General features: G+C 43.9%; 3 protein-coding genes across 3 annotated transcripts; 2 read left to right on the top strand and 1 right to left on the bottom strand.

Annotated features, from left to right (window-relative positions):
- Window positions 1–22,175: 22,175 nt before the first annotated feature.
- NT5DC4 (5'-nucleotidase domain containing 4) lies at window positions 22,176–32,196 on the top strand. The gene is given in 12 exon segments (XM_041756997.1): window positions 22,176–22,269; window positions 24,327–24,444; window positions 24,795–24,886; window positions 24,988–25,070; window positions 25,296–25,517; window positions 26,423–26,474; window positions 26,598–26,704; window positions 26,707–26,774; window positions 27,486–27,557; window positions 27,894–27,954; window positions 30,543–30,639; window positions 32,146–32,196. Coding segments are annotated over 11 exon segments (1,026 nt in total). The 3' UTR covers window positions 30,600–30,639; window positions 32,146–32,196.
- Window positions 32,197–35,266: 3,070 nt separating this feature from the next.
- On the bottom strand, window positions 35,267–65,401 carry CKAP2L (cytoskeleton associated protein 2 like). Its single transcript, XM_041754271.1, has 9 exons — window positions 65,365–65,401; window positions 63,192–63,258; window positions 61,735–61,786; window positions 52,140–53,389; window positions 48,158–48,365; window positions 44,838–44,993; window positions 39,759–39,822; window positions 38,166–38,355; window positions 35,267–36,420 (listed from the first exon to the last, which is right to left on the bottom strand). Exons 1-9 carry the CDS (start codon window positions 65,393–65,395, stop codon window positions 36,198–36,200), a joined length of 2,241 nt encoding a protein of 746 aa, XP_041610205.1. The 5' UTR covers window positions 65,396–65,401; the 3' UTR covers window positions 35,267–36,197.
- On the top strand, window positions 40,070–40,741 carry LOC121490529 (vesicle-associated membrane protein 8). Its single transcript, XM_041754272.1, has one exon. It carries the CDS (start codon window positions 40,122–40,124, stop codon window positions 40,425–40,427), a length of 306 nt encoding a protein of 101 aa, XP_041610206.1. The 5' UTR covers window positions 40,070–40,121; the 3' UTR covers window positions 40,428–40,741.
- Window positions 65,402–66,263: the final 862 nt, after the last annotated feature.

Below are 66,263 nucleotides of genomic sequence, written 5' to 3'. Positions count from 1 at the left end.
TTAAAAGATAATTAAACATCTGTTCAAGAGAATACCATGGAGTCATCAATGAATGTAATAATTGTGTAAAGGATATTTCACTTAGAAGAATGTTTACCATTTATTCCGAGGGAGAAGAAATCACAAATTTGTAGTAGTGTCACATTTGTAAAAGAAAAAAAAAATACATTCCCGTGAGTAGAAAAACGACCATGTAAAGACAGCAGGCAGTTGATTGGATTATCTCTGGTTGAGAAGACTGAGTTATGGACTATAGCCATAACTATAACCATAACTGTGTATTTTTAGAAATTTCTAAAGGGGGCTACTTTGTGATACAAAATAAATGTAATTTTTAAGCAAAGTGATTGTAGAGTACAAACCAAGTGCTCTTCCAGAGTTTTGCAGTCTTGGCTTCTGGTCTTTGGGCTATACCCCTACCCTCCTCCCCTGAGCCCTTGATCTTCTCATCTGTAAAATGTGGGCTGGATGGTGTAGACTCTCAGATGCCTACAGTGCTCAATTGCTGCTGTCAAAGGCTGATGAATCATGAAGACTTTGTGCCAAAATATTCCCTTGTTTTTCTTCTTCATTAAGAGGTAGCAATGTAGGGGGCTTCTGGCTGGCTCAGGTGCACGGAGCATGTGACTCTTGATCTCAGGGTTGTGAGTTTGAGCCCTTGGTTGGGTGTAGAGATTACTTAAAAATAATAAAAAATCTTAAAAAAAAAAAGAGTTAGCAATGTGGGCCTTGCAAGTTTATGACAGATAATTTATTTACAAAAAGACAAATATGTTTCTTCCATCACTGGGATTTTGGCCAAATACAAAGTAGAGAGGTGACAGGGCCAATTTTAGAGCTTGGCAACCTGAAGTCCAGAAAGAGGGACATCACTTAGGTTTGATGCTTTCCTTTTCAGGAACTTTTACCTGGACTCTGCTAACCCCAAGGACTTTGTATGTACAGGGAGCCCAGAGCTCCCTTATTATTAAGTCACTAAGGAAAGCTGGGCAGAGTACGTGGGAGAAGGAGTTTGTGAGCAGCAGAACAAAGCAGTGTTATCAGTGTAAAAGCTAATGTAGAAAAGATGTTCAGAAGAGGCCTCTGGAACAGAAAAGTCTGAAAACTCCTGGGGGAAAGGATTATGTTGTCTTGCTGGTGGATCATCAGAGGATGTCACTTAATTTGCTTCTGGTTTCAGTGTCTTCATCCTCATCATTGGGGGAGGGGAGGTGGATTTGGATGACCTGACATTTTAGCTGAAAAATTCCAACATTTTTATGTCTGCTAGGGACTTCTCAAGCCCTCCTGGCTGTCCCTATGTTCTGCGAGGTGCAGGAGAAAGAAACAGAAGAAATCAGGTTATAAGAACTGTTCATCTGGATAGCTCTTTACTGTGCCTTCTTGGTTTTCTAAATTAGCCCTGCTCCATAGAAGTATAATGTGAGACTGTGTGCAATTGTAGCATTTCTAGTAGCCACATTTGGATAAGTAAAAAGGGGTGCCTGGGTGACTTTGTAGGCTAAACACCTGACTCTGGATCTCAGCTCAAGCCTCGATCTCAGGGTCATGAGTTCAAGCCCCACGTTGGGCTACTTACTAGGCATGGAGCCTACTTAAAAAAACAAAGTAAAAAGAAACAGATGAAATTAATTTTAATAGTATATTGGATTTAATCCGATATTGAAAATATTATTTTAACATGTAATCCATAGAAAATTATTGAGATTTATCTTTATTTCTTGGTACTAAGTCTTTGATAGCTGGTATTTTATACTTAGAAGACTCCTTGAATCAGACCAGCCATACCTCAAGTTCTCAATAGCTCCACATGCCTCGCAGCCACCATACTAGCTAGTGCACCTCTAAGCTCTATGAGGTAGGCAGGCTTATTTCCCCTCTTTTAAAGTTGGAGAAAGAGAGGCACAGAGGGCCCACAGGTGTGCCCAGCAGAGCAGGGACAGACCCAGCCTTCCCTCTCCTCCTCAGCTGCTCCTCCCATGACACCCATTTGCCTCCACAGCCCTTGGCACAGTTCTGGACTCCTTGGAGTTCACAGGCCATCAGGGGAGACAAAACAAATTCACTTCTAGTGCAGTGACAAGCTGGATAGTGCAGTGGGGTTCAGAGTAGGGAGGGGCCCCTGGAGGCTGAAGGAGACAGGTCAAATTATCTCCCAGCAGCAGGACGGCCTGGGCTGTTGGTCTCTGGTGAGTAGGGTCTCCCTGATAAGCTGCCCAGAAAAAAGATTCCCAGAGGCCTTCTCAAGGACCCACCTGCCAGTCTTCCATGACCCTTGATATTCATCTGTGCACAGCATTTTTCGTTTCTATGAGGCTTGGCCCCTCCACAGAGACCAAAAATGCCCAGGAGAAAAAAGAGAAGGCGTTCATAAGAATGATGATACTATTAATATTATATGATGATAATGCATATGCATTTGTGATATGATGATATATTTATGTTATCATATGATGATATCAGTATATAGCTACCAGGGTGCTATGTCCCCAGCATTCCTGGAAGGCAGGTTGAATATACATTATTCCCTGTATTGGAGGACATCCCCTACTGTTCCCAGGCCCTGAGCTGACCTTCAAGGGGATAGTCACCATGCCAGGGTCCTGCTGTCCAGCTGGGGTCTTCAGGCTGGTTTTCCCTGGGTGTGGCCAACCAACAGATCATTTGATGTGATCTATGAATTTTGGTGATTTTTCTAATGAATACTTTATTATAACAGAAGCAACTACCTACCAAACATGGACTCTTAGCTCAAAAATGTAAGTCAGGAGACAGAGCAGCAGGGTGTGGGTTAGCCAGGCAGAGATAGTGCTGTTGAGCAGAGGAGGGGACTGAGAATGGAAATACCATGTAGAACCAGCCCTGTGGCTCACCAGAGAGACCTTCTGCGATGTCTCCACAAATATCACGAAGATCCAGATAACATAGCCAATTCTATCCAATAATGCCAAACAATATTTGTCAGCGAATTAGATCTTCAAAGTGCTTTTCTGAATTGATATAAAATTTTACAGCCTTAACTTGAACCTGGATAATAATATGTTCTCTGTCTTTAAAGTTTCTCTGAAGATCAAGTGTAATAATTTAACTGAAAGCCTGTAAATCTTAAAGCTGTAAGTACATGTAGGTTGCTATTGTGCTTAATCAGCATTATAAATTTTCTTTCAAACTAGCTGCAATTGGTATTAATCTTTGGAGCTTCTGAGAATACTCCCATTAGAAAGCCCTTGCAATCTTAAATTCTCTGGATAAAAATATGAGTCTGCCCTTGGCCCAGAGCCCGTCTTCTCATTCTAACATATATATATTTCCACGTAGAATTATCAGGAGCTGGCTGGAGCTGGAACTCACAGTAACTTCTCTCTCTTGATCGCTCCTCTTCTTACAATCAGAGTGAGAAAGGTGTTCCTCACATTCTTTTAAAAACTTTTAAAATTGAAGTCTAGTTGACATATGATATTAGTTTCAGGTGTACAACATGGTGATTTAACAATTATACACATTCTGCTATACTTGCCACGATTAGTGTAGCATATGAAGTTGTTAAAATCTTCTTGACAGATATAGATAAGCTTCATCTGTCAGCATATGAAGTTGTTAAAATCTTATTGATTGTATTCCCAATGTAGTACTTTTCATCCCCATGATCGATTTATTTTATAACTGGAAGTTTGTACCTATCTTTTCTTTTTTCTTTTTTAAGATTTTGTTTATTTATTCATGAGAGAGACAGAGAGAGAGGCAGAGACACAGCAGAGGGAGAAGAGGCTCCCTGTGGGGAGCCCGATGTGGTACTCAATCCCAGAACCCCAGGGACACGACCTGAGCCAAAGGCAGACACTCAACCACTGAGCCACCCTGTACCTACCTTTTCTTTTTTCTTTCTTTCTTTCTTTTTTTTTTTTTTGTACCTATCTTTTCTGTACTGCTCCACTTTTCTAGATATGCTGTCCAAGCGAGTGGCCCCCCCCACCCCCAGCCCTTTTGAAGTCAGGTTTTAAAGATAATTCCTGCTGGGCTGCCCTGCCTCTCAACCTAGGACCTGAAGATCAAGGCTGGGTAGGGCCTGGGCACAGGCCTCTGGCCCTTGAGAGGGAGCGAGTGAGTGAGTTGAGGGCAAGAGCCTGGGGCCTCCTTGGTTTCTCTCCCCACCCCCGAGTGGTATCAGGCCGCTCACTCGGTGGGTTGTGCAAGGAGATGGAATGTGGAACTGACAGTGACAGTCACTGTTATGACTTTTTTGGGTCTGGTTTTCATGATGTTGCTTGCCTATTTCCCAATAGGAGGAATGAGCACCAAACCTTGAAAATAAAATGGAAGCTCTGGCCAGCCCACATACCTGATGCTTTCCTGATGAACATGTCCTGAGCTCAGGGCCAGTGAGTTGGTCCTGCTAAGACTGGTAATCAAGAGAACGTCTCTCCTCCTCCAGCATGATTATTCTGAAAGTCTAGCTGGGGCAGTGCCCTTTCACAGATAAGGTACTAATCTGGTGACTGTAGGGCTGAAGTTTGGAATTTACCCTCTTGGAGAAGTGCTGTTGAGATGCCTAGGATGGGGCAGCCCCAGTGGCACAGCGGTTTAGCGCCGCCTGTAGCCCGGGGTGTGATCCTGGAGACTTGGGATCAAGTCCCACGTCAGGCTCCCTGCATGGAGCCTGCTTCTCCCTCTGCCTGTGTCTCTGCCCCACCGCCCCCTCTGTGTGTCTCTATGAATAAATAAATAAAAGCTTAAAAAAAAAAAAGATGCCTAGGATGTCTTTTTTTTTTTTTTTTAAAGATTTTATTTATTTATTTGACAGAGAGAAAGCACAACAAGAAGGGGGAGCAGCAGAGGGAGAGGGAGAAGCATGCTCCCCTCTGAGCAAGGATCCTCCCCAATGTGTGGGACTCGATCCCAGGATCCTGAGATCATGACCTGAGCCAAAGTTAGATGCTCAACCACTGAGCCACCCAGGCACCCCTGACTTCTTTATCATAAACAAGTACTTGGTTTATCAAAAAGATTCTAATAAAATATTTTAAAGCAAAACCAAATTATATCAAGCAGTATGTATTCTTTTGTGTTTGTCAATCCATGTTTGTGAGGTTTTCTGTGTTGCTGTATCAGCAGTATTTTTCTTTTTGTTGCTGAATAATATTCCATTGTATGGGTATACCACAAGTTTTAGAATTGTTCTTATTTTTGACTTTACAAGAGATGGTCTTCTCAGTTGCCCCCTTGGGGTCACTGGTGGCCTGTATATGTACCGGATCTTTCTCTTCTACTTTTTCCTGCTAACCTGAGCCCTTTCTCCCCTATCCCTCTATTGCCTTAGGTCTGCTGTAGAGCAAGCAATTCTTTTGTTTAAGGTTATGTTAAAAATAATCATTTATTGCATAAGTAGTATAAAGTAACAACAAGAGATGCCAGATAAAAAACTAAAAAAAAAGTGCACTCCTGACAGCCCACCAAATTAAGATTTTTTGCCTGATTTTAGCAGGCTACCAATTCCTTACCATTTGCTTCTTCAAAAGCCTACCCCTTTTTTTTGCCAGAATGCATATTTTACTTTATTTTTTTTCTTATGTAGACACTGATATATTTGTGGATGTATCACATTTCTTTTTAGGTGCTTATTTTAAACTGTAAAAACATTTAAAAATAATAGATGAATATGGCAAAACCAGATTCAAAAGTACAGAAGAAATGTCCGTTGAGAAGTCATTCTACCCAGGTTGTCCTCATTTCTCAGGACAGCCACTGGGGAAGGCTGTGGAAAATCTCCCCCCACATTTCCAACATCCAAAATGCACGTTGTCTGCCCCCCAGATAAAACCAGGCCTCTGCATTCTTGCCTTAGCACAGTGAAATGTGGCCTTGCATTTGAAAATTGTGTAGGTCTTTACTGAAGGTCTCTTGAGAGCATTGAGGAGAGAGGTACACAGCACACACGTGTCTTGGTCAGGATTCTTGGTTGTAAGCAAGAGAAAGCTCTGTTTTCTATTAGACAATATTAGGTGCTCACACAATCTCTGGATTGCTCACAGCTGGGAGCCTCTGCAGGCGAGACCAACCCAAAAATCATGTCATGGAGTTGGTCTGCTTAAAATGTCCTGACCACTGATGTGGGTGCTGGCGGCTGCAGCCTGCAACACCACCACAGCGCCCACTCTCGCCCCAGCTTGCCAGCTGCTAGGGCCATTGCAACCGCCGCCCTGGAGAATGAATGTACTGCCACCATGGCCACCTGTCTCCTGAGTGGGTTTTCTAGAGCGCTTCATATAACAGCTTTGGGATTCAAACACTGATGGGAACCTCTGAATGCTCAATGATTTTATCCTGGCCAACGTAAACATGTGAGAGGGACCAAAATCTGTGTGCATTTTTTATATGAGTTATGTCCTTCTCTGCACAAGGCTTTGGCACCTGACTTTTTACAGCATAGCTCAGAGGTCATTTCATCATAGTACAAGTAGAGAGCTGCCATATGTGTTTTGATGACTGATGAGTGAATGAACCACGATTTACTTAATATATCACTCTGGATGAACATGGAGTCGTTCATCGTTAGGAATTCAAACTGTGCTGCATCCTTGTGCTTGCATATCTCACCTCTGTGCATGCAGGGACATGGCTGGGTCCAGCTGGAGGTGAACGCTAGCCCTTCGCCCTCCTAGGCAAGAAGTTATAGGGGCTGCTGCCGGTGAGGTCTCCATGTGCCTGTGGGTGGGTGTAGGCACCTGAGTGAGGCTTGGCAGGAAGTCTACAGTGAGAAATGTCACAACCCAAACAGTAGCTATACCTGCAGAGGGCTGCATTTCTTGTTCCACTATGACCAGCTGCATTGTCTGGAGCTCAGAGACTTGGAAGAAAGCCCCAGGAATGGTTATATTAGACGAAGTGCCTGGGACCTGTTTGGCAACTTGGCCTAATATCTCTTGGATATTTTTAAAAAATATTTTATTTATTTATTCATGAGAGAGAGAGAGAGAGAGAGAGAGAGAGAGGGGGAGAGGCAGAGACACAGGCAGAGGGAGAAGCAGGTTCCATGCAGGGAGCCTGACGCAGGACTGGATCCCAGGTCTCCAGGATGAGGCCCTGGACTGAAGGCGGTGCTAAACCACTGAGCCACCCGGGCTGCCCTCTCTTGGACGTTTTTTATAGCCACTGAGCAATTCAAATCCTCATTTTGAGGGATAGGTTTGTAGGCTGATCCCTCACCGTGGGACTGGAATGATGTTCGGTTCCCTGTCCCCTTCGTACTCACTCTTTTTCTGAATGCAGCAACCCCATTTCCTTCCACGTGTTCAAGGTCAGGTGCATTCTGGGGAAAGCAGCCCTCGCTAGCTGGTGTGAGGGCAAGTGACTAGCTGAACACTTGATCTGAACCAAAGGCCAAGAAGCGATTCTAGCTGGACTTTGACTTCTGCGTGGAGTGAGGTGAGAGCTGGCGCAGACTCTGGCCAGAGACACGGGGGCAGATGCCCCAGCCCTGCTTGCTCTTCCCATCCCCACAGCTGCCCTTTCTCCCGCCTTCCTGACTTTGGTTTTCGCTGTTTTGTTCTGTGATTCCCACCTTCTCATCAATGGCATTTTTCGCTTGCTACTGTTGGCTACTACTTGCTACTGTTGCTACTGCCAGAAACCAGCAAGCCTGGATTTGACCTCTGGCTTCTGCGGTGAGGCTATGACAGTAGTCACAAGAACCCCTGACCCCCCTCAGGATCTGTGACTGCCCAGTTTCCCTCACTTTGGTCCAGCAGGGTCTGCACTACATGTCTGCTCTCTGCCCAGGCTCTCTGCCATCACAGCTTCCTCCTCCCTGCAGTGGGTCCTCTGGACCCTCCGTAGCTCCCTCACTCCCGCACCCACCCTGGGAGCTGAGGCCAGAGCCAGCCTCGGTCTCTCTGCTGCATCTTCTCCTGTGAGGACTTGCCTTTGCATTCCCTCCTTTGCCTCGCCGAGATTAGATGCTGGAACCTTCTGACCCCAAGAGATTGGGCTCAATCTTTCCCAATCCCATGGCTCTCCTCTGGTCACCCTGAGGCAGGTAGGAGTGTCCTGGTGGGGGTGGATGGGCACAGCTGAGGAACCGGAATGTAGGGGGAGGGTGAGTCACTGGGAGACAGAGCGGGAGCCCCTGAAGAAGGAAATGAGTCACAAATGTGGGCCTGAAGGTTCAACTGATGAATTCTGAGATTTGTGATTTGAAGGTCCTAGAAAATTCTCTTTACTTAGCACTAGCTCTTTTATCAGAGTGGGTTAATACAGGATCTTTGGGTTCCTTGTGAAATGAAAATAGTGAAATCATGAACCCATTAAAATCTGGATATTTGAATTTGTTTATCATTAGGTCCTAGTACAGAGCAAGCGCAGGAGGATTAGACACAGGTGTTTTAAGAAGAAAGAAAAACACATCAGAAAATCTGGATTTGAGATCCACCTTCCCACTGAGCAACCTACACAACACATTTGAACTTTCTGGAACCAATCTTCTCATCCATAACAAGGGTGTGATAATTAGCTGTGCACTCTACCTTATAGGATGCTTGGGGGGGAGGGGGCAGGGAATCAAACGTAATTAGGAGCTTTGAGCAGCTTAAAGCAGTAGCTGGAGGTTAGTCATTGCAGCTACTTTCCTCCTGGGAAGAGACGCAAGCTCTCTGTTCCCTGGCAGGAGGGGGTACACTGTCAGCCCTTACTGTCCTGGTCTTTGGGCTTGTGGCTGCGTGGGAATGGGGAGCAGAAGGGTGGAGGAAGGGTTTTTCTGGGTGGGCTTGCTCAGTCAGTGTCAAGAGAGAAGAACTGGGCTTTGGATTCAGACTGGGAACCTGCGACGAGACCCCAGGATCAAAGCCACAGGAGCCAGTGTTTTGCAGGATTCTACTGGATGCTTTCCAGACTCTCTCTGGTTTTCTCAGTTTCCAAGTTTGAGTTCATTCTGAAGCTGAGAAGCTCTGGGAATGGACCTTGAGGTTCAAAAGAGGAATACCCACAATGTGCAGATTAGAAGCACCTAATAAGGCCCCCTCTGCTCCACTTTATCTGCACCTCAGTCAAGCCATTGCCTGCCAACTGTCTGAGAGGAAGCCTCTGTCCCTTTTGGGACAAGATGGTTGCAGAGTGATGGTACAAGAGCTGGGAAGGCTCAGGGAGAGTCAGGGCCTGAAATAGGAAAGACTTGGTGGTTTCAAGGGGTAGAAGGTTGGTGTGACTGGAGAAACTCGAGCCGGGGGAGAAGGAGTGATGAGCTGGGAGAGGCCAGGAGGGGCCCTGGGATAAAGAACTTGAAGCCAGTTTGGGGGGTGAAGCTTTGATACACTCTGCCAGATACCAATTCTTCTTTGGGTTCTTGGGAGGTCTCTCCAGTTCTGGCTGGAGAATGGGTCAGAGCAGGTAAAGGAAGCAATGGCTGTGCTCATGACCTGGAACCAGCTGGGAGGAGAGGCAGCCCTTCCCTCCCCTCCCCATTCCCAAAGAGCCCCTCCTCAAAGCCCCCACTTGTGTCTCCATGGAAATTAGGTGTTGGGCCTGAACACAGGTGTGTTGGATTTTCATTCCCACGCATTTGTGGTTATTGTTTAGGCAGTAAAGACCCACGAAACTCGAGAGAGCCAGCATCTCTGGAACACCAAGCTGGCGGTAAAGTAGGTAGCAGGTGAACAGGTGAAATGAGGTAGCCTCCGGAGAGACCTGTTTGTCCTCCGGGACACTCCTGTGACTAAAAAGGTTTGAGAAGATGTCCTATTTAACAAGAAATCTGGTCGCTGGCTTTGGAAACCCAATGTGCTGCCGGTGGGCCCCAAGCAGAGCCCCGCTCTGTATGGCTGTGGCAGGTCCCAGGGCCAGGCCCGCGGCCAGCCTGGCCTTGGGCCCCAGCAGCTGCAGCCAGCTGGTGTCCTGGGCTCTGGAATGCCACTGGGGCCTGAGGAGCGCCTGGGGTGTTGACTGTGGTTGGGGTGGGGATATCCATCAGGAGGAATTCATGCTTCCCAGGCTCTCCTGACTTTCTTTCCTCCTTCCCCAGAAAGGCCTCCACAGACGGGAGCACAGTTTTTTTTTTTTTTTCTAACATTTTTTTCTAACAATGTATTAAAAAAAATTGATCCCTGGGGTGCTTGGGGGGCTCAGTCGGTTACATGGCTGCCTTCGGCTCAAGTCTTGATCCTGGAGCCCTGGGATCGAGCCCCTGAGTCAGGTTCCCTGCTCAGTGGGGAAGTCTGCTTGAGATTCTCTCTCCTTCTCTCCATCTCCCCCTCCTCCCCCTGCTCTCTCTCTCTAAAATAAGTAAAATCTTTAAAAAAAAAAAAAAAAGGTTAAAGTGGTAAATTTTCTGTTATGTATATTAGACCACAATAAGAATAAACGAAGTAATACATGCTCATGGTGAGCATAATTTATTCAAGAAAGGAAATGTTTGGGCACCTGGGTGGCTCAGTCAGTTAAGTGTCTGCCTTTGGCTCAGGTCATGATCTCAGGGTCCTGGGGAGGAGCCCCATGTTGTTGGGCTCTCTGCTCAGCAGGGAATCTGCTTCTCCCTCTTCCTCTTCCTCTGCCTCCCTCTGCTTGTGCTCTCTCTCTCTCTGTGTGTCAAATATATATATATATATATATATATATATATATATATATATATATATATATATATATATATTTTAGAGAAAGATATGTTTTCCTATTGATCCTCCCCATCCCCTCCCTCTGGCCCCTGATCCTGTTTACCTCCTCAGAGTTACCCATTGTTAGCAGATGCCGGTGGATCCTTCCAGACATTTTCCCTAGATGTGCTTGTCCTTCACCATGTTTTGTCCTTATGCAGATAGAATCATGTTGTTGACTATACCATAATTTGTTTTCCCCTTGCCAATATCCAGGCCATGTTTCCATTTTGGTCTAGACGTATTTGCATCATCCTGTAGAGGGCTGTGTTTTAGGATACTCCACAATTGAGCCAGTTTTCTGCTGATTTTGGTAGCTTCCAGCTTCTTGGCTCTACAAACTATGCTGCACTAAAGATCTTTATATGCCACATTACTTTTGACATCGCTGTGGGAATATATCTGTTGGGTACATTCGCAGACCCCTTCCTGGGTCAAAAGATATGTGTATTAAGTGTTGCTAGATGTTGCAAAATTGCCCTGCAAAAAGGATACTTCCTGTCAATGGGCTCTTTGATCCTTCTTCCCTTCTTTCCTCCCTTCCTGCCTGCTTTCTCCCTTGCTTCCATGGCTCCCTCCTTCCTTCTTGCTTTTTTTCTCTCTCTCCGTCTTTCCTCCCCTCCCTTCCTTCTTTCTTTCCTTTTTCCTTATATCTGAGAAACAGAGAGGCAAAAACTTTGCCTTTTCCATAGTAACATGACAGGAATAAAAATGAAGTGTACATCACAATTTCCTATAGTTTGGTGGTTCAGCTGGTTCTCTGGCATCTAACTCCTGGGTATATTCATCATCTTGCTTTGTCACATCACCGCATTCCATTAGCATTTGGCCTGTTGATATGGCTTAAATTATCTTGCAAAGTTTGGGTCCGAGGCATTTGTCTTGTCCCTACTGAGTTAAAAATACATCTTTAATTCTAATAATGACTGAGCACACTCAGGGTATAATTTTGTATCTGGTTGTAATCACACTTTCTTTATATGATCATTCCCCTATGGTTTTTATTTCATCTTTTGAAGAAGTTAGAAATTTACATGGCTCACAATCCAATAATACAAGTCAGCATACTGTGAAGTTTTTTTCTCCTTATTTCCCATCTCTGATTCCTCCTACCTTCTCTATCCTCTAATATCCTATTTTTAGTTTTTTTTAAGATTTTATTTATTCATGACAGACTCACAGAGAGAGAGAGGGAGAGAGAGAGAGAGATACAGGCAGAGGGAGAAGCAGGCTCCATGCAGGGACTCGATCCTCGGTCTCCAGGATCACATCTGGGTTGAAGGCAAAGACCGTGCTAAACTGCTGGGACACTGGGGCTGCCCCCTATTTTTAGTTTCTTATATATTATTCCAGGGTTTCTTTATAAAATACAAGCAAATACAAATATTGATTCTTAACCGCATCCCCCTTTATACACAGAATGTAGCACACTAATTGTTCTACAACCTCTTTTTCCTCCCATGTTATCAATATACCTTGGAAAATTTTCCTTACTAGTAGATTTTTTCCATAGTTTCATATATATCAGGTATTCTATTATGGAGGGAGCTTATTTATTTAACCAGCCTTCTGTGGATGAGTATTTACTATTTTTTTTCACATTACGAACATTGTTGTAATGAGTATACTTGTATATGTGGTCACTTGAGATGTGTACAAGTCAGTCTTAAGTGTAACAGTGGAGCTTCTGGGTGAGAAGTTTTCTCTTAATTTTGACAGATGCTGCCAAACTTCCTTGCCAAAGGTGTTGTACCACTTCACCATCTCACAAAGAATGTGTGAAAGTTCCTTTTTCCATTGCCTTACCGATGGGGTGGATTATCAACTTGTTGGATTTTTGCCAATCTGATAGGTGAAAATTGGTATCGGCAGTTTTATTTAAAACATTTAAAAATATTTTATTTATTTGAGAGAGAGAGAGAAAGTGAGAGCAAGCACGAGTAGGAGGTGAGCAGAGGGTCTGACACAGGGCCCGGTCCCACGACCCTGAGATCATGATCTGAGCTTAAGTGTAAGCAGATGCATAACCGACTGAGCAGATGTGCAACCGACTGAGCCACCCAGGTGCCTCTAAAACATTTTTTTTATTACCATGTGCATGCATTCATTTTATAACAAATGTCAAGCATTTCTCAAATCACGGGCTTAAGGAAGTTGAGGTAGATTTCTATGCTCATACATGGGAGAATGTCCAGGTTAACAAATGATTTAAGTTACTTAACAATGGTATGCACATCATAATTCTATGCATACATGTGTCTGTGTAGTTGTACATAGAGAAAGGTCTGGAAGGATAGATAGAACTTAACAGTGGTTACCCCTGGACAGTGAGAATAGGGAAGGGCCTTAGTGAGGGAACTTTTAATTTTTTTTAAATTTATTTATTTATGACAGTTACAGAGAGAGAAAGAGAGAGAGGCAGAGACTCAGGCAGAGGGAGAAGCAGGCTCCATGCCCCAGGAGCCTGATGTGGGACTCGATCCCGGGTCTCCAGGATCGCGCCCCGGGCCAAAGGCAGGTGCCAAACCGCTGTGCCACCCAGGGATCCCATGGAACTTTTAATTTTTACGATAGATTTTTCTATGGTTCTTGCCTACTTTTTAAGAAATTTTATTTAAATTAAAATAACAAAAACAGCTCACCTGTTTCTCCTGCCCCTAACGCCCACCTCTGGCAACCACCAATTTGTTCTCTGTATCTATGAGCTTAGTTTGTTCGTTAGTTCAGTCCTTCCTTCCTTCCTTCCTTTCTTCTCTCCTCTCTTTCATTCAATTTCTAAAAAGATTTATTTGTTTATTTTAGAGAGAGACAGGGAGCATGAGAGGCAAGGAGGAGGGGCAGAAGGAGAGAGAGAGAGAGAGAGAGAGAGAGAGAGAGAGAATCTCAAGCAGACTCCTCACTGACCATGGAGCCCGACACAGGGCTCAATCTCCGGACCCAGAGATCATGATCTGAGCCGAAACCAAGAATCAGTTGCTTAGCCAACTGAGCCACCCAGGCACCCCTCTTTTTTAAATAATTATATGTTTTAGGTTCCACATATAAGTGAAATCCTATGGTATTTGTCTTTCTCTGACTTATCTCATTAGCAAACTGTCCTCCAGGTCCTGCAATTACAAATCCCTGTTCGTTCAAACTGGTTCCCAAACTTATTTAATTACAGCACCTTTGCTTCGTGGAACCCTAGTAACACCTTTGCAGTCGCTGGTTCTGTGGGACACTCCAGGGAGCCTAGGAGCTTGTGCAGGTAATCAAAGTGTCCCAGATCAGGGTCTTAGTGACACGGTGTCCTATGCAAATGTGCTGTGAATCCCGCACTTCCCCAGGGCCTTTCGGGTTTTGCCAGGGTGTGGAAGAGGCCTCAGAGAATGTGAGCCTCCCCTGACAATCCCAGCAGCAGGTGCTGCTGGTGTAGACCACCCTCACCACACCTGCTTATGCAGGACATTCTGTATTGAGCAGCTTTGCTTGTATAACCCAGTGATGGCTGTGGGCTCCGGGCTTATCTAGACATAGGCTTGATCTGAACTCCATATCTCATGCCCTCTAGAAATCCAAAGCACTCCCCAGTGTCCTCACCAACACCCTGAAGATTATGTTCTCATGTTATCTCTGACTTCAGCTCCCGCCCCCATGGGTGCTGTCTCTGTTCTACTCATCCAGATGGTAAATGTCAGCCCTTTATATTTCTACAAAGGGACCTGCTCACACCAAGCATGTGGGGCATGGGAGGTGGTGCTGAAGATCTGGAGCACATGCGGGGATGTGAGGAGGACAGAGGAGGGGTCTTGGCAGCCGATGGCATAGCAGGCAGCCCCACCTTTAAAGTGCCCTGTCTTCGGGGGCGCCACTGGTTTCCGCAGCAAATGTTGCGGCTTTCTCTCTGTCTCCTTTTCTCGCCGTCTGTCTACCTTCCTCTCGGGAGCAAGACTCCTGACTCATGCAAGAGAAGTTCAGCTCTATCTTTTGATCTTACCTTACTGGAAGGGGTTTCTCTGGCGGTCAGTCACGAGCATGATGTGAGGTGGCCTGGCCTGTTGGAGCATGAATTTTTTTTTTTTTTATGACTCTTGCTATCTGTTTTTCTTAGGGTTTTGGGTGTTTTCTGGAAATTCTGCTTTCTGAGGCTCTAGGAATGGGAGTCAGGGCACCCTAATGTGGGAGCGATGGAGGAAGAGGAGCAACAGTGAGTATGTGAGAAAGGGTTGGGAAAGGACAATGAAAGGTGATATAAACACAAGGAAAACAATCCAAAAAAAAAAAAAAAAAAAGAAAAGAAAAAAGAAAACAATCCAAACTGTAGAAAACCGAATATAGCATGCAAAGCAAGCCTCTCCCCTCCACCATCAGTCCCCACGTTTGCTTTCCTAAAATAACCACTGTTACCAGCTTCTTATTGATTTTTTGGAGATATTTTATGCATATATAAGCATAAATTACATACATTATGTATATGCATTCTCTTTTAAAAATAAATGGTAGCCTGTTATACATAAGGCTTTTCTTTAGACATTTATTTATTTAAGTAATCTCTACACCCCATGTGGGGGTCTAGCTCACGACCCTGAGATCAAGAGCTATATGCTCTTCTGACTGAGCCAGCTGGGCACCCCTTCTTTTGTCTTTTAAAAATTTAACAATATATCTTTACTATTTTTAATGGAGCTACCTATAAATATATACACGTAACCACTCACACAAACATATGTATTTTTTCTTGTATTCGTATAAAGGGCAAACCTAAGTGACCCTCTTCATTGGCCAGTGGGAAGCCTTCTAGGGCATCGGGGTTTCTGTATGAGGAGGCATTCTGGCTGCTGGACATTCCGATGTCAGATTCAGTACTGGAGGTGATGACAAATACCAAGCATTGTTTCTGAGGGCTCGTGGCTGTGGTCAATTATAATTTTGTTTCCAGGTATTTCCTGTCCACTCCATAGAGCTTCTGTACCCCTGAATATGACCTTCAGTGAGTGCATCCCCGTGGGAGGAGTGGACATGTCCCCTCACTGGCATCAGGCTTGGCCACATTACCTCCCTGGGCTGATGGAAGTGAGCCGAGGTGACACCTGCCATGTCCGAGTCAGAGCTTTCAGAGCCAGCATGGGCTCCTGCTGTGTCTTTGTCCTTGGACATGAGAATGGAGACAGAAATTGTTCTGTCAGCCTGGGTCCCAGAACCAGGGGACATTTGGTCAAAAGCCACAGCTGATCCACATCTTATGAGTAATATGGGTGAGAAATAAACCTTGCTTGTCATGAGCTCCTAAAACTCTGGATCTTTTGTTACCGCAGCCTCACCTTGTGAAAACTGGCTTATGCCGAGCAAATTGCAAGGGCTGTGATCAGTCACAGAGTCCTAGATGGGTCTGGGGAACTGCTTTACCTGCCTACAGTGGCCTCTGAGTTGGATCTGGATTTACCACCAACTGATAAAGAAGCCCTGGTTATAGGAATCAAGGTATGCCATGGGCACTACGAAATCCCATACTTTGCTAGTGGCAGGACCAGTTGCTTGGAATGTTTGAAAAGCCATTTGGCAATGTATAATGAGAGTCCTAAAATAATTTTTACTTCTAGAAATCTAGGTCAAGAAAATAACCGGGGATATGCAGGGAGGTTCATAACAGAGATATTTGACAAATTGGAAACAACCTAAATGCCCCATCACAAGGTCATAGTTTATATTTTATTCTATATGATGGATACTATGCAGCCATAAGAATCAAGTAGCTGGATGTTTAATGAACGGGGGAGATGATTGCATTTTAATACTGAGTGGATAAATGGGATACAGAACTATAGACATATGACAATCCTAATTTATATAACAAATACAGGATCATGCTCTCTATAACTTTGTATATTTTTTCACTTACATCATGTGAATAAGCACTTCTGCCAAGTGTCAAACATGTAAGTATGAATAGACAAAGACTGTGAGGAAAGAAGCAAAACTAGTGGTTATCTCTGGCTCGCGTTCTCTTTTCTGTGCTTTCCGTATTTTCCAGATGTTCTATGATGAGTATGTACTACTTTTATAATCAGAAGTAACTGCTATTTAAAATAAGAATTATTCCAGTCGCCTCTAGGGCTGTGCCTTTGCGTGGTGGCTGTCCAGGGGCCCTAACTGGGGCTCCTTGTCTAAGAATAAGGCCAGGTGTTTAATTAGGTCAGTCTCTTGCTGCCCTAGAATCCTTGCACCAAGCTCAGCTTGCGCCGCCCAGAACCCCTGAGACGGATCTCAGGCTGGAGCGCTGAGCCTCCTGGGCCGCTGCTGTGGCTGCTTAGTCTGGATTTGAGAAATCTGTGAACTGTCACCCTGCCCTTCCAGAGCAGCCACCCTCCCGTCCCTCTAACATGTCTCCTTCAAAAAAGTAATTTAGGGACCCCCGGGTTGCTCAGTGGTTAAGCGTCTGCCTTTGGCTCAGGTTCTGATCCCGGGGTCCTGGGATCCAGTCCCGCATGGGTTCCCAGCAGAGAGCCTGCTTCTCCCTCTGCCTGTGTCTCTGCCTCTCTGTGTGTGTCTCTCATGAATAAATAAATAAAATCCTAAAAGAAAAAAAAAGTAACAGACCTCCCAATTTTATGGAAGAGAAAAGTAAGACTCATGAAGTCAACATTCTGAACATTTTGGGTTGATAGTAATCTGGGATGACAATAGCTGCTACGCCAGGCACCTCTTCTGTCTTGCTCCCTGGGGCCTCCTCCGTAAACCGTGTCATACCCTGGGGGCCCTGGAGTGGCTGGCAGGTGGGCCCATGTGGGAGGGAGTATTCTCAGAAATCCCATTTGCAAGAGAGCCCCTCTCCTGGTTTGGGAACCCCATCCAAGGGAAAAAGGAGTCTGCGACCAGCCTGATTGTAAAGGCGCTGGCAAGGGCCACTCCCCTCTATGGATTCCCTAACCTCTTTATCCAGGTTTGCGGGCGTGGGGGGAGGATGTGAGTGAGTGGTGGTGGGCGCTGGGTCCACAGTCCTGGGCAGGGCGGGCCCAGGGGGAGCTGCGGTGCACTGGGGGACTGGGAGCGGACAGCGGGACTGGCAGCCTCAGCGGAGCGGAGCCGGAGTTGCCCAGGGCAGCGCTGTCCGCCTCCAAGAAGAGCTTTCGGAGCTGTCCTTACAATCATCTACCTCAATGCTGAGTGATTTCTCTGTCAGTGGAGCACAGACCTCCCTTGCCTCCCAGACCCCAGGCTCCCTTGGACCTGCTTCAGCTCCACCCGGCAAGGCAGCACTTGGCCTTGTCTTCTCCCAGACTGCTCCATATCTGAAACCTTAAATTCCATCATCCTGAATTTTTTTTTTTTATTGAGGAATAAGGTACATACAATAAAGTACATGAATTCTTATGCATCGTCTGTACATACAATAAAGTACATGAATTCTTATGCATGTCTGTACGATCTGCCCATGGTGTTGTGGATAGTGTAGTTTATTCTTCACTGCTAATTCCATTGGATGGACGTATCTCCATTTATTTATCCATTCTTTGGTGGACACACATTATCTCCATAAGCTGCTTTCTTTTCTCGCCCTCTTTGTTGCTTATTGACACCCCAAACTGGCAGCTGCACCACATTTTTTGGTTTATCAGTCTGGTTACTGTGCCCAGTCTCATTTCTTTTGTGGTCAACACCCCTGCAAGGGGAGCCTCTCCCATGCTACTCCTGCTTCCCTACCCTCTGCCCCACTCAGCTGTCGTCATCTTGACTCTGACGCCCCATTGGTCCAGGTCTCCTCTGACCTACCTTTGTCATTTGTAGGTGACATTTGGGGGTTCTCTGACTTGGCCTTTCTGTGGCTCTGTCCCTGCTTATGGCTCTTTCCCCACAAGGTTTCGGGGACAGCCTTTTCTACTTCTCTCCTGCAAATCTGGCTGCTCCCTCTCAGCCTCCTTTGCTGTCTCCTCTCCTGTGTCTATCCCCACGTGGTTGTTCCTGGGGCTCTGTCCTCAGCTCTCATCTCTACTGAAGGGCCCTCTTGAGTCATTAGCTACCATAGATACCAATGCAACTTCCTTCCTCCTCAATCCCTAGATCCCCAAACTGAAAGGATTTTCCAAACTCATTTGGTGGCAAGCCTTGAACAGGCCCTGACATGAACTTGTTTATTGGAGTTATATACCCACTTCGTGTGAGTGAATATTCATACGTTGGCTGCAGGAATGTTAATGTGTTTGGTTATGGGCTCTTGTCCCAGACCCATCAAGGGTGTGATTGTGCATATATACAGTAAATCATGTATTACATTCTTAAACTCAGAAAATATTGAAACATATCTGGCCCCTTGGACTTCAGGTAAGGTTTTGCAGACCCGGAGCCATCTCCCCACCTCATGCCCTGCCAACAAACCCTTTTATTTCCTGCTGTCATCTCTGAGTTGGTGGCCCCTATACCTGTGGCTCTTCAGTGTCTTAGCTTTTTCCTTCCTTAGAATCACCTCCAGTTCATCATTCCCCAGGTCCTGATTACCCCAGTGACTCTCTGCTTATCCCTCCTCTCTCTGTTCCCTTTAATTCAGGCACACCACACCACTACCAGGGCTACTGCAGTGACTTCTCAGTAGCTGTCCCTTTTCCTAGCTGGCCAGTCCTTGGCACTGACGCCAGAGGCAGCTTTAAAAAGTTTTAAAAAAAATTTATTCATTTGAGTGATTGAGAGAGAGACAGAGAGAGTTAAGCAGGAGAGGCAGAGGCAGAGAGAGAAGCAGACTCTTCATTGAGGAGAGAGCCACATGCCAAAGCCTTGGGGCTGATCCTAGGACCACAGGGCTCCCAGGATGCAGAGATCATGACCTGAACCTAAGGCAGATGCTTAACCATCTGAGCCACCGAGGCGCCCCCAGAGGCAGCTCCTTTAGGGTCAAGGTCAAGTTTGTTCGTTCTTTTCTTTCTTTTGATTTTTAAAAATTTATTTAAGAGACAGCGAGACAGAAATAGTGAGAGAGCACAGGCAGAGGGGAGAGGGAGTAGCAGGCTCTCCCCGCCCCCCGAACAGGGAACCCAGTGCGGGACTTGATCCCAGGACCCTGATTTTTTTTTTTTTAAGATTTTATTATTCATTCATGAAAGACACACACAGAGAGAGGCAGACACAGGCAGAGGGAGAAGCAGGCTCCGTGCAGGGAGCCTGAGGTGGGACTCGATCCCGGGTCTCCAGGATCACGCCCTGGGCTGAAGGCAGCGCTAAACCGCTGAGCCACCCAGGCTGCCCAATCCCAGGACCCTGAGACCATGATCTGAGTGGAAAGCAGATGCTTAATCAACTGAGCCCCCTAAGCTCTGTGAGGTCAAGTTCTTTAGTAGAACATAGGACTTTTCCTGATCTGGTTTTGCTTCCCTACCTTACCTCTTTGGGTCTCCTAGAAAGAGTGTGGGCTCGTTGCACCCCTTCTTACTTTCATACTTGTAGTTGTCCTGCTGGGAGTTCTTCACGTGGTCTGTCCAGGGAGCTCCTGTTCTTTGTAAAATCTGGCTGGAATCCTTTCTTCTGGGACTGCCCTCACCCCTAACAGAGGAGGTCCCCGGTCGCTCTGGCTGGCTGCCTCTGGACCTCATGGGCAGTATCCTGTGCTCAGGACATGGGTGCTAGATATTGGTATGATCAGGGGGCCCATTCTTCAGGGGAAATAAAAAGTCTTATTTAAAACAAAAATATCAATTATATAGCATTTTATATTCTGCTATTTTCATTTGGCATAAGTATTTCTCGAGTTTCTATGTCACTTCATGTAGCTCTTTTTTTTTTTTTTTCATTTTCAAGCCATGTATCAGAATATTGAGATACTAAAGACAGGAAATTAAATATAACCTTACATTTTGACCACCCCTGGGTGACTCATACGCACATTAAGCTGTTGTTTATTTTGAATTATTGTCTCCAGTCCTTTTGTGTCTGCATTTTGTAAATGGTTGGCACGCCAGTGCAAAAGCAATTTTGTGTTCTGCTTTTTTTCTTGCGTGACATTCTGTCTTTAGCAGTTTTTGAGTTCAGCTTCTTAACCACAATTAGTAAAGTTTGTTCAACTGTTTAAAGATACAGATGTGCTCTTTCGTTGGACATTGAGGTGGTCTATTCTTTTTCATGAATCATCTTACATTTAGCTTTTTTTCTTTCCTAGGTGGTTTTGTAAAGGATGGATTCTCAGAACTGGAGGATTCAAATGAAATGGGAATTCTTGGGACTGGATCTGCCTGAAGCCTGGTTTCCCTGGGGAGGGGATAGTGACTGCTGACAACAAACGGTGTATGTGGAGGGCGTGGTCATTCTCGGAATGTGGGTAGGACAGGCCCAGGTCCCATGCTCTCTCCACGTCCTGCCTGATTCAACAGGAGATAGTGGCCAGGCTTGCAGAGGGTTTCAAGCTCAACAAAAACATTTGGCTGCTGACCCCTCCCCTTCTGCCCTCCACTCCTTTATACCTTGAGCAGGGCTCCTGGCCCAGTGCAACTGTAAGGATTTCTAGTCTTGTTTTTTTTTTTTTAAAGATGTATTTATCTGAGAGAGAGAGAGCGAGAGAGAGAGAGAGAGAGAGAGAGAGAGAGAGAGAGAGAAAGAGAGAGAGAGAGAGAGAGAGAAAGCAGACTCCTTGCTGAGCGCAGAACCAGCCTCAGGGCCTAATTCCACGACTCTAAGACCATGACCTGAGTTGAAATCAAGAGTCAGTTGCTCAACCATCTGAGCTACCTAGGTGCCTGCAACAGGGAAATCTGTTCTTACCCCTGCCCTCCATCTGTCTACTGGGCCAAGTGGAAGAGGGACTAAGGACCACCCCTCCCCAGCCACCCTGCCAACTGGGATGGGGCTGTGGCTGAGACTCAGGGCAGACTACATGGAAATCAGCAGGGATGTTTGCCCCAGAACCTTCTCCAGAGAGTGGGTGGTGGTATTGTTTGTGGTGGCATCAGGTCTTTAAGAGGAGGGTTAGTGAAGGAAAAAGCAAAGCCTCAGAGAATGAAGAGGAAGCAAGCCCTCAACTTGGCTCAGCCTCCATTTCCTTCTCTAGAAAGAGAAGAAGATGGTAATAATAGTAATAATATCCATAGTACAGGGGTGAGGTGAGAATCAAATGAGAAAATGAACTGAAGACATAGTTTTCAAAAAATGCTAGGTGTTTCCATGAGGGATGAGATTCCCAAGGCCCAAGGATAGGGCAGCTTCAGCCTCCATGTGCACCCACTGTATCTGGTGTTGGCTTGATTTGTTAAATGTCTTTTTAAAGTGAAGTCCTGAACATTATAGTACATTATACTCACCTAAGTATATTATACTCACCTAAGGAGTAAAAAATGCCCAATACTTAGGTCCCACTCTGGACCAGTTACATGCGAATCTCAGAGAGGGAGAAGGTCTGCCCACCTGCCAGGCTGTCACTCAGTACTCAGCACTCAGTCCTCCTGGGCTCGAATGCCCCCCCACCTGCACTTGCCTGGCTGATGCTCACTCATCAACAAGTGATCTAGCTCCCCAGGTGATTTGCACATGCAGCTAAAGCTACATCCTTGTCACCCAAATGTGGTGAATGTGGCTGGCATCATGCCAGTGATGATTTGGGCACTTGTTAGAGATGTAAACTCTCAGGCCCCACCTCAAACTGCTAAATCAGTAGCTGCACTTAACCAGACCCCAGGTAATTCCTATGCACCTCACAGTTTGAGAAGTGCTGACTGGTACACTGTCCTAAGCACATTTGTGGGGACCAGAGCACAGAGCCTGGCCTCTGGGTGCAGTCCTTGCTCTGCTGTGTATTAGTTTTGTACGTCTGGGCAAGATGCTAAACTCCTCGGTGCCTCTGTTCAGTCGTTTGTAAATTTGGAATAGCACGAGGCCTGTCTCATAGGGTTGGTCTGAGGCCTGCCTCGTGGTAAGCGCAATGCAAGGATTCTTTTACTGTTACTATGACAAATATTTTCCTGAAGGGTTCTGAAATGAAGCTAGCCTCACATGTGTGACAGTGGCACAGGGGTCAAGGTCAAGAGGGCCCTGTGACAGCCAAAGGTCCTTCTCTAGCTGGACCTGTAGGTAGTTAAGGAGCTCTCCATGTCCTGGGATGGGAGCAGAGACTGGCCACCAGAGACTGGCCACCTGAGAAACGCATGAGATCTCCAGCAAATTTTTATATCAACTAACAATAATCTTAATCTTCCACTACTTGGCCTTCTACTAGCAGCTACCGGCAAATCCGCCCAATTCGGACTACACCCATCACTTCCTTCAGTATTCATCACTGGCAAACACGAGGAGAAGCTGGCTCCTAGCTGTGCCAACGCAGGTCACAACAGGCCCCACAGAGAAGTGATGGGCAGTAGTTGCCAGCTACAAGCATGACCAGGCATAAGCCTCACATCGTTCAGTCCCCTCCAGGAGGTGGCTGGGAGTGCATTTGGAGAAGTGGCCCAAGAAAGAGCTGAAGTGACAGAGTGTATGAACGTCATTGGCTGACCTCCCTGTCCTCAGGTGAAAGGGAAGCTTTCATGAACATGGAACCCCATGTTTGCCTATAGGAAAAGCAAGTGTTGTGTGTTGACTCCCAGTGGAAGGGCTAGGAACTCCCCAGTGATTTCCTATAACCAGGACCCCCCTGCGATCCTTTGTTTCTGACTAGATGGGAACCATGCAAAGTACCATAGGAAGGGTACTTTTTATTTTTTAAAAGATTTTATTTATTTATTGAGAGAGAGAGAGAGAGAGCATGAGGGGGGAGAGGCAGAGGGAGAGGGAGTGAGAATCTCCAGCAGACTCCATGCCCAGTGTGGAGCTTGACTCAGGGCCTGACATGGGGCCTGATCTCATGACCCTGAGACTGAGACCTGAGCCAAAATCAAGAGTTGGATGCCCAATCAACTGAGCCACCCAGGTGCTCTGGAAAGAGTGATTTTTAAAAAGTTGACTCAACATAAGCAGAAATCACAGGATAATGGGTGAAACGGACTCTGGAAATCCTGCTTTCTGAAGCTTGATATTCCTTTGACACTCTCAATAAAGCCTGCCATTTATGGTCCATCTGTCTGTCCATTCATCTACTCATCTAATTGTCCATCCATCCATCCATCCATCCACCCCCTCACCCACTTATTTATATAAACATCCATCCATCCATCCATCCATCCATCCATCCATCCATCCATCCATCCATCTATCCAACTGTCCATCTGTCTGTCCATCCATCCATCCATCCATCCATCCATCCATCCATCCATCGAAGGACTATAGCTCCTGAATCTCCAGATTCTTACTTCATCATTCTATTTTTTTTAAGATTTTATTTATTTATTCATATCACACACACACACACACACACACACACACACACACACACACACACAGGCAGAGACACAGGCAGAGGGAGAAGCAGGCTCCATGAAGGGAGCCTGATGTGGGACTCGATCCTGGGTCTCCAGGATCACACCCTGGGCTGAAGGTGGCGCTAAACTGCTGAGCCACCAGGGCTGCCCTTGTTTTCCTTTTAAAAAGAGGACATGCTACATCCATATGTCTTTTCAGATGATCCAGGTCGAAGCTGTAAATGGCAGTCATAGTGATTTGTTGTAAAATCAGCACTGAGGGCCCTCAGGACTCTTTGCAGCTCTACACTCAATGTCTCAATTGCTCTGCTCTTGATATTCACTTGATACCACTTTTTTCTGATTCTGAGATTCTGCTCATCGGCCACTTCGATTCCCACAGCTTATAAATCTCTAGCCTATGAGGCACTGGCCTTTGAGTTACTGCTGGAGTGCCCAGTGTGCATGGGGTACCCACGTGAGATCCTGCGTTACACCTGCGACACCTCCTCCCCCACTAGGTGTATGAGCTTGCTGGGGAGGGAGGCAGTGGCCAGTTGCCAGCTCTGGCACCCCCATCCAAGGCCTCTGCATTCTCTCCCTGGGGGGCTGGTGTTTGATGTGCTTGATAGGAACCCGCCGAAGGTGGGCACCCATGGCCTCACCTGCCTTTCAGAGTAAGGGACAAGGGCAAAGATGCTGGAGGAAAGAAGGAGGTGGGAGGAGAGACTGGGGCTCACAGCAGAGGCGTAACACTGCCCTCTGGATAAAAGAGGGAGAGCAGGGGTGGGTGGAGGTGGGATGGAATGGCAGGGCTTGAATGGGCCACTAGGGAGGGGCCATTGAGTGCACCCAGCCCACTCCCCCCCAGGGCAGAGATCTGGAGCTTCCACCCCAGCAAGTTCATTCAGAGGGACGGCCTGTAGAGGTTCCACATCCTCAACAGGCTCTTCAACCTGTCTGGTGAGGGCAGGATAGGGGTGTCCTCGGGGCACCCAGCTCTGGCTTGGGTGGGGTGCTGCCTGGATCCCTGGGCCAGGGACTGACTGGCCTCTCCACCCCAGAAACCTACCTGTAGGTCTGCATGGTGGACTTCTCTGGCTGCTCCCGCTATACCCAGGGTGTCCTGTGCCCTGTCCAGCCCTGGGTGACTGACTGGACACCGCCACTGCCCAGGGCCCAGGCTCTGAACTGGGGTCCCTGTCAAGGAGCAAAGACCCCTGCTGAGGGGCTCTAAGAGCTCAGTGGGAAGACTTTCACTGCAGGCCCCACCCCCATGCCCCCCACAGGATGACCCTCAGCACAGGTGACACTCCTTCCAGCATAGCTGGGACATAAACCCAGTGTGGTTCGAGGACTGACTCTGGTATAGGGTCCAGGTTTGGTGGTCACCTCAGCCGCCTCATCAGCCTCCCCTGTCCTCTCGGCCTGCCCCAGCTGTGACACTAGCTATCGGCATGGGAACCTCTTCACTCCTTCCGAAGCCTCTTCCTTCCAGGACCAGAGTGATGCCTCTCTCCTGTCTGGCTCTCCCCTTGAGGAAGAACCAAGTGTGGGAGGGGGCGTCTCCCACACATGGGCCTCCCTGGAAGTGGTCAGAGAGAGCAGGGGGTGGGAGGCCAGTGACCTCAGCCAGGCTAAGGGAGGACCTTTTGGGGGGTGGGGGGGAGGCCACGAAAAGGCAGTCAGACGTTGGAGGAGATGCAAGGGGGTGAGATCAGGCTGTGGCAGACCCAAGAGAGGGGAGTGTGTGGCACACCCTGTGGCACCGTGTGTGACCAGGAGTCACTGGCAGGCTAACGGGTGAGCGGGGCTCTAAGTCACCAATGGCACTCCTATCCTGTGTCCCTGGGTCGCTGACCGGGCATGAGCGCTGCGAGGGGCTCTGGAGGCTGACAGGAGAGCCCGCACAGTATCCTACACCTGCTCCCACAAACTCCTTTTGAGCACTTCCTCATGCCGGCGAGGTCATGGTCAGGGAGGCTGGGAGCCAGATCCAGGGGTGCTGCAGGGCACGTGGATGGGCTATGACCTCGGGGCTGGCAAGCTTCTCCCGGCGCAGAGCGCGGCTGAACCTGGGCCGGTGCCCCTGCCAAGCAAGGGAGGGCAGGGGCAGTGACCGCAGGAGCCGTGGGCTGTGTCACGGTCAGGCCTCAGCCGGGCCCTGGACGTCCTCCTGGGACCAGACTGTGGTAGACACACTGAGCGCGCCTCTCTGCCGAGGGAACGGGGCCCAGACAGAGCAACAGGGTAGTGGCCCTAGTGGGGGGCTGAGGGCCCTGTGGCCTCGTTGTGGGGAGGGAGGCTGCCCCTCAGGCTTGACCTGCCCTTGGCAGCTGCCTCCCTGCTGCTCTGTCTGTCCCTGGAGCCCGGGAACCAGGGTTCCCCTTCGGGGCTCGCTGTCACATCGTTCCTCCCGCACCCCGTGGTTATCCCTGCCGCTCCCTGCCGCTTGCTGCCACCGCCTCTCTCTGACCTGGGTGCCCCCTGCCCCAGCAGGACTTGGGCCCCTGCCCGGGGCCCCACCAGCACCGTGCGGTTGACTCTGGACGCACCAGCTCCCTCCTGGCCCCCCTGCCTCCGCAGGCACCCTACCTTGACTGGGAGCCCGTGTCCCCAACCTGTCCACCGGGAGAGGGGCCATGAGCAAGCCTGTGTCCCCTTGGCAGGGCAGGCTCCTCGGACGAGGTGTGTGAGCTGCTCGGGGTGCATGGGAAGGATATTCTGTACATCGGGGACCACATCTTTAAGGACAGCCTCAAGTCTAAGAAGCAGCAGGGCTGTGGACCTGCATGGGGGTTCCTGAGCTGTCCTGGGAGCTGGGCGTCTGGCTCCAAGGGAAGGGTGAGCTGTGGAGGGGTCAGGGCCAGGTAGGGGGGGGCTGGCCACTAGTGCAGAGGCCTGCCCCTTCATCATCTTGCTCTCTTTCCTTTTGAGGGTTGGTAGTGACTATAATAATATGGTCCACTCTGTGGTCTACTTTGTAAATGAGGAAACAGATCCAGAGAGGTTAAGCCGCTTGCCCAAAGTCACACAGCTAGAAAGGGCAAAGCCGACTCAACTTCTGTCTCCTCACTCCTGAGTACTGTGGTGTTTAGGTAGTCTGAGGCTTCCTTCCTCACCTGACTCTGCCCTCCCCACTCATCTGAGGACTCTTAGAGAGTGGAAGGTACACTCCCCGACCTGGGAATGCCTTAAGTATCCTCAGGGGCGGGAGTGACTATGAGCCTTAACAATTCTGGTTTGTTCCAAGAGATGGGTTTGAGTCATTGGCATGTGATTTCGGGTGGGTCACCTGATTCCCTGACCGGCTTCCTTACCTGTCCCACAGGACCTTTGCTGTCTCTGCTTTGCTCTGGGTGGAGCTTCACTTGATGTAAGGAGGGGGTGAAGGATGTTATGCACACAGCTTGGGGTGGTGGTGGGGGGAGAGGTGTGTAGACCCCTGGCGACCTCTCTACCCTCACCACATGGTGGACCTGGGCCTGGAGCAGACAAAGGTAGGCAGGACTGTCACTCCCCCCACCCCCCTGCTGTCCCCGGTCAACTTCTCAGAGTGGAGGGAGGAGTTGAAGAGGTTGGACATGCACCTGGTAAAGCTGTACCTCGAGAGCCCTGATGGGCCCAGGGTAGGGTTGATCCCCACTGCAGAGGGGGGATGGAGGGTCCTGGTCAGGGTAGTCAGGAAATCTAGTTCTGTTCCAGGCTGGGCTTCCCTAGTAAACTGGATTTTTGGGATCCCTGTGGCCCCCTTGGGCCACACTGTGTGTGACCTCTAGGCCCTTCCTCCTTACCCACTCATCATGGACTCAGGTTGCCTATCTTCTCACCCACGTGTATGCACACCCAGCTCAGGGGCCTCACTGGGTGCCCGTGGATGCCCTCTGACCCCCCTGTGGTCTAGGGAGGTTGTGTCTGGAGCTTGGAGGCCAGGTTCCTCTTCTGGGTCATGTGGCCATTTTTGCACTAGGCACACGGATGGGAGCAGCTATAGGTTGCAAGTCATCAGCTCCATCAAGAGGGAGACGCAGGTAAGAGTGAGGGCTGAGTGAGGAGGAGACCCCGGCGGGGCTGGGGCAGTGGGGTGTGTGCCCCCATCCGCCGGGTCCCAGGTCCCGCAGCCTCCGCCGAGCGCCACCTGTCCTTGTCTGCCGGCGCCCTCTGCCGGCCCACGTTCCAAATGACAGCAGAGGTCCGCCGCGGAAGGGCTGAGCCCGGGGTTGCGGGGAAGGAGGCAGGGCGGGGGTGGGGTGGGGGTGGGGTGGCGCATCTCGCAGTCTCCGTGAACCCTCCTCGAGACGCGGCAGCCTGCCCGCTTGGGGCCTCCTGTGACCCCCGGTGGCCAGCTGTGATCCGCGTCTGGGGGCAGCTGGAGGCGCCGCCCCGGAGGGTGGGGTTTAGGGCCAGGGAGCTGATGGGTCCTGGGAAAAGGAGGAGGGGAGACGCCCTGTGGCGCTCCTGAGCAGCCACCGAAGCTGGGGGAGTCCCACAGGCCGGGGGGACGGGATTGAGGCCATTTGGCTTACACAGAGCCCGCTGGGCCCAATAATGAAAGATCTCTGCGGAGCCTTTGGCGGGGTATAGGGCCCCTTGCACGCTACTGGATCCTTCCATAGCCCTGAGGAGTGGACCTGGCAGGGGCAGTTATCTTTATTTTACAGATGAGGAAACGGAGGCTCAGAGAGGGGTGATAGCATGCTTTTGATCAGTCTGGGAGGAAATGTCCAGGCCAGTTCTCTAGATGCTAAAAGCAAGGCCTAGTGATGAGGTGGGGGCCTGCAAGGGGGCAGGCCCTCTGTCGGGGCATCAGAAACTACCTTAAGCTGAGCGTTTAGTCTGGGTGGTCATTCTCCAGGTCCAGGCAGGTAACCATGAGGAAAGCAGGGAGGGGGGCCCGGCGCAAAGTGGAGAGCTGCCCACCTCCCAAAGCACCATGCGCCGCCTCTGGGTTTAGAGAACTTAGCTCCTTCCCTACGGGGAAAGAGGCTCCAATGTCCTGGGGCGACAGACCCAGGGAGGGCAGAGGGGGCCCAGCCCCGGCAGTGTAGGGTTGGCTCTGGGTGATGCAGGTCCAGGTGGGACGGGATCGCTCCTCTCCCAGCGCATCACGGAGGAGCGGGCCCTGTGCTACAGCACGAAGGGCAGCCTGTTCCGCTGCAGCTTCCGCCAGACGCTCTTCTCCAAGCAGCTGCCGCGCTATGCAGACCTCCAGGCTGCCACCTGCCTCAACTTCTGCGCTAGCCGCTCAGCTGCTGTTTCAGGCAGGCCCAGAGCTGGTGGGTCCTAGACCATCCTTGGCATCCGCGATCCTCTGCCCCAGCTGGTCCCCAGCCCCGCCAAGAGCTTTCAAGGTCACTATAGACCCAATCTCCCACCTCCAGACACAAGTGGGTCAAAGCCTGGCAGGGAACTGTGGTGACATAAAAAATGCAGGGGAGGAGTTACAGTTATGGAGACAGGATGGCTCTGCTGGGGAGGTTTTCTTCCTGCCCAGCCTTCACACCTGCTTTAAACTGAGACCACATTACCTCGGTATTTCCTTAGTAGAAAGGGTGCCAGCTGCTAGGTGGAAGGCTGCAGTCCCTGGACCCTCAATTAACAGTGACTTCAGAAGAAATGGACGGAGCAGCAGATGATACAGTAAACACCTCTGCTGGTTTTCCTCTGGAACACCTGCACACACTCCTGAGTCAAGAGCAGGGAGTGGGGGTGGGGATGATGCCACTGGGTTAGCGGGAGCCGAGAGACCCACCAGTGCAGCACTACCCTGAGCACTCGTGCCAGTTCTCCCAACGAAATGTCAGTATTTTCATCGTAGGACATGTGGTCTTGTGTCAAAGATCTGGACTGGCAAGTATTCTCCGGGGCTCCTTGTTTCCTGCTTTGCTTGCCACTGTCAGCTGCCTTCCAGATGTTCAAGAGGGGAAAACCATTTTCTGAGTGTCTCCTGGGTTTCATGCATTGGGCTTGGGGGCCTTTGCCTTTTTTTTTTTTTTTAAGTAATTTTGCTTAATGTTCAGTATAATCCACCAGTAGTTTTTTAAAATCCTCATTGTACCATTGGTGAAATGGAAGGGCAGAGATCCTAAGTAACTTGCTGTGTCACGCTGCTGGGAGACTGCAGAGCCAGGATTTAAACCCGTGCTTTTGAAGAACTGAGGACATGCTCTGTCCCCTGCACTGCACTGCTGCACGCTGGCAGAGGGGAGTGAGCCCTCTGGGTGAAGCCTCATCTCATCTCCAGGTTTTTAGATGAGCAGGGCTGGAGCATTCCTGGGGATCCGAAGCCTAGTTATCGGTGTTATTGGACATCATTATGAAAGTAGTGACCAGACAGGTGAAGAAAAAGCAACCTGAGTACCAGAGTGAAGCATGTAAAGAAATCCGACCTTTACTTAGCCATGCTGGCCTGGGATTTTTAAGAAAGTGATGTCCATCTGCCAGAACCTGCCTTCTCCACCTGACCCTCCTGAGCTTCCTCTTGCGCAGCATCATTGGACAGGAAGCTGGCAGCTGTGGGCAGAGTGGAATGGGTGGTTGTCTATGCATAACTGAGGGCTTCCAGAAAGCCTTGCCACTGAGGGAGCTGCTCCATCTCCACCTGCATTTGTCTTTACAGATGCCCCATGGGTCAGCTGTGGAGCAAGAACGAGCTAACCTGGATCCCCTCGCCTAACTCTTCTACAGCCAGAGAACGAGTTGCTAGGAGGTGGCAGGTTGCTGATTTCCACAGTGGAGCTGGGAGGAGCCCCTTGGCTGTGTGTGTGGGAGCTCAGCTACCTGGGACTACCATGGGCTAGGTTAGGGGTTCCCAGTGGAATGGTATTAAACTGAGGAGGCATTTTGGAGATTTGTGGGATCTTTGTTGTCTTCAGTGTAATCATTCCTGAATACTTATGTAGAAATAGATATTATTTTATCATAAATTGCTTTTCTTTTTATTTCTCCTGTTATAGTATTACATTGATTTTTAAAGTTATAGAGACAATAATTATATTATCTATGAACCTCAATTCAGGAGAGGAAAGAAGAAATGAAAATGTTTGTTTTTAAAATGGGGCATTGGGTCCCCTAGGGCCGGGAAGCACTGGCTTGAAGCCCAGATTCACAGGTCTTGTTCAGCAGAGGTTAGCTGGTGCCTCCCATCTCTCCAGACCACTTTTGGCTGATTCATCTGACAAATCTATTCCCAACTCTGGAAAAGAACACATGCTCTTCTGAGCCAGGATTCCTCTCCAGACAGCCTTTATAAACACAATGAGAAGGGCCTCTTCTTCAGCTCCTTTGTCACTTTGTGCTCCTGGTCCCCCTGCGAGTGGCTTGGCTCCTAGCCTGGTTTTGCATCCCTGAGCCTGGCATGAGGCTTCCTGGGGCTTGAGTTTTAACATGGCCATTTCATGGGCTTCCTGTGGCTGGGCGGTTCTAGGCTCAGTGTGAATTTTTTCAATCAGTGTTTACCAAGTGCCTCTTGCTTGCCTAGTAATTTAGAAAGCGAATCATAAGCTACTTTACTCATGCCTAGGAGGAGCTCACAATTTAAGTACATTAGCAGTCTTTTATCAGTGGTCTGCAACTATTTTTCCATCTTGACCCACCAGAGGGGTGGACACAATCCCATCAGAACTGCGAGTTCTCTGGGGGGATATGTGTGTGGTTTGATTTCTCTACCCCTCATCTCCATCCCAAACCAGACTAGGGTATTTTGACACATTCTCTACCCTGGATTGGGAGCCATTGTGTGAGCTCAGGAGGGCAGATCCCATGACGAGCTTTCTTTGTTTCTTAGAAGGCTGAGGGCAAAGAGAGATGAGGACCAAGAGGGCTGCGTTGAGGCTGAGTGAATCCTGGACATGGGCTGGCATAATAGTAGTCTTCTACTTGAGATATTTTTCAGATCAATGGAAAAGTATGGAAGAGAGAAAAAGAGGTCATACTGAAATCTAAATGTAACAGATTGGAGCCCCAAAATTTGTCTTTTAGGGAGAAGGGAGTCCTCATCCTAGAAGACATCCCCTGTGGCCTTTGAACCATTTGAAAATGGGCATAACAAGTAGAATTATTTTACCTAGGCCCCCTGAGTTGCATCATCATTCACATCCAGTTTTATTTGTACACATTTCTTTTTAAAAATAGCATTTTGGGGTACTTTGATTCTGTTACTAGTATTAACAATAATACTCAATTGGCCTTACATGCCTTCATTAACTGTTCTTTCTCTCCAGGTCACTGTGAAAGACAGGAAATGAGACAGCCCAACCATCTTTGAGCTTGATGTATACATGGCATTAGAACATATACAAAGGGCGGCCCAGGCGGCTCAGCGGTTTAGCGCAGCCTGCAGCCGGGGGTGTGATCCTGGGGACCTGGGATCGAGTCCCACGTCGGGCTCCCTGCGTGGAGCCTGCTTCTCCCTCTGCCTGTGTCTCTGCAGCCCCCCCTTTCTCTGCGTCTCTCATGAATGAATAAATAAAATCTTAAAAAAAAAGGGAACATATACAAAGTCATACTTATGACATAAAGACTCATTTTATGGGGATCCCTGGGTGGCTCAGCGGTTTCGTGCTTGCCTTTGGCCCAGGGTGCGATCCTGGAGTCCCGGGATGGAGTCCCGCGTCGGGCTCCTGGCATGGAGCCTGCTTCTCCCTCTGCCTCTCTCTCTCTCTCTCTCTCTCTCTCTCATAAAATAAAAATAAATCTTTAAAAAAAAAAGACTCATTTTATTTTGGCAGGAGCTGCTCTGCGGTGCTAAGCCTGGGCCCTTCATTGTTCTGATGTCACTGATTTGAATTCACTTCTGCAGCTCCTGTTTTGTCTGTTAGTAGCATCATCTGGCATCATCTAGAGGCTTAGGATGAATATACTGACATAACTGAAATGACAAACTCTTGAAGGAACAGGTCCGTGAAACAGTTCACTAGTTTTACTTTCTATGGATAAACAAGGGAAACATTTGGAATATCTGAGGATATATAAGGGTTTATTTCAGAATAAGTTTCAGAAGCTTCTAGGTCTGGCACTAAGGCCTTTTGTTCTTCTTCCTGGATTGACCTTTGGGCCTGAGTCTGTAAGGCGGATTCTCCAGGCAGAGACCAGGTATCCCTGGCCTTATGTTTTCAAACACTACATTCTTATTCAAGGGCCAGAGGGTAGAATTTTATCAGAAAAATTGCCGAGACCCTAGGGCCCATGCTTTTCTGGAAAGATGCTGAAATATGGTGCAGTAGCTAATACTACCCATCAATGCTTAGAATTCCCTCCTAGGGTAGCAAGAATGCAGAGAGGGCTGGAGGATGAATAGTCACCAGAAGAACTCTTTGGATCTGAGGAAGAATGGGGGGGGGGGGGGGGAGATGTGGCCAAAGGGCCTTTTGCTTGCTTTCCTTCTGCCTGAAGCATCCTCTACCTCTTCTGTTAAACTTCTCTTTCCTCAGACTTAACAGGCCTCCCTACCTCCCTGACTGGATCAGATCCTTCTCTTAGTCTCTCTCCTAGTGACCTCTCTTTCTGAGGATTATTCCATTTTCACATGTGTCCCCTCAAGACTCTTGGCTTCACTGGGCCAGGTCACGTGGCTCATCGTTGCATCTCTGGCATCTATGGTCTCCTATTTTACTGAGTGAACTACATCATCTGGTTTATTATTACATTGCAGGGGAAAAGGTGGGGCCAAAGATTATTATAAGACAAGAGGAAGTGGGGAAAGACTAGAAAGCTTTGGATTAGAACTCTTCCAGGGGCACCTGGGTGACTCAGTGGTTGAGTGTCTGCCTTTGGCTCAGGGTGTGATCCTGGAGTCCTGGGATTGAGTCCCTACATCAGGCTCTCCCTGCAGGGGAGAGCTTCTCCCTCTGCCTATGTCTCTGCCTCTCTCTCTCTGTGTCTCTCATGAATAAATAAAATCTTAAAAAAAAAAAAAAAAAGCTCTTCTTAACTCTTAGGAACTCAGCAGGGGCACGGCAGGGTGGAAGATACTTCCATTCAGGGGCTCTTCATTTAATGCAGTTTTTTTTTTTTTTTTAAACTAATGTTACCTTTGTACTCATTTTCCTACACCTTAGTTGGAAATGTACTCCATTATTCCAGACTGTAGTAGATACTGATAGTCTATTTCAGGAAGAGTTTTTAGTTGGGCGTGTGGCCACCCAAAATGTTTCCCAGCCTTCTTTGAAGATAAATGCATGTGCCCGATGGCCCTGCAATCCTAAGTAGGAATAATGTATCCAACTTCCAAGTTGTAACCTTAAAAGAAGAGGGGCATGTCTTCCACCTCCTTTCTTCCCCCATCCCTCTGGCTGGAATATGACATTCGTTGGAGCCATCCCTGGCCATATGAATGAGGCTGTACCCTGGAGATGGCAGAGCCACAAGACAGATGTCACCTGAGCCTGGCACCTGACACTGGACAGGTTCACTTGGATGCTTTCCCTTTGGGATTAGTTACAGCAGCTGAATTGATAATTCTGACATCCAGCCCTGAGCAGTCAGAAATAAAGGGAATGGAAGCATCATTCCTGCATTGGTGGCCTAGTGATTAAAAAAATGTGATCAAGTCACCTCATTTGTAGAATAAACCACAGTACTCTGGCTGTCATAGCAATTTGGCAAATGGGAAGTTCTCTTTCCTTATCACCTTCCTACTCATTATTTTACTTCAAGTAGAGGTGGGGACTGAAAGCTCTGGACTTGGCACCAGACAACTCTGAGTTTGAAATTTCAGCCCTATCATTGACTGTCTAACTATCGTCTCCATCCCTATGTCATAAGGCTATTGTGAAGATGTAGTGAGATAAGATGCCCAGAACATGGCCAAAGGAAGCAGTAAATAACAGTGTCTTACACTATTGTTTGTGTGTGTAGGACTTTTCTCCTAGCAACTGACAGAAACCTAATTGAAACTGGCTTTTAGATTTTGTGATCTCTAAATAACTCCCTGGACATTATTTGGCTTTGAAGGTAAAGGAAGTCTGTCCAAAGGAAAGGAAAGGACTGGCTGTGTGGATTCCTGTATTTTTGTTATGGTGACTATCTATTCTTATTGAAAAGTAGCGTATTAACTTTATGGTTTTATAGCCCAGTTTTATGGATCTTGTTATTATAAACCTGACATAGAGGGATAGTGCTTCCCTTATTGTGATAAAATCTAGTTCCTGGGTGAGGATGATGGTCAGACCCTTGATCAAGAGGAGTTCTCCATGGCAATGAATATTCCCTATGAGGCCTCTTAAGATTGTTTATCAGTGTTTCTGGGACAAAACCCTAATTCTCCAGGCCAAACGATTATCACTGTTTTTAAAAAAAATAATAAATAAATAAGAAGGAATGAACAAAATTTAATTATTTTGTTTTAGATAGTACTTAAATATTAAGAAAGCTAAAATTCTAAAATTCAAAATATGTTGGCTAAGTTTTTCTACACATTATATTTACATAATGATTCTGATTTTACCTAAGAACAGTTGCCCAGGAGGAAGGAAAGGAAAGCCTCTGGGGCTTGTACAGTCTTCTCAGGCCAGGTGTCCCATAGCAAAGAATGGAAGTGAAGAAGCAAGTGACCCTCCCCTCCCCTCTTTCCCGCTCCCTTTTGTTTTTATTTGAAGCATTTCTGAATAACAAATGTAAAATTGGATTTGGATATAAAAAGCTAGATGACTACCCCAATTCAGAACTGTGTTTCATTGGAGAAGCCTTGGCACAGACAGGACGTGAATTGCCCCTCATCTATAGGGACGTTGTGTCAGAAGTCAAAGTTGCACACAAAAAACATGTAGGATCTCTAAGCAAAAGCATAGCTAGCATCAGCTCCATAAAATGAAGGGAATTTGATCAGACAGTCTGTCACATGGCATCTAGTCCAGAAGGCTAGCTTCTAAGCTCCACTGTCGGGGCAGGGAGGACTCACCCTCTCTGCTAAGGCAGATGTAGGAAGGAAAGTCTAGCATACTGTGGCATCAACATTGTGATATAAAAAAGAACTATATTGAGAGTAATTTAGATCAATAGAGTGAAAATTTTTACCATACTTGTGGGGTAAATTAATATTCAATAGTTTAAAATTTATGTACTATAAAACTGTGGCAAACTATAGTCTTCAATAAACCAAACACAGTCCTGTGGGGATATTAAATTTGAGAGTAAGCCCAGTGAATACTAAATCTTGAGATCCCACAATCTGTCTGTCCATTATAGTTTTTTCCAGGTCACCTGGAGAAGGGTATTTCTTGGTTCACAGAGGCTCTGAAACATCTTTAAGAAAATAAAGGGCATCAAGAAATTATCACTCGAGGACTTTAAACCCTAATGTTACAGGCAAAGCCTCATTTTTACGGAATATAAAACACTCTGTTTCTTCCACTTCTAACAGCTCATTAAGAGAAGCCACGACTATATCATGTTCCTGCAACATTTCTGGGTAGCGGGACATGGCTCGCTCAATCCTTGCCGAACGCCGTACAGGGGTGATGAGCTTCATGTCTTGCATGTCTGGCATTCCACTTATTCTGTGAGAAAGAAAGATGCATTCAGAATCTTATAATTTCTTTTGAAATTCTTCTGAATTTTTTTCTTCTTCCCTAATAATATACGGTAGACATGTCAAGGAAAGTTGATGTAAGAGTACGTGTAGGGCCACTCTCCTCCGAAGATGGCTTTTCCTTGATCATCAGAATGAACTGGGTGGTATCCATCTGCTCTCAAATGGGATAAGCACAGGGATTTACTGAATGAAGTGTTAAGCGTAGTTTTTATTTGGATTCAAATACTTGGCATTTGGTGTTTGTTTATTCCATAGACTTTCAGAGAGTTGCTAGGTTTTGAGGAAACTGGGTCTAACACCAAATGGCGTTGGACTAATGAATTCTAACATTCTTTCTAGCTTTGACAGAAAATTATTAAAAAAATACCTTTAAAGATGGGGGACCAAACCACAAACTGAAACTAGAACAAACGGGTCATCTTCCTTGTGAGTTTTAATGTGTTCCAATAAAAAGTAGGCAGGAGGATAGTTTGCAGAGACCTTTCCATGTAGTGAATCTGGTCTACGCCTCACAAACCCACTGACTACATTAGCCTAAGCAAAACTAGCAGGCTAGGCTGGTCTGCTAGAAACTCTCATCATGAATTCCAGAGATTATTTTCAGATCACCTGCTTGCCTTCATCTGTCTGTGAGCTGGCTGTAATGCCAGGACTGAAGGAGGGGTTTTGGACTGGAAGAGGCCCAGCTGTGCTTTCCAGGGAACTAAAATATAGAACTGAGTGGTCCTGGTACTTTTGTTTGGAATTCCCTTTTAAGATCACAAATAGGGCAGCCCAGGTGGCTCAGTGGTTTAGCGCCACCTTCAGTCCAGAGCCTGTTCCTGGAGACCCAGGATCGAGTCCCACCTTGGGCTCCCTGCATGGAGCCGGTTTCTCCCTCTGCCTGTGTCTCTGCCTCTCTCTCTCTCTGTGTCTCTCATGAATAAATAAATAAAAATAAAAATTATTTAAGATCACAAATAGAGGGTACCTGGGTGGCTCCATTGTTTAAGTGTCTGCCTTTGGCTCAGGTCATGATCCCAGGGTCCTGGGATCGAGTCCTGCATTGGGCTCTCTGCTCAGCAAGGAGCCTGCTTCTCCCTCTCCCTCCTTCCCTCCCTCTTTCTCTCTCTCTCTCTCATGGATAAATAAATAAAATCTTAAAACAAAAATCACAAATAGAGACTGATGTTATATTAACGTTTTAGGAAACAGCACTGGTACCCTGACATAGTTCCTATGAATTCAGCTTCTATCTAGTACATACCTGACTGCACAGCCTGTCCTTATAGGCCTATTGGCTGTCCCTTCTCTCCCACAATTACAGAAGTTGTCCCTGCTTAGCACTCTGTGTCCCTCCCTGGGGCTGGGAAGAAAGGCGGGTAGGATCTGTGAGTGCAGGACCAAATCCGGGAGGGAGGGGAAATCCATTCCAACCCGTCTCCACATTCCAGCATCACCTTCCTCATGGTGGGTTAGGTCTCCTTAGAGTGCTGTGTTGGGAGATGGTGTGTATGCACAGAAAGGGCACAGATTTCTTGTCAATGGTTTCAACCCTCCCCTCACCCTCAGCTCCTTTCCTTAATGCCAAAGATGGATTAGACCCCCTTGGTCTTCACATGATGTGTGGGTGTTCCCAAACTGCTGGTACTCTGGATCTATGGAAGTGAGACTGAGAACAGGGCTTGAATTAGATCTGTAAACACATAGCTTACTTTAGAGGTTGCTTACCTAGGGATTGGGGCGATCTGTAGTTTGATACTAGGATGATTATCTTGTTCTGCCTTGGTTATTTGGGGTGTTGCTGTAACCTGTTCTCTCTCGTTCAGAGAAAGACAAGACATTTCAGATTCTGTCTTATTGGCCAGTTCTTCTGTTGATGTTATATTTGTGTCAGTAACTATAGAGTCAGAGGTAACTCCTGTATATGCAAGGTCAAGAAGGAAAATAAGGTTTAACAACTTAATACTGAAACTAAAAGGCAATAAAATGAAAAATCAATATATACAATGATTTCCCAATTAAATAAAGAGCAATTGATTTGAAGTGAGATGTATAACTAGTTTTTCCTGCCCAGCCCTCTAGAAACACCCTGCTATATCAGGCCATCCTTCTAACCAGTCCTCCAGACAACCTTTGGGTTTTCTTGCCACTTGAGATGGATCCTTGATACTTTTTCAACATTCTGAACACATCCCTAATCTCTTATTCATTCTTGAGGGAGGTTCCCATAGGGACTAATCATTGTCCTTTACCCTAATGCTGTACCTAGGGTCAATTTCCTTGACTTACTAGGGTTAACTCATTTGACCTTCCAATCTCTTCCTACCCAGGGATGACCTCATGGCTATTATCTTGGGAAGTGGGTGAAAAAATGTCTTGTGATAGCTCAGTCACAACAACCAAAATGAAAGGATGGAAATTAGAATGAGATAGGCAGATATTATGGCTGGAGGCTAAAGCTCTAAGAGAGGTCAATGGGGGCCAAGAAGTGGGAAAGGCATGGATTCCTGTCTTTCTTCTCAGCCTTCAGAAGAATAATGCCATAAATTATAAATAAATATCTGAATAGTAACATCATGCCCAGTATAAGGGTATGATTGCATATATCTTCTCTGTGACCTTATCACCAAAAGTAATGGGCTAGTTAGCCATCATTCCACATGACTTGATTATTCCCCAAAGTTCAATCTGTCTAAAAAGAAAAGCATTTGTCACCTTCCAGGATCAGAAAATGAATCTATTTTATTTTCTCAAAGTAGCTTGTTTTTTCTTTCCATTCATATAATAAATATAAACAACTATAGTGGGCCACTACTGTGTTTGGCACAGTATTTTTCATAGAAGAGTTTTCTAAAGCTTCTGACCAATCACAGCAATGGTTAACTGAGTGAAAAGGTTTCCACTCCAGCTATTTTTAAAGGCTATAATGTGAATTTGGATGTAAGTGCTGGTGGGTTGTTATAACATAGAGGCATCTCTCCCTTCTGCCTCAGTCTTGTCTGAGAAAGAGCCACTTGTCTGCTCCTACCTAGTGCTCCAGGGAAGCAAGACACCTTACTCTAGGCTGCTTTTGTGCAAATAACCTTTGTGTGGTGCTGAGCAGTATATTTACCTGTAAAAATAGAAATAAATCAGCTACTGACCGTGGCTAAAAAAATCAGCTACTGACCGTGGCTAAAAAAACTGTGGCTAAAGGAACCAAGAAGTGAGAGGGATTTCAGGGGACTTCTAATTCTTTTCTTTTTTTGCCCTTTTGAATTCCTCAATGACTTTTACTTGAGCAGCTGGAGGGAGTGAATTTAAATACAAAAACAGCAGTACCTTCTGTGGTTCTGTTTGGGTCTTGCAAAATTTTAAGAACAACTTCCCGTAACTCTTGTATTGGCTAGAAGAAAGAAAACACATAAACAGTATTAAAAACATTAATGGAGAAAATGATCTAAGGAACTTTGCTTACCAACCAATGAGCTTTTTTTTAATAATAAAAATGTTTCCTTTTTTACTCTTATCTAACTATAACATTTAAAAAGTTCCAGACTTAGAGCTTTATGTGAAAAATGAAGGAACAAAGATGTTGGTTAAATGCTGGCATGCTTGGGAGGAGCAGGCAGTGAAGCGAGGGCCGCCCGGGAGGAAACAGACGAGGCGAGTCTCGCCGCCGACAGGCCCGAGCCTCTTGGAGACATGGAGGAGGCCAGTGGAGGTGTTGGAAATGATCGAGTGCGGAACCTGCAGAGTGAGGTGGAGGGAGTCAAGAATATTATGACCCAGAATGTGGAGCGGATCTTGGCCCGAGGAGAAAACCTGGACCATCTCCGCAACAAGACAGAGGATCTGGAAGCCACATCAGAGCACTTCAAGACCACATCACAGAAGGTGGCTCGGAAGTTCTGGTGGAAGAACGTGAAGATGATTGTCCTCATCTGCGTGATTGTTTTTATCATCATCCTCTTCATCGTGCTTTTTGCCACCCATGCCATTCCCACATAGGGAGCCCCTCCTCCCACCCCGCCCTCTTCTTAGGGCAACCCTCCATAGCAGGTGCCAAGAAGGGCCCTCTCTTCCATCCTTGTCTGCAGGAAGTGCTGCTGCATCCTCTTGCCCCTCACTCTGAGGCCCCTCTGCCACACTGTCTGCCCCAGGCACCTTGGTCCCCCAGAAGGAGAGAGTTGGACTGTGGCTGTTTCATGGGCCCTCAGAGTTGGTTGGAGAGATATCCAGAAGGCCCAGCATGGGGCTAGGACACTGATGGTGGCCGGTGGGCAATAAAGACCTTTCAGTATCCCTTCAAAAAAAAAAAAAAATGCTGGCATGCTTGACTTTAATGAAGAGATATGCTTATGGAAAGCTATCTATAGTGACATTTCTCTAATCAGTTAATTTTCTTAATGACTTATATGATCCCACTGAAGTGTGTTTCCACATAAAGATTCTGGCTCAAAGATGTAAAGTTAGCTATACAAAAATGTAGCATATGTTTTCAGTGTTGTCTTAAGTGTCTTTGTGTTTATCATAAAAGCCATATACTATTATATCATATTATTATTACAGGAAAACTGAACAATATTCAAACCTAAAAAGAGAAATCACCCACAATTCAATCACCCAAATACAGCCTTTAGTTAGCATTTTGGATAATTTTTCCCAGCCTTTCCTTTCTTTCTTCTTTTATTTAGTAATATAACATAGCACTAAACATAATATATAAAATAAATATTAAACCTAACATAAAAATATAATATTAGAAAAAATCCATTATTATTAAAAGTACTTTTCTGGTAAAATATTAAACAGTACTTTTCTGGTAAACTTTTCTGAGATAGCCTTCCTTTTTTCAAAGTATCTAAACCACACCATGGAGCAGAACATCACAAATGAACTGAAATTTTTAATAGGAATATTGTATTTGGAGCTTGGTCTTCTTGACCTGGGATTCTGTATCAAATAAATGATAAATGTAAACTGACAATAAAGCATAATAGCAAAGCTATTTATACATTTTCACAAAGTCTAGTGTGCTTTAAGCTTAAGGGAATGGGAATAAATGTACAGAATACCTTGCAAAAAGTCTGAATTATATAAAACATTTATCAAACATAGTTTACATTTTTACAGTCTTCTAGTTAAAGATGATGGATTCAATATACATTTATTTCTAACCCCCACTGAACTCTACTAAAATGATAATGGGAATAAAGGAAGCAATAGCTACAAAGAATAGAAGAAATATCAAGATTTGGAAGCTAGAATGTAGAAGGAAGAGGTAATCAACTTAGCCAACTTGAAAGACCTGAATCCTAAGCTGGCAGTATGGCACAACATGATTCAACCCCAGGGCCTTTCGGAAAGGCTCAGGAATGAAGGGTGGGGTCAAAATCAGGAGGACTCAAACATCTGTTCAGCAGTCAGACCTCTAAGTCTATTTTTTTTCTTTGTTTAAAGATTTATTTATTTATTTATTCAGAGAGAACGAGAGAGAGGCAGAGACACAGGCAGAGGGAGAAGCGGGCTCCATGCAGGAAGCCCATGTGGGACTTGATCCCCGGTCCCCAGGATCACACCCCGGGCTGCAGGTGGCGCTAAACCGCTGCGCCACCAGGGCTGCCCCTCTTTTTTTTTTTTTTTTTTTTTTCTTTAAAGATTTTCTTTATTTAATTGAGAGAGAGAGAAAGCACAAGGGGGGGGGGGGTGGGGAGTGGCAGAGGGAGAGGGAGAGGGAAAAGCAGGAAGCCCAATGCAACCTATCAAGCCTGGAATATGTCAGAAATTCTGGGAGAAGGGTTTCTAAGAAAAAGAAATTGCTAGGATATCTGATGTTTTAAAAGTATTGGGATATTTTGGACCTCATCAAGATAAAAAGCTTTTGCACAGCAAAAGAAACAATCAACAAAACTAAAAGGCAACCAATGGAATGGGAAAAGATATTTGTAAACGATATATCTGAAAAAGGGTTGATATCTAGAATCTATAAAGAACTTCTCAAAATCAACACTCCAGAAATAAATAATCCAGTTACTTATTGCTTCTTCAGGCAGAGAACATGAACAGATGTTTCTCCAAAGAAGACATACAAATGGCCAACAGACACATGAAAAAATGCTCAACATTACTTGCCATCAGGGAAATAAAAATCAAAACTGCAATGAGATACCACCTCACACCTGTCAGAATGGCTAAAATTAACAACTCAGGAAATAACAGATGTTGGCGAGGATGCAGAGAAAGGGGAACCCTCTTGTTTTGTTGGTGGGAATGCAAACTGGTGCAGCCATTCTGGAAAACAGTATGGAGGTTCCTCAAAAAGTTAAAAATAGAATGATAATTCTATTTTTAGAATTATAAATTCTAATCACCAGCAATTGTACTACTGGGTATTTATCCAATAGATACAAAAATGTTGATTCGAAGGGGTACGTGCACCCCAATGTTTATAGCAGCACTATCTACAATAGCCAGAATATTGGAATGGAATATTACTCAGCCGTCAAAAAGAATGAAATCTTGCCATTTGCAACAACATGGATGGAACTAGAGTGTATTATGCTAAGTGAAATCAATCAGTCAGAAGAAGACAAATATCATATGATTTCACTCATAGGTAGAATTTAGGTAACCAAACAGATGAACATAGGGGAAGGAAAGGAAAAATAAAATAAGATGAAAACAGAAAGGGAGGTGACGCTTAACTATAGAGAATAAACAGAGTTGCTGGAGGGGAGGTGGGTGTGTGATGGGCATTAAAGAGGGCCTTATTGTGATGAGTACTTGGTATTACGTGTAAGTGATGAATCACTAAATTCTACTCCTGAAACCAATACTAAAATACATGTTAACTAACTTGAGTTTAAAAAAAAAAAGCATTGAAAAATACAGACAGAGAAAAGCTTGGGAATTAATTATATAGTAATAAATACTCAGAGAACTAAGCAAAGGACTAAGAACTAAGAAAATAAGACAAAAATTAACTTAAGGAAAGTAGAAAGTTGTGCTTGAAAGGCAAAGTAACCATAGTATATATTACATGGCTGTATGTATTCATGTATTTCTTACATATTCATAACAATATAAACACAGCATTATTCATAACAATAGTGACCAGGATTTCCATATGACTCTCGTGGAAATATGGAGGATGGCAAAAGTTTGCAGGCATGTATCTCTTGCAGGCGTGTGTGTGTGTGTGTGTGTGTGTGTGTGTGTATGTGTGTATGAGAGAAAGAGGGTTAAATCCTCATATTGCACAGTTGGAAGTCTACAAATCATGTCTAAAACTGAAAAATCAAGAAATAGCAATATATGTATAATATTTCAAACTATCCAGGTAAATATGAAAATAATCAGTTTGCTCTGGGAAGTGGGGAATGGGAGGGGAGGGACACAGAGGCCTTATGGAAAGAAACTTATTGAATGTTTTTGACTATTTAATCCATATGTGTGTACAACTCTGATTTTGAACAATCATGGGAAGAGGCACATTGGAATATAAAATGACATGGTAAGTGACATTTAAGTGAAAAGAGTCATAAAACTGTTGGAGGCAGTCTTTGTTAAAAAAGTTATATGGAGGGGCAGCCCAGGTGGCTCAGTGGTTTAGTGCTGCCTTTAGCCCAGGGCGTGATCCTAGAGACCCGGGATCGAGGCCTACATTGGGCCCTCTGCATGGAGCCTGCTTCTCCCTCTGCCTATGTCTCTGCCTCTCTCTCTCTCTCTCTGTGTGTCTCTCATGAATAAATAAATAAAATCTTTAAAAAAAAAAAGTTATATGGTGGCAGTGGTTTTACTATGTTTTAGAATTAAATTTTTTCTCATGCCCTGGCTCTGAATTATTGCTGGGTGAATATTGACATGTTGGGCTTAATGTGTTTTTAGGTCCTTTATAGTGGGGTATGACTTTGTAAGTACTGCAAATTGACGTAACTTTCATGCTATTACTTTCCACAAATGCCTATTCTACAATGAGTGTAAAGTGAGACACACTCACTTTACAACAACAGTGATTCTATTGGTTTACATGAAACCCTACTTCTTGCCAAATAAATTTAAAAAAATATTTTCAAAGTTTATTCATTTGAAGGAGAGAGTGCGTGTGCACACAAGTGGGGGGGGGCAGAGGGAGAGGGAGAGAATCTCAAGCAGACTCCCTACTGAGTGGGGAGCCCCACATGGAGCCCGATCACATGATCCATGGGATCATGACCTGAACTGAAATCATGAGTTTCTATATACATTTTTAATTAAATATACATAAAGGACATGTTGTGCTTTGTATATTGTATATAACTTTATGAAGTGAATTAGAGATTTAACATGACACTGTATGACTGCCACATTGCAAACAACAGACCACTCACATGAGAGGATTTTCAGGAAGTCACCCAGCCAAGACAGATAGATACTCACTGTTGCCCCATTTCTAATGGCCTCTTCATACAGCCCAATAACATCAAAGGTACCTTTACTTGCCAACAACTTTGCTTTAAGGATCCAAAATTTAGCAAATTTTTCAATCTCAGGAATACTGGACAATATGGTTAATATTGCATCAGAAGGTACACCCTGTTAAAAAAAAATACCCAGAGGTATTATTACCACTTTGTTGTTATTCTCACATTTAATATTCATCAGTTATATAGAAATCAGTCTGATCACTTTTTCTTAATTTTAAAAAAAATTCAGTCATACTGAGGTACAGTTTACATATAATAAAATGCACCCATTTAAACAGTTTATTTAAATGAATTTTGACACTGGTCATTTAATTTTAAGAGTTATATGAGACCAAATAGGAAAACATTTTTCATAGCTGAAGGTATGGAATATGTTTACATTTTAATGCAAAACCAACCCCTAAACCGAGCCAAACCTTAGAATAATCAACATGCATATATTTCTTACAAATTTATAATACTGTAAACACTGAATAGTGAATAGAATTTCCATATGCCTCTAACAGAAGTATGAAGTATGTTTTAGAATTAAATTTTTTTTCATGCCCTGGCTCTGAATTATTGCTGGGTGAATATTGACATCTTGGGCTTAATGTGTTTTTAGGTCCTATTTGGCATAGGTAAGCAAGGGTCAAGGGCTACATACATGTGTGTGTTTGGGGATCCATGCAGTGTATATAAAAAGGGCTAATTCTTACAAAAAGTAACTTTGAAATGGCCTCACTGATTTGGTCCCCTTCTGGCTTGTACCTGGAGCAAGGCAGTGACATGGACCCAGAGGAATGTGGGGAGCTACCATGTCCAGAAACCCAGATACTGGCATACCTGGCCAAGCAGTGCCTCCTACTCCTCCTGAGACAGGGGAGCCCCAAAGATAAGCTCATAATCAAGAATCATCAATGTTTGAGTAAACCAACACTACATGAAAGAGACATAAAACTCAACAGAGTTGAAGAAGAAATCAATGAGCTGATAATTTGGCTGTGGAATTCTCCCAGAACTCAGTGCGACAGAACAAAATAATGAAGAGCATGAAAGGAAGTTGAGTTCTGGAGGGTATATCTATTACTCAGGAATTCCAATACTCATCTAAGAGAGGGAACATTCACCAAGACTGATCAGACACTAATTTCAACAAATTCTATCAAGCAGAACACATGTAGGCTACATTTACAATGCAGTATAATTAAAAGTTGAAAGAAAAATAGAAAAAAACCCCACAAAACAAAACAGAACTCTATCTGGAAGTTGAAAAATATTCTTCCAAGATAACTTTCGGGTTAAATGGAAATGGAAATGGAAATTTCAAAATGGAAACCTCAAACTATCTATAGAGATGAACAAAAATGAGAACACGTGTCAATTATTAACTTAGGGTCTCCTAGATCCAAACCCACCTTTTATCCTCTGCTTTGTGAGGGGGGGGGGGGGTGCTGGGATTCTATAAATCACTCGCTGCTTTCACAGCAGCTCCTTGCTGGACTCTGCCAGTAGGGGGACATTGAGGGAGGTTGTGGGGATGGAGAAGAGAGGGACTTCCTCTTTCCTATTTCCTTTTGCCAAGCCAGCAATGGGCCTTCACTATGGCAGCAGCAGTTAGTTCTACCCTCCACCTTTTTTCCTGGTACTTAGACATCCTGCCTCACTGTGCTCCTTCAGTGGCAAGGGCACCAACAAGGTAGCATCGTTTCCTCAAGGTCTGAGTCCTAGACCTGCTGGGCCCCTCCTCCAGTTCCTCTGGAACCCGCATCTCCTGGCATCTCCTGGCTAGTTCGTTAGAGTTGGAATTTGTCAGTCTCAGCTTCTTGGTTCCTACCCTCAACCTTTCTTTGTCCCCACCCCCCCAGACCCAGTGGGTGATAGCTGCTTCCCAAAGTTACTGCCACTGTTATGTCAGGTTCCCTTTTGCTGCCAGCCCTGTGTGTAGTACCCACATCTCCTCTGATGGTCCCTTTACCATTTTTTGTGCACACAGGCTCACAAAGTGCTTTCATGTCCCACAGCCAGCATATGCTCCTCTTAGTATGTACCAGGGAGTCAGGGTGCCTGGGAAATTGTCTCTCCAGTGATGGCTGTTAATCAATGACTAGGGAAGTATTAATACTATAGCTCCTTGCCCCTAATCAGGATGACTCTGAGAGGTCTGATCCAGTCTCCAGAGCTCCCCTGTGGGATTGTGCTCACAGTTATATTCCCTGGATTTTGTTTGATACCACATCCTACTTGTTCTCCTTTCCCTTCCTGGCTTCACATCCCCACTCCCCTCTCAGTTTTCCTTGGGATCCTCTTCCTAATAAATTACTTTCACACAAATTCTCCTCTCCATGGTTTGCTTCTAGGGAACTTACAAAAGACACTGTGAAAACAACCTTTACATTACATTCTTTTTATGAAGATACCTGGTGCAGTTTCTGCTTTTCTGACTTGACTCTAACACAGAACATTACTTAGTCAAATGTAAAGGGTATGACCAAAGCTAAATTGAGAGGCAAATTTATAGCATTAATTATATTTTTAAAAAAATAAGACTGATATAAATGATTTAAGCTTTCAACTAAAAAGGCTAATAAAAAACAAACATAAAAATAGATGCAGACATGGATGCAAGAGAAAAAAAAAATCAATAAAACCCCAAAGATGGCCTTTTAAAAAGATTAATAGAGAAATCTTTAAATAAAAGACACAAAATTACTAACATTACCTGGAGAAATATAAAATCCCAATAAACTAATGATCATAGAAAAAAATTGAAAAGATATACCTAAAACTATCCCCCATAGTCTAGATAACTTTATGGGCAAGTTCTTACTAAACTTTCAAAGAAAAAATAATTCTCATGTTGTATAAACTATTTTCAGAGTATAGGAGGAAAGGAAAATGCCCAACTTATTTGACAAAGCCAGCACAATACTAATTTTAGGGAAACATAGGAAAAGACAACTAAAGAATATACATAAAAATCTGAAATAAAATATTTGCAATTCACAAAATTATATACTTCCTTTCTCTTCTTTTATGATAATTGTATGAGATCATAGAAAGTGTTAGAATAGGGCCTGGCATTCAAGAGCCACTATTTAAGTGCATGTCATCATTATTATTGCTACTCTTCTTCTATAATTAAAAAAAGCACCTGAATTTCTGCTTAGACCGGGTTTTTTTCTCTTAAACCATATTTAAGAAAACTGTTTAAAAACCCTAAGACAAAAAAAATAAAATAAAATAAAAACTCTAAGACTCTAGGCCAAGGCTTTGGGAGCTTATGCTTCTCACCTCCTCAATGAGCTGCAGACATTGTGTTAGGGTGCTGTTAATTTTATTGGACAGTTCAAGTTGTGCTTTCTTTTCTTCATCTTCTTTTTCCATACTCTTCCAGAATGAAATATTCATTTCCTCTATTACTTTTCTTTTTGTTTTAAGTTCCATAGGAGGCCGTTTATAGATTTTCCCCTTAGACTTCTGCCATTCTTCCAGTTGTTTCCTGTTATAAAGTTAAAGGGGGTGGGGTGGGAAAATGCTTTAAGTTTCTTTTTGTATATAGTCACAGTTCCGAAGTATAGATATGCATGGATTGAGTACCGCTAAATACCTTCACCGATACACAAAATTAGGAAAATGGAATAAAAACAATTTACAAATGGGTAATGGCAGCACTGGTTGCCCCTACCCTTCAGAAGGCAGACTGCAGTGGGATTACTAGGATTACAGTAATCCCTGTGGTACAGTGGCTAGTTATCTTAGTCTTCAAATTCCTCGACTTCACGATTATTCTTCATTATTTTTTTCTAAAAATTTTCATTTCACCTGTATATTACCTCTGGTATTTGCTTTCCTAGGAGATCCTTCCATCTCTGAGATCTCAAACTCAGTACTTCATTTCTCTTACCATAAACTCTCTGCCATTCAAACAGACCCACCAAACCTGTATTCTGCCCTTATTAGGGTCTTGGGCAGAATGATCCACTTTGCCCAGTTCCTTAGCCCTCTCCTGACCACATATGACCCCCTTTCTTCCTAAACAAGATCAGTAATTTCAAGAGTGTTAAGGAGCTAGTCTCTGATGGTGGCCAAGTTCTAATCCTCATTCTCCTCCACTGTTCACATCTTCCACTCCTGTTTCTAAGCAGTCAACAGACTACTGTTGGAGGAGGCATCAAGCCCCATGGATTCAAGCATGTGAATGTAGGGTCTTTAGCTTCTTTAAATTACTACATGTTTATAACTCACAGATATATATTTCAAGCCAGATTTTTCCCTGGAGCCTCAAACTTTGTAAAACCCACTCCTAGTTGGTATTTTTATTAAAATTTTTCTAAAAAAATATTTTATTGGGGCCATCCCTGGATGGCTCAGTGGTTTAGCACCTGCCTTCTGCCCAGGGCATGATCATGGAGTCCTGGGATTGAGTCCCGCATCGGGCTCCCTGCATGGAGCCTGCTTCTCCCTCTGCCTGTCTCTGCCTCTCTTTCTGTGTCTCTCATGAATAAATAAAATCCTTGAGAGAAAAAAAAAGATTTTATTTATTTATTTTAGAGAAATAGAGCAAGGACAAGCAGGGGGAGCAGCAGACAGAGGGAGAGGGAAAAGCAGGCTCCCTGCTGAGCAGAGAACCCCCCTCCCCCAACATGGAGCTCAATCCCAGGAACCTGGCACACTCAACTGACTGAGCCACTCAGGCACCCCCTTGTTGGTCTTTTTTCTTTGATGTCTGGCAGGCATTTCAAATTTAATACTGTCTAAAACAAAGGTCTTGATTTTCATCTCTAAACCTGTTCCCAAACAGCCTTTCCTACATTGGTGAATAGTACCCCAATCTACCCAGTTGCTAGGATCTAAAGCTAGGAGTTGTCTTTATGTAGTCCTTTCTTTTTCCACATCTGACAAACCACTGTAGAGGCAGTAGGCTTCTATCCCTCCTACCACCCTCCTAGTCCATATCACTATCACCTTCTGCCTGAAATGCCATAGCAGCCTCTTTCCTAAACCATGTCCTTGCTTCCACTTTCATCCTTATCAAATTCATCATGTGCACAGTAGCCAGAGTGGTTTTTAAAGTGTAAAGTGGACCATGCCACTACCAGAAACTTCCCATGGCTCTTGGAATAAAATTAAACATATTTTCCATGGTGGAAAGGCAGTATAATTTGTGTCCTGCCTGCCTCTCCAACCTCATGTCATACCACTTTCCCTCTCCCTCCCCTCCAGGAGCTCTGGTATCCCTTCAGTTACTTGAGCCACGCTCATTCCTGTTCAGGGTCTTGAATTATCGTCTTCATCCAGTCTTCTGCCCAATGACACCTCTTTAAGAGGTAATTATCGGTAATTATTTTATTTCATCAATGTGTTCATTTTTTGTCTTCTCCACTAGAATGCAAATTCTGTGAAGGCAAACACCATGGATATACCAGTGCCTAGCTCAGTGCCTAGAACACACAAGTGTTCAGTAATCTACAGCAAAATTCACTTTTTTTCAAGTATATAGTTCTGTGAGTTTTGACAAATGCACAAAGCTATCTAACTATAACTACATTCAATATATACCTTCAAAAATTCCCTCATGCTTCTTGGTAGTCACTTCTGTTTCCCTTCCCAGCTCTCGGTGATCACCGATCTATTCTGACCTTATGGTTTTGCTTTTTTCCAGAATATCAGTAATGAATTAAAACCTCTTTGCTTCTCTCCTTGACTCCAGAGCACAATCCATAGCGCTTATTTCAGGCCCAACTGCCCTGCTCCCTTCACCTTCATGCTGATCACCTGCTTATAATGACAGTTGCTGAGATTCTGGTATATGTTTCCTCTATGGTCCTGGCATTCTTCCTATTTTAGCCTTCCTTCCAATGATAAATGAAGAAGAAATTTACCTTTTTCTAAAGCCAACTTATTCCCAGAACCTCAATGCTATGATTTTGTTATTCTAGTACTTTCCATATAGACACCAGAAAAAACTCCACTAAGGCGGACTGTGTGCTCACCCCTGTATCTCTCAGTGTCCAGTACATTATAGGTGCTGAAGGGACATTTGAGCAATGAGTCAGTGGTCTATCCCTCTTCACAGATTCCTCTTATGTAATCAAACATGGTCAGCACTCCACACACTCTCTTAAAGACCCATCATCCCTTATCTGGTCTAGACTATGAGCTCCAGGGGAGAGACCTTGACTTCCTCATTCACCAGCTTGAGGTCTTGTACTCCATTTCCTCTTTGCTCAGAAGGCTCATCCTTCTTTTTGTCACTATCTTTTCCTAGACCAGATGTCACTGTTGAAAGTATTTCCCTGACCCATCTATCTCAAGAAGTCAACTCAGCCTCATTCTCTCAATCACTTCACCCTAAATTAAACTGTTTATTTTCTGTCTCTTCAGGAGGGCAGAGAGCTTGTTGGTGGTGTGCAGGGCTGTATTCAGGGAATAAATCCTGCCCTCACTTCATCCTGCTATATACCTTTTGGCTACCATCTCATTTTCCACGTTCATTTCACCTTTGTTGGGAATCTCATTATTTTCTACTCCAACCAAGTATACACAGGTGCTTCTTCTGGGAGGTTCACTGCATTATGAGACTATATCAGGTCCTGTGCAGGCAGACAGTGTGAAATCCCTTGGCTTGGTTTCCAGCTACATGGGTATTAATGTTAACTCCCAGTACCCTGAGATCCTGATTTCTACCATTTGAACTCTGGATGTGAACTCATTGCTCCCTCTTTGTCCTGGCTTACGTTCCAAAATGGCCTGCTCACACTCATGGAAGTTTCCTGTTCCTTCTTCCCTGATAGCTTTTCTGAATTTAACCACTGGTCTGCTTAACAAGGACTACCAGCTCCCCACGTGCTAGCTATGTAAATTCAGTGTTCTAGCTCCTCCCATTTGGCCTCTTGCACTGCTCTTCAGTCCCTGCAGGGTGTTTCTTAAATGAGTAGTCTACATCTTCAACCCCTATTCCTTTCTCAACCATTGTTTCAATTTCTTTTTAAAAATAAATTATTTCTCGCTTCGGCAGCACATATACTAAAAAAATAAATTATTTCAAGCATACAGAAAATTACAGAAAATAATTTCTAACACATGTATGTACTACCCAGCTCTATCAAGTCTTAATATTTGTTATATTTGCTTCCAATCTTCTCTTTTTCAGGGTTGTAGCTAAAAATTACTCAGAATCCATTATTTACAGAAGCCTATCTCCTGATTGAGTATTCCTGATGCTCAGTTTGCCTAATCTTAAATTGCAAAACTATGGAATTAGACAAAGTACCTTCGATCCTCTGCTGTGATCTTCTTAATATTTGGATTGGTCTGGGTCCCATTTGGGACTCTTCCTCCATTTATAGTTTTGTTACCAGCTTGAGTTTTGGGAGCTGTCTTATTAAGAAAGTGGTTCTGGGGAAGAGTCTTTTTCAACTTGGAGTCCAAAGTCTGTGCTTTTTGTTCATAGCTGTTGCGGCATTTATTACCACTGGTTCCATTTGCTGTTATGACAGGGGTGCTTGGAATGACTGAATTAAAACTGCCAACTGCCAAATTAGGCCTTTGGCTTGTGCGTTTTGATTTTTGTGGTGCACATGACGTCTGAGTTTTGGAACAAGGTTGAGTGGATTTCTGATCTTGCTTAATGTTTGGATGTCTGTTGTTAAAGCCTTCCCGAAGCACACTGGGGCATGTCCAGGGTTTGGTTTGTTTTACTTTCTGTTCAGTAACAGTGTGTGACTGTAACTTACTTTCATTTGGTCTTTCAGAGTTATCTCTATTAACCTTTATATCCTTTATGTCCTTGACCACTGGTTTTTTTGATGCCTGAGTCCTACCAAGGGTCTGAACATTGTGAGATGGAACTGTCTTTGGGAGTTTTTCTCCTGGTCTTGCAAGATTTGTTCCTCTTGAGAGTTGCTGTGACTTTACTGGTGGTGTCCTAATTTGTGTTTTTCCAACAAACTGTTTATTAACTCTGTCTTTCAGAACAGCACTATTCCCTGAACCTTTGCCCAAGGCTTGTTTAGGAGCCAAACTGCTCTTGACTTGATTATAAGAGTTAGTCTTTGGCTTACCTATTGCCCATAATTCAGGATTTGGCTTCGTTTCAGAGTCTGGTAAAGTTTGGGGCAAGTTCTCTTTGTTCATCTCTTTTAGAAAGCTATCCAAGGGTTCATTTTCAACATGATTACTGTTCACAGAGTCTGCATATTTAGTATTTCCTTGATCTGCTACTTGCTGCTTTGCAGTTTTCAATTCTTGCATATTAAGTGATCTCATGGTTTTTCTAGATAATTCTTCAGTAGTGGATGATACAGCTTTATGCTGTTGGCCTTTGCTGGAAGGCTTACAGTTTGAGTTAGAAGAAACACATCCTGAGGTCAGCCTTCTACCCAGAAGTTTTGGTGGCTCCAACTTTGGCTTCTGGGATCCCATAAGATTGGCAGGTCTGGGCTGGAGCTTAATGCTGATGGGTCTTGTAGCTTTGATAGGCAAAGCAACATGATTGGTAACATCCTTTTTGGGTATTATATTCTAAAAAGACAAAGAGAAACATCAAAAAAGTAAATTCATCACAATAGCTCACTATTTTTATTTTATTTATTTTATTTTTTATTTATTTTATTTATTTTTATTTTTTAGGGCTCACTGTTTTTAAAATAAAAAATTACTAAAAAATAAAAAAATTATTTTATTTAGAATTTAAGAAAGCTGAATCTGAGAAAACAAATGCTCATTGATGACTTAAAATTTATTTATTTAATTTAGAGAGAGAGCATGAGTGGGTGGGGGCAGGGGCAGAGGGAGAGAATTTCAAGCAGACTCCCCACTGAGCGCAGAGTGTAGAGCCAGAGGAAGGCTTGATCTCCTGACCATGAGATCATGACCTGAGCTGAAACTAAAAGTCAGATGCTCAAATGACTGAGCCACTCAGGTGCCCCTAGATGATCTTGAAAACTTGAACTGTAATCAGAATATACCAGAATATTTAAGCTTGATAGAATTAAGCAGAGTTACAGTGAACATCCAAAAATTGCTGTTTAAAAAACAAATTTGCCTCAGTTGAACAAGTACTTGCTGAATGCTCCATTATGTTCCAGATCAAGTGTCCTTCTAGGGAGGGACTCTGGGAAGATAGATACATAATAAACTTCTGTTGAGGTATCTCCCAAGTGCCTCCTAGTAGTACTGTGTATTGCTCCACTAATTTTTTCTTCTTCCTTTCTTTTTTAAACAACACTGCTTTTGTAAAGGTCAGTGTCACACAAGAACCTTTGTCTTGTCTCTGGAGATCAGTGCAAGGATAGGTGGTAGATGCTGGGAGGCCTAAGATACTTTAGAACAGTTTTCAATAAAATCTAACATCTTAGTAGAAAGTTAGTCATAAATTTAAAGCCATGACAGGGTTTTAAGGTTAGATTCTACATTATTACCAAGTAAATATTTTAGTCATGTGATTTTATCTTGGAAAAGAAAGGTAGGACTAGGTCATAGAGAACTTAGAAAACTAGGGATAGAAATTTATAATTGATATGGGAAATAATTAGAGCAAGCCACTGTGGATTCTGGAGCATTTGCACTGAGAACAAGTATTTACTTATTTATTATTATTATTATTATTACTTTTTAAAGATTTATTTATTTATTTATTTATTCATGAGAGACACAGAGAGAAACAGAGAGGCAGAGACACAGGCAGAGGGAGAAGCAGGTTCCATGCAGGGAGCCTGACGTGGGACTCGATCCCGGGTCCCCAGGATCATGCCCCGGGCTGAAGGCAGACGCTAAACCACTGAGCCACCCAGGGATCCCTATTTATTATTATTTTTAAAAGATTTTATTTATTTATTCATGAAAGACACACAGAGAGAGGCAGAGATACAGGCAGAGGGAGAAGTAGACTCCCTTTGGGGAGCCTGATGTGGGACTCAATCCCAGGACCCTGGGATCATGACCTGAGCCAAAGGCAGATGCTCAACCACTGAGCCACCCAGTTGTCCCTGAGAGCAAGTATTTAGAAAGGAGAATTTGGCAGAGATTTATAGATTATATGTGTCCAGGGGAAGATATGGGAGTGCTAGAGTTACCACTCTTTACTTTTGATTTGGTAATATTCTTGAGAATTACTATGTAAACTTTGTGAACATATAAAGAAAGTCTATAATCAGAACTATTTGACATTAAGGGCAGAGATGTTCGCTCTAGAGTGGTAAATGTACAGCAGTGTTGCTGGGGGTGGATGGGGCAGGGTTGGAAGGGGGAGGCAAGGAGATGGATGGTTACATGGTTACTATGGTTAAAGCTGGGTTACTCCTTGAGTCCTAACATTTACATCCACCTCTGATCATTCCATTATTGCTTAGTGAAGAGGCAGGGATGATGGTATCAAAGTTTCCAAACACGTGCTATTCATTAGTTGTTCTTTTTCTTTAAATTGAGATATAATTTGCATCCCATAGAATTCATCATTAAAATGTCTAAGTCAGTGAGTTTTAGTATATTCACAAGGTTGTATAACCATCACCACCCTCTAGTTTCAGAATATTTTCATCACCCCAGAAAGAAATCCCATACCTGATAGAAGCCACTCATTTCCTTCTCCCCACAAACAGTGGCAACCACTAATCTACTTTCTGCCTCTACAGATTTGGCTGTTCTAGACATTTCATATGAATGGAATCATATAATATGGGCCTTTTGTGTCTGGCTTCTTTTATGTAGCAGAATGTTCTTGAGGCTCATTCATATTGCAGCATGTGTCAATCTTCACCACAATTTTTCAATAATAAACTTTATTTTTTTAGAGCAGTTTTAGGTTCAAAGCAGTTTGAGTGACAAGTACAAATTCTCGTAAACTCCTTGTCTGCATACATGCATTTCATTACTTTTTATGGCTGAATAAATATTCCATTTCATGGATATAGCATATTTTGGTTATCTACTCATTGACTGATGGGCATTTGAATTGTTTCCACTTTTTGTCTATTATGAATTATGTTGCTATGAACATTTGTTATAAGCTTTTATGGAAGCAGATTTTTTTCAGTTCTCTTGGATATATACCTAGGAGTGGAATTGCTGGGTCATATGGTAATTCTGCTTAACTTCGAGGAACTGCTAGACTGTTTTCCAAAGTGGCTGTAGCATTTTACATTCCCACCAACATTGTATAAGGCTCTAATTTCTCCACATCTTCCCCAATCCTTGTTATCTGTCTTTTTTTTATTATAACCATCCTAGTGGTTTTGAAGTTTCATTGTGGTTTTTATTTGCATTTCCTTGATGGGTAATGATATGGAGCATCTTTTCATGCCCTTATTGGCCACCTGTATATCTTTGGAGAAATGTTTATTCAGATCTTTTGTCCATTTAAAAATTATTATTATTATTATATTACTATTTTTCTTTGTCTATTTTAAAGTTGGGTTATAAAAAAAAAAATAAAGTTGGGTTATTTGTCTTTTAATTGTTGAGCTACAAGAGTTCATTATATATCCTGGGTAGTATAGGTTCTTATATAAGACTTGCAGGTATTTTTCTCTTTTGTTCAGTTTTTATTCCTTTGAGATCAGCCTGACCTTGCTAATTTATTTAAGTGGTAGAAACAGTCCTGTCCTTCAGTTTTAAGTACTAAATGCTTACAAGAAACACTATGCTTACAAAAGTCATCTGGCTAACAAAATAGCCTGCAATCAATATGCAAATACAGACCATTAAGGCTGGAATTTTATTTTATTATCATCATTATTATTATTTTTTAAGATTTTGCTTTTAAGTAATCTCTATACTCAACATGGGGCTCAAACCTACAAATCAAGATCAAGAGTTGCATGCTCTACTGACTGAGCCAGCTGGGTGCTCCTTGGGTTGGAATTGAGCCCCTCCATTTAAGAAGGAAAGGTCAGGCATAGGCAGGGCTGGAGCTAGAACTTCAGTCTCCAGCTCCTCATCTCTGATAACTCACCTCAGAATTGATGGATCAAAATGATTAAAAAAAAAATCCAAGAATGTACAAGAAAGAACAACAATTGATTCAAACTGAATTGGGTCACTTTATTTTGGACATATGAAGCCAGAGGAGAGAGAAAATGCACAAAGGATATGACTAGGATTTAAATCAAGACAGGTTTTCTGGATGTATACTAGGCGCTGTGCCAGACTCTAAGGGCATGCATGTGTCAATCCTCAACCACTGAGCCTGCGCTCAGTGGACACCTGCCGCTGAGGAGCACTAATAGAAAAGATATATGCACAAAAAATTATGTTATGATGAAATGAGGGCTCTGGTAGGGCTGGGAGAGATTGCAGAACTCATCTTTTTTAAAAAAATTTAAATTCAATTAGCCAACATATAGTACATCATTAATTTCAGATGTGGTGTTCAAAAATTCATCAGCTGCGTATAACACTCAGTGCTCATCACATCATGTGCCCTCCTTAATGCTCATCATTCATTTACCTCATCCCCCTAGCAGAGTTTATCTTACCAGTGTTTTTCAAGCATTTTTGTTCATATAAGCCCAAAATAATTTTGACAAATTCTGTACCTTTTCATACTTATTAAAGTTAACATCTAAAGTTTTTCATTGCTATTTCAAATAGTTACAAAAAGATGTCATTTCAGGCACACTGTAAATACTGGCATTTTAATATAAAATGATATTTGACACTCAGTATAATCCATTTATAAAACTATACAAACATACTCTTATTTAAAAACTGAAAACATAACACATTTCCCTTTTTCCCTTGGTCTATTTTTGTTCCAGTTCACCACAATATTTTTATCCTAGATTTTTGTGCTTAGAAGCTTATAGTTCATTATCCTATCATACTTCTCAACAAAAATATAAGTTTATAAATTTATCTCAATTTGTATGTCATAACTATAAATAGTTCATCAAAGAAGATAAATGTGGGATCCCTGGGTGGCGCAGCGGTTTGGCGCCTGCCTTTGGCCTAGGGTGCGATCCTGGAGACCCGGGATCGAATCCCACATCAGGCTTCCGGTGCATGGAGCCTGCTTCTCCCTCTGCCTGTGTCTCTGCCTCTCTCTCTCTCTCCCTGTGTGACTATCATAAATAAATAAAAATTAAAAAAAAAAAAACAAAAACAAAGAAGATAAATGTTACCAATTTTGATCACAAATTATCAAACATAAGTGTAAAATATTTTTTCATAAAGAAATAGAAATGTATCTTTTAATGAGTTAATTGGAGCACCCCATCCCCTAGTTTGTTTTCATTGGGAGACATTTGTTGCTGCAATGAGACAGAGATCTGCATCAGTTTTATTCCTTTTTCTTTTTAAATAAAACCAGAGAAAACATTTTCACGTTAATAAGTAGATGGGTTAGAATCCAGAATACATAAGGAACTCACACAACTCAACAGCAAAAAACAAATAATCCAGTTGAAAAATGGAGGACATGAGCAGACATTTCTTCAAATAAGACATACAAATGGCCAACAGACACTTGAAAACATCATTTGTCATCAGAGAAATTCAAATCAAAACCACAATGATATCATCTCATACCTGTCAGAATGGCTAAAATAAAAAACACAAGAAATGACAGGTGTTGGTGAGGATGTGGAGAAAGGGGAACCTTTGTGTACCATTGGTGGGAACGCAAACTGGTGCAGCCACTGTGGGAAACAGTATGGAGGTTCCTCAAAGAGTTAAAAATAGAACTACCTTACCAGCCAGCAAATGCACTTCTAGGTATTTACCCAAGGAATATAAAAATACTAATTCAAAAGGATACATGCACCCCTGTTTATTGCATCTATGTGCAATAGCCAAATTATGGAAGCAGTCTAGATATCCATCAGTAGATGAATGGATAAAGAAGATGTGGTGTGTGTGTGTGTGTGTGTGTGTGTATAATGGAATATTATTCAGTCATAAAAAAGAGATCTTGCCATTTGCAACAACATGAACAGATCTAGAGAGTATAATGCTAAGTGAAATAAATCAGAGGAAAACAAATACTATAAGATTTCACTCATTTGTGGAATTTAAGAAACAAAACAAAGAAAAAAAGAGACAAATCATAAAACAGACTCTTAACTATAGAGGACAAAAAGCTGGTTACTGAAGGTGAGGTGTGAAGGTGGAATGGGTGAAACAGATGAAGGAGATTAAGAGTAACTAGTTTGATGAGCACAGAGTAATATATAGAATGACTGAATTACTTTATTGTACCCTTGAAACTAATTTAACACTATATGATAACTATACTGGAACTAAAATTAAAAAAAGTACATGGGAATAGATGTTTTGTTGCAGCAGTAATAGTCAATTCTCTGAACTCATTTAGAGACAAATGGTAAAAATTACATAGTGATCTCTCATCAAAAAATTATTTTTCATGTTTTACTAGATGACAATGCTGAATGCAAAGAACTAGAAGGCACCTGAACTGCAAAAGGTTTTCTCAATATCAACACCATTATTTCATTATTGTCCCTTGATTTTGTACCCTGGAGGTATTCCCATCCCAGGGCAAAGCATCATATTAAGATTAGGGATAAGGAGGGTGAGTGGTTTATCTAAAAGAGCAGAGAAAGAAAGAATTGAAAAATAGTAGAAGGATGACATTGCCAAGGGATGTGGGAAAGGATTAACTGTATGTGAGGCACATTCTACAACAAATCAGTTTTAAGCAATGGAAGTTGAAAATCTAGAAATTGATTCTACTAAAATGTTTACCCACTGGAGATATTTATGCACCTCCAGAGGATCATACAGTCCAGTGTGTAGACATTTCTAAATGTATTTCAATATGCACTAACTCAATCCCTTTGAACAGCTCTATGAGATACCACCTATTATTTCCATTTTACAGATAAAGTTAAATAACTTGCCCAAAGTCATTTGACTAGAAAATGAAGGAGTTAGGATTTGGACCTAGGTATTTTTTAACAATTATGCTTTACAGTTTCTCAATAAATTTAAGAGCATGGCCCCAAGGAATCCTTTCAAATCTTGGTTCAATATGTTAAACTGCCAGATAGGAACAGAAGATGAAAAACATTATGTGTTCCTTTAAGTAGTAATACTGCGGTAAGAGTATGCCAGAAAAGCTTTGTTCAAGTCCTGGCTCTAACCCTTAATGGCTGTGCAATTTTGGCAAAGTACTCAATCTCCTTTAGCCTCAGTCTTCTCATCTGTAAAATGGGAATAACAATAATGATATTTATCTTCTAGGAAGGGTGTCATAACATTCTGGTTTTCAAAAGATAGTTTTTATTTATGGCTATTGGCCCAACATAACAGTTTCCCCCTTTAATCTCAAAAGTATCTGGGCATTAAATCGTAAAGCCACCCTTCTTACAGGGTTGTTTTGAATATTAATTGAGATACTGTGTGTAAAGTGTCTTGTCCAGTATCTGGATGATAATAAGTACTCAAATGTTAGCTATTACAATTAGGTATGAAAATGTTTTATAAGTTTTTTATAAATTCTGTCATATAAATGATGACTATTATTTGCCTAGTCCTTTTAGTTTCTCCTATTCCATAATTGCCTTCCCCACTTAATTTTTATCTTCACAATTGGGTAAAAAAGATAGGTAGGCATCACCTCACGTAAGAGATGATTTACTGAAAATCAGTATTGTCAGCTTCTAGAGAAGCCTCTGGGAACTCTGAATGTGGACAGTTTTTTTCCCCAGCAGATTTTTTCCTCTAAGACTTGCATGCTACACTAATTCAATCTGCATAAAGTAGAAGTTTAACCTAGTGATTCTCAACTGTTCACATCATGATGTACCAATTTTGCCTTATATACATTTTCTATCCTTCACAGTGTCAATTATGTTATATGTAGCCTTTCAGAAGGCTAATTTTTCCCATTTAAACCTTGAAAATGTGAGGATCATTTACCACTCTATCCATAATCTAGCTGAATTGAACTGTTGAGGAAGCTATCTTGTTAAGCAGCTTGGAAGATCTAATATAGGTCTTCCCTTTTAATGGCTACCGAGCCATTTAACTTCATGGCAGTACCAAAGTGGTTAAGACCATAGGCTCTCACTCTAACATGTAAGAACTATGTGACCTTGGGAAGTTACTTAATGTTTCTGTGAGTTAGGTCCCTCATCTGTAATATGGGGCTACTAAGTACTTACCTTATAACATTATAAGGACTCAAAGAGTTAATGTTAAGTCAGAAAAGTGCTACACATAGCATGTACTCAATTAGTGTTAGTTATTAAGAGGACCAATGTACACCTGAGGATTATTTTGGTTAATAAAGCTGAACTATAACATGCTATACTTTTCAAAAAGTGATTCTATTTCTTACTAAACCAAATGTTTTTTATTTATGAGAAATATCTTTGCATAACATAGTCTTTAGGTTGCAAACATCTTTATTATTTTTACCATTAATCATCCAAAATGATGATTATTAGTTTTAAAGATTTTAGAGATTTTATTTAGAGAGAGAATGCATGTGGTGAGTGGGGGAAGGGCAGAGGGAGAGGGAGAGGCACAATCTCAAGCAGATGCTGCTGAGCACAGAGCCTGATGTGGAGCTGGATCCCAGGACCCCGAGATCATGACCTGAGCCGAAATCATGAGTCGGTCACTCAATTGATTGAGTCACCCAGGTGTCCCCAAAATGATGATGATTTTTTAAAAAGATTTATTTTATTTACTTATTTTAGAGAGAGAGAGAGAGAGAGAGAGAGAGAGAGAGAAGGGGGAGGGCTGGACTGCAGGTACATCTTAAGCAGACTCTACACTAGGGGAGAGCCCGATGTGGGGCTTGATCTCACAACTCTGAGATTATGACCTGAACCAAAATCAAGAGTCAGGCACCCAGGCACCCACAAAATAATACTTTTTTAAAAAGACTTATTTCTACTTACAGATTTAGAAGGTGGAGGATTCAGACGATTACTCTTGGCTTTTAGATAAGGCCTATAAAAGATAAAATAAGATTAATTCTTAGTACAGAATGATCAGTAAGGTTTGGGAAGTATAGTGATTAAAATTTATTATAATTAGAATTATAAATAACTGGAATTTCTGTATATAGTAAAATAATTCAAAATTATATGCAATAAAGTCTTCTTATTATCCCTTTCTTAGGCCTGCTATTCTACTCCTCAGTGACCACACCACTCTCTCCCATTTTTTTGTGATTCTTTCAGAGATGTCCTATGCATAAATACAGTACTCTAACAAGGTTAATGAAATATATGTGTTTTCTTCATATTTGCATAGTGTTCATTCAAACATCATTCCTTGAACACGGCAATGTGTCAGGCTCCTCTAGAGATACAATGTCAAGTAAGGTAACAGCTCCTTTGAAAAATTTCCTTGTTTTAAGTATCTTTCACCCTGAATATTCATTATTTACCCCTGAATATTAAAAAAATAAAAACCAGAGGCATATATAAAATCTAGCCAGTGAGACAGAAAATGCAAAAAAGGTTAGGAAAGTAGAGGAGTATTTAGAAGGATTCAATATGCATGAATCAAAAATAATTGCTAGCCTAATAGGGACTTTGATCATGACTTGCTGTTGGTTTCCTGTATCTTGAATATAAATCCTGGAGGGGAAGGGACCTCTCTGTCTTTTTAAGTACCATATCTTCAGAACCAAGAGTGATTGATATAGCAGAGGTATTAAATAAGGATTTGTTGGATAAATGAATTAGATTTATTTAATCAAGGAACTAGAGTTGAGTGAAATCCCAGAGTAAAAGGAAACTAAAATACAAGGCCAAAACTAACTTTGTAAAAATTTACTTCCAAATAAAAATTTAGCAACATCTGGGGAGAAAAATACATCAAGACTAAAACAAGAGGGACTAATAACACCACTACAATGGCAAGCTGTTGACAAAAGATAAAAGTGAATTAGTCATAATCTGTCCATCTCAAGAGTAAGTGCTAAGAGAATGACCAAAGAGCACTGTCAGGCTGGAGGATGATGGTGTGCAGCTAGGGAAGACTGACTAGAACTGGCTCTCCTGCCTTACTAAGGACAAACAGAACCAGCATCATTCAACTCCTTAACTCTTTCTAGCCTTCACAAGAATCACTTTCCCAGGAAAGAAAAAGCAGGGTCAGGAAAAGTTTCCAGTAGGCAATGCTGTGGACCTTCTCCCCCTTTCTACAGAAACTGTCACAATAATAGTGCTTGGGCTGCCCAGCGGTTTCTGTCATGTCTGGACTAATACACCCTTTTTTGAGGGATCATAGGATGTCAGTGCAGGCTGAGTACACTGCAAACAATAGGGCCATGTTTTGAAAGGCTTTAAATTGCTAGTTGCAACTAGGGCAACCAAACCTGCATAACTGTGTGAGACAAACTCACTTGGTGGTTTGGCACTTCAGTTTTCCTTTGGCTGCTAGGTACTCCTGGAGCTTTCTCTGTCGCTCTTCTGCAAGATAGGCAAGCAAACAAACAGCAGGACTTTAGATGGAGATTTTTAACCAGTTCATCTATATTCTAAAAGATGGCACTTATTGGTAATGATTTTGGCGTTGGACCATATAAGTCCCTAGATCCACAAATTTGCCTCTAAGTTAATGTCTATATCAACAGTATCATTTGTGTGCCATGTCCTATACTAAGTTCTTCATATTTACATTATTTTTCTTTAATCCTCATCACAAGGTTTTTTACAGTCTGAAATCTAAAGAGGGTAAATGAGATGCCTAGCTGATATGTAGCAAAGCTGGGATCTGAAACCATGTTTGCCCAACCCCAGAGCCCTTGCTTACAGCCATTCTCAGCTACAACATATGCATTGCATGAAGAAATCTGTTACTGGCTCACCTGAGTTGGTGAACCAGTCTTGATCTTTTTTAAATACATTTTTTTTTAATTTTGAACTTGTTTTTAAGTAGGCTCCATGCCCAGTATGGATCCCAACATGAGGTTTGAACTCACAACTCTGAGATTAAGATCTGAGCTGAAATCAAGAGTCCAGTGCCTAACTGATGGAGCCACCCAAGTGCCCCGGCCTGGTCTTAGTAGTTATATATTTTTTTGACAGGGATGATGGTTTTTGCCACAAACCCTTACAGGGTTTCCTTTGGGCCTACAGACAAAATAGGCCAGGTTAGGTGGTTCATGGCAAACATCTATTACATGGTAACTTTCTAAGCAAGGCATTTGTGAGGGGATGAAAATGCAGTATTTCTGTCTTCAGAAAGTTTCAATTTACTAGGGGAGATAAAATAAACACAAGAATAATTACATATAAGGCAAAACCTGGGTACCATAAGAAAGGGTCAAAGAAAATTACAGGAGTTCGGAGGCAGGAACTGAGAGAGAAGAATAGGTGGTTGGAAAAGTCTAAAATGAAGAATAGGTGGTTGGAAAAGTCTAAAGTCAATAACGGACACACACACAAAAAAGATAATAGAGGTGCAAAACTATTCTTAATTTCACCTAAACTGAGGTGCTGTGTGTTTTAATATCTGGCTCTGATGCATTCCTAGGAGACAGCTTTGAGGATTATGCATTTTACCCTTTGCCAGGCAGTATAGAGATCAGGTGCTAAGACACCCAGCTGGAATCCCAACGCTGTGGTTTCTAGCAAGTTAGCAAGCCTCGCTGCTGCTAAACCTATAAAATGGAGACAGAAATTTCCATCTTGGGGTGCCTGGGTGGCTCAGTTGGTTAAATGTCTACCTTCAGCTCAGGTCATGATCTCAGAGTCCTGGGATCAGCCAGGTGTTGGGCTCCCTGCTCAGGAGGGAGCCTGCTTCTCCCTGTCCCTCTGCCTGCTGCTCCCCCTGCTTGTGCTCTCCCTATCTCCATGTCTCTGTCAAATAAATAAAATCTTAAAAAAAAAAAAAGAAACGCCCAACTCTAAGTGCTGTTATGTAAAAGGCCTAGAACAATGCCCAGGTCCTAGCAGACAGTCAACAGGTATTATGAGTTACTGAAACTATCAAAACACTGAGTGCATTTGGGAGGTGGTTGGCATCTGAATTGTATTTTGAAAGGCAAGCTAAAGGCTCCCTGTACATTTAGCTGGTCAGGGAACCCAGGACCCTCAGTTCTTGGTGCAGATTTAACCATCAACTTCCAGTGCCCCCAGTTAGGGTCAGACCCCGCCTCTAAGCAGCTGTCAAAGTTCAGGCCGCAGCACAAATGACCGCACCCAGGCTCTGCCTGTAGCCAAATCTGGGTGGCAAGAGCGCCTGGCTTTCTTCTGGATGTGCGACCGGAGCAAGGGAGGGTATCAGGTTTTCCACCTAAACGAGGTGACAACGACACCTCTTTGCAGAGTGGCTGCAGGAATTACGGGGAGGATGCCTGTGAGGCATCTGACCCCGCATCTACTCTCCTCTACCAGGGCCGGCGTCTGGGCTCGCGTCAGCGTCCCCTGGACTGGAAAACGCCCAGGGGGAGACTGAGGCAGGCACGCGAGCTGACGGCCACCTCCCGCAGAAAGAACTGACTGGGTGGCCTCCCTTCTTCCCCGCCCTTGCTGGAGCGCCTGCAAGACGCAGGGACTCCTGGTGATACTCACGGGCGGCTGCGGATGGCCCCGGTGGCACCATGACGGCTCCGCGACAGTTTTTTTTTTTTTCAAAGCCCGCGCCTGAAGCTACTGCTGGGGCATAACGCGTCTGCTCGCTCTGATTGGCTCCTGTGGGTTTGAAACCCGCCAGTAGGAAGCAGGGGAGGGCGGGACAAGAGGGAATGGGCGTCTTGCGATTGGCTCTGTCTTCGGAGCTCTCCCCGGGGCCCTTTGATTGGAAGACTGTGCATCTCCCCGGCTTTAAAGACGGCTGCAGGGCGGCAGGCCGTGTCCGCCCCGAATCCGGCTGGTGCCTTCTCGGGCGCGGTGGGCAGCGGGTTGTGGAGTGGTTCCTGGAACCTGCTCGGCCGCATAGGCAGGGCCGCCTTACACCTCAGCCCCCAAGGTTCACAGGAGCTCTGAAAAAACAAGGTAAACCCCAAATCTGATGAATTCGGGGGCGCCTCCCCAGTATATTAGCTTTACATGTGAAGGTTCTCATGAATCTAAAAGCTCTAAGTTCTTAGTACTGCAGGGGGGCTGCTCTTATTGTTTCTAACTGGTTAAAATATACGTAACAGAAGTTACCATTTTAACCAGTTTTAAGCGTACAGTCCAGTGGCACGAAGTACATTTAGAATGTCAGAAAGGAAGAAATAAAATTGTCTCTCTTTTCAGATGATATGATAATATATATAGAAAACTCTAAAGACTCAACCAAAAAAACTATTAGAAACAGTAGATGAATTCAGTAAATTTGCAGCATAAAAAAAAATCAATATATAGGAATGCCTGGGTGGCTCAGGGATTTAGCGCCGCCTTCAGCCCAGGGCGTGATCCTGGAGACCCCGGGGATCGAGTCCCACGTCAGGCTCCCTGCATGGAGCCCGCTTCTCCTTCTGCCTGTG

This window comes from Vulpes lagopus, chromosome 5 (assembly GCF_018345385.1).
Source record: "Vulpes lagopus strain Blue_001 chromosome 5, ASM1834538v1, whole genome shotgun sequence".
NCBI lineage: Eukaryota > Metazoa > Chordata > Mammalia > Carnivora > Canidae > Vulpes > Vulpes lagopus.
The sequence above is the reverse complement of the archived record's forward strand: the minus strand, read 5'-3'. Positions and strand labels throughout refer to the sequence as shown.

Bases quoted from the DNA above. Each gene is read 5' to 3' on its own strand.
- LOC121490529 (XM_041754272.1), top strand. From the start codon at position 40,122: ATGGAGGAGGCCAGTGGAGGTGTTGGAAATGATCGAGTGCGGAACCTG.
- CKAP2L (XM_041754271.1), bottom strand. From the start codon at position 65,395: ATGGTGCCACCGGGGCCATCCGCAGCCGCCC. The intron at 61,787-63,191 runs GTGAGTTTGTCT...TATCTTTTATAG, and splicing joins CTGAAGTGCCAAACCACCAA to GCCTTATCTAAAAGCCAAGA. The intron at 39,823-44,837 runs GTGAGTATCTAT...TCTTTCTTCTAG, and splicing joins CCATTAGAAATGGGGCAACA to CCAATACAAGAGTTACGGGA.